The 70,545-nt window shown below is 42.7% G+C and overlaps 5 protein-coding genes and 1 non-coding gene across 11 annotated transcripts in view; 5 read left to right on the forward strand and 1 right to left on the reverse strand.

The window, feature by feature from the left end:
• Positions 1–6,520: 6,520 nt before the first annotated feature.
• LOC139220455 (U5 spliceosomal RNA) lies at positions 6,521–6,637 on the forward strand. Its single transcript, XR_011585803.1, has one exon. It is a non-coding gene; the product is annotated as a U5 spliceosomal RNA (small nuclear RNA).
• Positions 6,638–10,608: 3,971 nt separating this feature from the next.
• On the forward strand, positions 10,609–20,699 carry trim8b (tripartite motif containing 8b). Its single transcript, XM_070851624.1, has 5 exons — positions 10,609–13,147; positions 17,643–17,738; positions 17,879–18,144; positions 18,279–18,394; positions 18,503–20,699. Exons 1-5 carry the CDS (start codon positions 12,542–12,544, stop codon positions 19,198–19,200), a joined length of 1,782 nt encoding a protein of 593 aa, XP_070707725.1. The 5' UTR covers positions 10,609–12,541; the 3' UTR covers positions 19,201–20,699.
• An 8,791-nt stretch (positions 20,700–29,490) lies between these two features.
• On the reverse strand, positions 29,491–32,526 carry arl3b (ADP ribosylation factor like GTPase 3b). Its single transcript, XM_070851510.1, has 6 exons — positions 32,467–32,526; positions 31,827–31,970; positions 31,566–31,682; positions 31,364–31,414; positions 30,623–30,808; positions 29,491–30,525 (listed from the first exon to the last, which is right to left on the reverse strand). The coding sequence occupies exons 1-6, from the start codon at positions 32,467–32,469 to the stop codon at positions 30,478–30,480; spliced, it is 549 nt and encodes a 182-aa protein (XP_070707611.1). The 5' UTR covers positions 32,470–32,526; the 3' UTR covers positions 29,491–30,477.
• Positions 32,527–32,578: 52 nt separating this feature from the next.
• sfxn2 (sideroflexin 2) lies at positions 32,579–41,321 on the forward strand. The gene is made up of 12 exons (XM_070851509.1): positions 32,579–32,981; positions 36,263–36,476; positions 36,921–37,091; positions 37,184–37,282; positions 37,710–37,785; positions 37,957–38,042; positions 38,929–38,989; positions 39,086–39,152; positions 39,249–39,298; positions 39,385–39,434; positions 39,526–39,573; positions 40,487–41,321. The coding sequence occupies exons 2-12, from the start codon at positions 36,322–36,324 to the stop codon at positions 40,584–40,586; spliced, it is 963 nt and encodes a 320-aa protein (XP_070707610.1). The 5' UTR covers positions 32,579–32,981; positions 36,263–36,321; the 3' UTR covers positions 40,587–41,321.
• Positions 41,322–43,035: 1,714 nt separating this feature from the next.
• Positions 43,036–56,229, forward strand: timp2a (TIMP metallopeptidase inhibitor 2a). The gene is made up of 5 exons (XM_070851722.1): positions 43,036–43,433; positions 50,133–50,233; positions 50,369–50,477; positions 52,825–52,949; positions 54,159–56,229. Exons 1-5 carry the CDS (start codon positions 43,298–43,300, stop codon positions 54,354–54,356), a joined length of 669 nt encoding a protein of 222 aa, XP_070707823.1. The 5' UTR covers positions 43,036–43,297; the 3' UTR covers positions 54,357–56,229.
• A 7,508-nt stretch (positions 56,230–63,737) lies between these two features.
• The window catches only part of LOC139219970 (cytohesin-1), an 18,761-nt gene continuing 11,953 nt past the window's right edge, over positions 63,738–70,545 (forward strand). For 2 of the 6 annotated variants that reach the window (XR_011585746.1, XM_070851991.1), the window contains exon 1: positions 63,738–63,895. Coding sequence is in view for 2 of the 6 variants with exons in the window: in XM_070851991.1 (XP_070708092.1) it covers positions 63,808–63,895 (88 nt within the window). In the remaining 4 variants the exon portion in view is untranslated. Of the gene's footprint in view, positions 63,896–66,748; positions 66,898–68,444; positions 68,797–68,869; positions 69,103–70,545 lie in introns of those variants that run through there. The other 4 variants (XM_070851992.1, XM_070851994.1, XM_070851996.1 and 1 more) reach the window with 4 other exon arrangements.

Here is a 70,545-nt window from a genome sequence, read left to right on the forward strand (position 1 = left end):
CCATTTCCTTGACCCCGGGGTCAGCGTTTTTGGCCAATCCCCCCTCCTCCACTGTTTTGGCTGCCACTTGTTTTCTGGCCGACTTACCACATTAAAAGTGATCAGTAACTGTTTCCCAGCAGGTCTGGAGGTGGATGAGGCAAAAAAGAGGCAGTTTTGCGTCCGCTCCCAAAACGGCCATTTCCTTGACCCCGGGGTCAGCGTTTTTGGCCAATCCCCCTCCTCCACTGTTTTGGCTGCCACTTGTTTTCTGGCCGACTTACCACATTAAAAGTGATCAGTAACTGTTTCCCAGCAGGTCTGGAGGTGGATGAGGCAAAAAAGAGGCAGTTTTGCGTCCGCTCCCAAAACGGCCATTTCCTTGACCCCGGGGTCAGCGTTTTTGGCCAATCCCCCCTCCTCCACTGTTTTGGCTGCCACTTGTTTTCTGGCCGACTTACCACATTAAAAGTGATCAGTAACTGTTTCCCAGCAGGTCTGGAGGTGGATGAGGCAAAAAAGAGGCAGTTTTGCGTCCGCTCCCAAAACGGCCATTTCCTTTACCCCGGGGTCAGCGTTTTTGGCCAATCCCCCCTCCTCCACTGTTTTGGCTGCCACTTGTTTTCTGGCCGACTTACCACATTAAAAGTGATCAGTAACTATTTCCCAGCAGGTCTGGAGGTGGATGAGGCAAAAAAGAGACAGTTTTGCGTCCGCTCCCAAAACGGCCATTTCCTTGACCCCGGGGTCAGCGTTTTTGGCCAATCCCCCCTCCTCCACTGTTTTGGCTGCCACTTGTTTTCTGGCCGACTTACCACATTAAAAGTGATCAGTAACTGTTTCCCAGCAGGTCTGGAGGTGGATGAGGCAAAAAAGAGGCAGTTTTGCGTCCGCTCCCAAAACGGCCATTTCCTTGGCCCCCGGGGTCAGCGTTTTTGGCCAATCCCCCCTCCTCCACTGTTTTGGCTGCCACTTGTTTTCTGGCCGACTTACCACATTAAAAGTGATCAGTAACTGTTTCCCAGCAGGTCTGGAGGTGGATGAGGCGAAAAAGAGGCAGTTTTGCGTCCGCTCCCAAAACGGCCATTTCCTTGACCCCGGGGGTCAGCGTTTTTGGCCAATCCCCCCTCCTCCACTGTTTTGGCTGCCACTTGTTTTCTGGCCGACTTACCACATTAAAAGTGATCAGTAACTGTTTCCCAGCAGGTCTGGAGGTGGATGAGGCGAAAAAGAGGCAGTTTTGCGTCCGCTCCCAAAACGGCCATTTCCTTGACCCCGGGGTCAGCGTTTTTGGCCAATCCCCCCTCCTCCACTGTTTTGGCTGCCACTTGTTTTCTGGCCGACTTACCACATTAAAAGTGATCAGTAACTGTTTCCCAGCAGGTCTGGAGGTGGATGAGGCGAAAAAGAGGCAGTTTTGCGTCCGCTCCCAAAACGGCCATTTCCTTGACCCCGGGGTCAGCGTTTTTGGCCAATCCCCCCTCCTCCACTGTTTTGGCTGCCACTTGTTTTCTGGCCGACTTACCACATTAAAAGTGATCAGTAACTGTTTCCCAGCAGGTCTGGAGGTGGATGAGGCAAAAAAGAGGCAGTTTTGCGTCCGCTCCCAAAACGGCCATTTCCTTGACCCCGGGGTCAGCGTTTTTGGCCAATCCCCCCTCCTCCACTGTTTTGGCTGCCACTTGTTTTCTGGCCGACTTACCACATTAAAAGTGATCAGTAACTGTTTCCCAGCAGGTCTGGAGGTGGATGAGGCAAAAAAGAGGCAGTTTTGCGTCCGCTCCCAAAACGGCCATTTCCTTGACCCCGGGGTCAGCGTTTTTGGCCAATCCCCCCTCCTCCACTGTTTTGGCTGCCACTTGTTTTCTGGCCGACTTACCACATTAAAAGTGATCAGTAACTGTTTCCCAGCAGGTCTGGAGGTGGATGAGGCGAAAAAGAGGCAGTTTTGCGTCCGCTCCCAAAACGGCCATTTCCTTGACCCCGGGGTCAGCGTTTTTGGCCAATCCCCCCTCCTCCACTGTTTTGGCTGCCACTTGTTTTCTGGCCGACTTACCACATTAAAAGTGATCAGTAACTGTTTCCCAGCAGGTCTGGAGGTGGATGAGGCGAAAAAGAGGCAGTTTTGCGTCCGCTCCCAAAACGGCCATTTCCTTGACCCCGGGGTCAGCGTTTTTGGCCAATCCCCCCTCCTCCACTGTTTTGGCTGCCACTTGTTTTCTGGCCGACTTACCACATTAAAAGTGATCAGTAACTGTTTCCCAGCAGGTCTGGAGGTGGATGAGGCAAAAAAGAGGCAGTTTTGCGTCCGCTCCCAAAACGGCCATTTCCTTGACCCCGGGGTCAGCGTTTTTGGCCAATCCCCCCTCCTCCACTGTTTGGGCTGCCACTTGTTTTCAGGCCGACTTACCACATTAAAAGTGATCAGTAACTGTTTCCCAGCAGGTCTGGAGGTGGATGAGGCAAAAAAGAGGCAGTTTTGCGTCCGCTCCCAAAACGGCCATTTCCTTGACCCCGGGGTCAGCGTTTTTGGCCAATCCCCCCTCCTCCACTGTTTTGGCTGCCACTTGTTTTCTGGCCGACTTACCACATTAAAAGTGATCAGTAACTGTTTCCCAGCAGGTCTGGAGGTGGATGAGGCAAAAAAGAGGCAGTTTTGCGTCCGCTCCCAAAACGGCCATTTCCTTGACCCCGGGGTCAGCGTTTTTGGCCAATCCCCCCTCCTCCACTGTTTTGGCTGCCACTTGTTTTCTGGCCGACTTACCACATTAAAAGTGATCAGTAACTGTTTCCCAGCAGGTCTGGAGGTGGATGAGGCAAAAAAGAGGCAGTTTTGCGTCCGCTCCCAAAACGGCCATTTCCTTGACCCCGGGGTCAGCGTTTTTGGCCAATCCCCCCTCCTCCACTGTTTTGGCTGCCACTTGTTTTCTGGCCGACTTACCACATTAAAAGTGATCAGTAACTGTTTCCCAGCAGGTCTGGAGGTGGATGAGGCGAAAAAGAGGCAGTTTTGCGTCCGCTCCCAAAACGGCCATTTCCTTGACCCCGGGGTCAGCGTTTTTGGCCAATCCCCCCTCCTCCACTGTTTTGGCTGCCACTTGTTTTCTGGCCGACTTACCACATTAAAAGTGATCAGTAACTGTTTCCCAGCAGGTCTGGAGGTGGATGAGGCAAAAAAGAGGCAGTTTTGCGTCCGCTCCCAAAACGGCCATTTCCTTGACCCCGGGGTCAGCGTTTTTGGCCAATCCCCCCTCCTCCACTGTTTTGGCTGCCACTTGTTTTCTGGCCGACTTACCACATTAAAAGTGATCAGTAACTGTTTCCCAGCAGGTCTGGAGGTGGATGAGGCAAAAAAGAGGCAGTTTTGCGTCCGCTCCCAAAACGGCCATTTCCTTGACCCCGGGGTCAGCGTTTTTGGCCAATCCCCCCTCCTCCACTGTTTTGGCTGCCACTTGTTTTCTGGCCGACTTACCACATTAAAAGTGATCAGTAACTGTTTCCCAGCAGGTCTGGAGGTGGATGAGGCAAAAAAGAGGCAGTTTTGCGTCCGCTCCCAAAACGGCCATTTCCTTGACCCCGGGGTCAGCGTTTTTGGCCAATCCCCCCTCCTCCACTGTTTTGGCTGCCACTTGTTTTCTGGCCGACTTACCACATTAAAAGTGATCAGTAACTGTTTCCCAGCAGGTCTGGAGGTGGATGAGGCAAAAAAGAGGCAGTTTTGCGTCCGCTCCCAAAACGGCCATTTCCTTGACCCCGGGGTCAGCGTTTTTGGCCAATCCCCCCTCCTCCACTGTTTTGGCTGCCACTTGTTTTCTGGCCGACTTACCACATTAAAAGTGATCAGTAACTGTTTCCCAGCAGGTCTGGAGGTGGATGACGCAAAAAAGAGGCAGTTTTGCGTCCGCTCCCAAAACGGCCATTTCCTTGACCCCGGGGTCAGCGTTTTTGGCCAATCCCCCCTCCTCCACTGTTTTGGCTGCCACTTGTTTTCTGGCCGACTTACCACATTAAAAGTGATCAGTAACTGTTTCCCAGCAGGTCTGGAGGTGGATGAGGCAAAAAAGAGGCAGTTTTGCGTCCGCTCCCAAAACGGCCATTTCCTTGACCCCGGGGTCAGCGTTTTTGGCCAATCCCCCCTCCTCCACTGTTTTGGCTGCCACTTGTTTTCTGGCCGACTTACCACATTAAAAGTGATCAGTAACTGTTTCCCAGCAGGTCTGGAGGTGGATGAGGCAAAAAAGAGGCAGTTTTGCGTCCGCTCCCAAAACGGCCATTTCCTTGACCCCGGGGTCAGCGTTTTTGGCCAATCCCCCCTCCTCCACTGTTTTGGCTGCCACTTGTTTTCTGGCCGACTTACCACATTAAAAGTGATCAGTAACTGTTTCCCAGCAGGTCTGGAGGTGGATGAGGCGAAAAAGAGGCAGTTTTGCGTCCGCTCCCAAAACGGCCATTTCCTTGACCCCGGGGGTCAGCGTTTTTGGCCAATCCCCCCTCCTCCACTGTTTTGGCTGCCACTTGTTTTCTGGCCGACTTACCACATTAAAAGTGATCAGTAACTGTTTCCCAGCAGGTCTGGAGGTGGATGAGGCGAAAAAGAGGCAGTTTTGCGTCCGCTCCCAAAACGGCCATTTCCTTGACCCCGGGGTCAGCGTTTTTGGCCAATCCCCCCTCCTCCACTGTTTTGGCTGCCACTTGTTTTCTGGCCGACTTACCACATTAAAAGTGATCAGTAACTGTTTCCCAGCAGGTCTGGAGGTGGATGAGGCGAAAAAGAGGCAGTTTTGCGTCCGCTCCCAAAACGGCCATTTCCTTGACCCCGGGGTCAGCGTTTTTGGCCAATCCCCCCTCCTCCACTGTTTTGGCTGCCACTTGTTTTCTGGCCGACTTACCACATTAAAAGTGATCAGTAACTGTTTCCCAGCAGGTCTGGAGGTGGATGAGGCAAAAAAGAGGCAGTTTTGCGTCCGCTCCCAAAACGGCCATTTCCTTGACCCCGGGGTCAGCGTTTTTGGCCAATCCCCCCTCCTCCACTGTTTTGGCTGCCACTTGTTTTCTGGCCGACTTACCACATTAAAAGTGATCAGTAACTGTTTCCCAGCAGGTCTGGAGGTGGATGAGGCAAAAAAGAGGCAGTTTTGCGTCCGCTCCCAAAACGGCCATTTCCTTGACCCCGGGGTCAGCGTTTTTGGCCAATCCCCCCTCCTCCACTGTTTTGGCTGCCACTTGTTTTCTGGCCGACTTACCACATTAAAAGTGATCAGTAACTGTTTCCCAGCAGGTCTGGAGGTGGATGAGGCGAAAAAGAGGCAGTTTTGCGTCCGCTCCCAAAACGGCCATTTCCTTGACCCCGGGGTCAGCGTTTTTGGCCAATCCCCCCTCCTCCACTGTTTTGGCTGCCACTTGTTTTCTGGCCGACTTACCACATTAAAAGTGATCAGTAACTGTTTCCCAGCAGGTCTGGAGGTGGATGAGGCAAAAAAGAGGCAGTTTTGCGTCCGCTCCCAAAACGGCCATTTCCTTGACCCCGGGGTCAGCGTTTTTGGCCAATCCCCCCTCCTCCACTGTTTTGGCTGCCACTTGTTTTCTGGCCGACTTACCACATTAAAAGTGATCAGTAACTGTTTCCCAGCAGGTCTGGAGGTGGATGAGGCAAAAAAGAGGCAGTTTTGCGTCCGCTCCCAAAACGGCCATTTCCTTGACCCCGGGGTCAGCGTTTTTGGCCAATCCCCCCTCCTCCACTGTTTTGGCTGCCACTTGTTTTCTGGCCGACTTACCACATTAAAAGTGATCAGTAACTGTTTCCCAGCAGGTCTGGAGGTGGATGAGGCAAAAAAGAGGCAGTTTTGCGTCCGCTCCCAAAACGGCCATTTCCTTGACCCCGGGGTCAGCGTTTTTGGCCAATCCCCCCTCCTCCACTGTTTTGGCTGCCACTTGTTTTCTGGCCGACTTACCACATTAAAAGTGATCAGTAACTGTTTCCCAGCAGGTCTGGAGGTGGATGAGGCAAAAAAGAGGCAGTTTTGCGTCCGCTCCCAAAACGGCCATTTCCTTGACCCCGGGGTCAGCGTTTTTGGCCAATCCCCCCTCCTCCACTGTTTTGGCTGCCACTTGTTTTCTGGCCGACTTACCACATTAAAAGTGATCAGTAACTGTTTCCCAGCAGGTCTGGAGGTGGATGAGGCAAAAAAGAGGCAGTTTTGCGTCCGCTCCCAAAACGGCCATTTCCTTGACCCCGGGGTCAGCGTTTTTGGCCAATCCCCCCTCCTCCACTGTTTTGGCTGCCACTTGTTTTCTGGCCGACTTACCACATTAACCTTTTGATGCACAACATATGCACACCCCTCCTAATACACAACATGTGTCCAAAATGACCCACATTCATTTTCTATGTGATTTCATGCTGGGTGAGTGTCTCTTTGCTGTATCTTTTGAAATCAATTCATTTTATGATTGAATATTCCAAGTATTTGAGCATTTGAGTTTTTGAGTAATACAGGTCATTATTATCAATTTTCCTTTCTTATTTTATGAACAAAAATAGGTTTTTGTATTTTTACATCAAATCGTACAAATCTTTCGCCTTTTACTAAAGATTTCCGTGGAAAGGATCAACAAGAGTTGAACTCAATTTTTTGATGCCCTGTGTCACTGCAGGGCTTTCTGTTGTGTTTAATGTAACTTTCCAAGACAATACTGTCCTTCACACAGTGGACACGTGTGTAGTTCACTGCACGTCTTTGCGCACAGATCTGTTTGACACATGCCGCTGCTGCGCAATCTTCCTCCTTTTGTTTATTCTTAATAATAATAGCACACATTACTTCTCTGCAGCACTAAAACTTAACAAAACTGTTAAGATAGAATTAATGTTGTGATCAAAGTATCACAGTGAAATAGTGTAAAGTTCACACTTATCAGCTCTGCTAACGAGTCCACATCAGTCTGATGTCCAGTTTAATAAGTGGCAACGAATTCACACCGGTGGTGAGGTACATGTCCCTGCTGAAGGGATCAGCCTCTGAGATTACTTTGAAAGTAGATTACTCTTGATTCTTTTCAGGTCATTTTTGTGTGAGTCTAGAGTTAATGGATGTTATTGCTAATGTTTGGAATTACTCCCAGAAAATCACACTGAAAGTATTTTATCTCTAGACACTGTTTTGCATGCTCCATGGGTCCAGCAGTGTATAAGATCTGGGAACTTTAAGGCCGGAAAGTCACGGAGCCCCGCCTCCAATGCCATATCGAGTTCTCTTTATCCATCCATGTGGTAGGCAGACAACTGGGGACATGGATGTTTTTTACCTTTTTCTGTTTTGTACCTCGCCTACACACGCACACAAACTGAAACTGAATTGCATTTACTCAGATTTGAAAGGACACATGAAAACTCACGCATCATCTCTTTAACTAAAAGATTAACTGACTGACTGGTGTCCTTATTTATTTCATTAAGTTAAGAGACACTTGATTTTTAGGTCTCTGGGAGTGAATTTAGTTTCTGTTGATTTAATGGGCATTTAAATAATTAAGTTATTTAAATTTCTTCATTAAAGGTTTTTAGAGATAACACAGGACAGCAATGCTACAAACATATGATGAACTCATAGATCATGGTGTAGATTAAACTATCCAACAGTGTATCAAGTAGTTAAAATTAGCTCAACCTTAAACATCCATAGCAGTAAAATGCAGTGATATTAATCCAGAAACATCAGATGTAATAAATACATTTCACTGAGTACTTTTACTTTTCATACTTTAAGTGCATTTTTCTGATAACACATACTAATGGACCCGAATACTTCCTCCACCACTGCGAGTATGAAATTGTTTTATGTGTGTGATATTTCATCTTCTTCAGACTTTCCAAAAACGTATTGCGACCTTTAAGAGACCCTGCTAGTTTTGGTTTAAGTAATGTGGAATGCACCTTTTTTCTCCGAGGGAATATTACAGTTATATTTTCCTGAAATACTGGCAAGCTGAAACACACACACTCACACACTGATATGCAGTATTTCCCCAGTGGAACATCATGAGCGTCCAGGCCATTAACAAATGCAGTAAGCCCTTTAAGTATGATTTCCTGCTCTTCCTCCCCAGTTCGTCCCCCTGCTCCTCCCTGTTAAAACGTGATACACATCAGTTGTGTGACAGGTCACGTGACGGCCGTAGCATTGATCCGGAAGGAAGGAGGGGGGGAGGGGAGGGCAGTGAGGGAGGAGGGGGAGGCTGATGTTGCCGAGAAACTGCGTCAGGTCAGCCAGAGACACCCTGAATCATACAGGAAGCTCTGTGATTCTCCTTCAAAATAAAGCACGAGATTGTAGCATTGATGCAGTCATTGGTTTTACATGTGAGAGTTTTGCTCAGTTACTTAAGAGTTATAAATAAGTCGCTGTTCCGAGGTTGCTCAAACTCACAGAGAATTGTCACCGAAATCATCAGTTTTCTAACCTCATCATGCTTCAGTAAACCCTCTGCTCACCACCTGCTTAGCACCAGACACTGGCAAACAAAATTAGCAACCAGCTGGTGAAAAAAGTAGAACATAAACCAGTTAAAACACATTTCAGGGTTTGCTGGAAAGCTAAAGTTAGAGAGCCTATAAATGATGACAAAGGACTGTTCTCTACAGGGTATGTGGCTAACATGTTAGCATAGCAACAAAGGTGGTAATGTCAGAGATGTGATTCTGCCCCCAAGTGGCTCAAATTTAACAAGTGTAGCTTTAAAGACTCCTACTTATGCATATGAATATATTCCATCCTAAAAAGGTTGTTATTAGATGTTATTAGATTAAATCTAATATTAGAAATAACTTCCAACACTAGAAAAGTGCTCTCAGTAGAGTGCAGATCTCCACCACGTACATAACTTTAGTGGATCCGAACATTTCCACAGGAATTAATCTGCAGATGCTCTGGTTCAAACTAGACCAAACTGGTCTATGGATGTCAGTTTTTGAACCACGACAAAGGCCACAATGTGGCCTGTAACAGCCTGGGTGAGGCTTGGTTTTCGTCCAGCCAAATGCCTTTTGCTGTGATGTCAAACTGCAGCAGTAGTTGATGACTTGTGGCCCCCACAGGCCAGTTAACATGAGTCAGCAGTCAGTGACGATATAAAATAGGCAATAAAAGAGGTTTTTCAAATTTGTGAATCAACAAACCTGTGAAAGGTCGTTCAGCATACAGGCATAAATGAGCACCAAAATGTTAGGCTGATGGATACAGTAGTTTTCAAGATTAGCCACGGTCAGACAGATACACACACACACAGCCAAACAAATGATCCCCTCCAGGCTTAACGACTGGTGGAGATGATAACACAATACAACTACAGCCTCTAAAATTACCTTAAAATTCTATCAACGCCTCATTGCTGCTGTGCTGTGACGTCTGGTTAAGTTTTATTCTGAATGAAACCAAGTTTAGGTTTGTTGGAGTCTCGTCATGTCCTGAGATCCAGCCTTAATAAATGTGTCTTTTTGAATCGTCCTTTACTGAACACAATTACCACAATCACTGAACCCATTAATGACAGATTTCTAAACCCTGCATTGTTCTCATAAACCAGGTTGATGCTGCCGAATGACTTTACGTGTTTTAATATGCCTCTGCGCCGACAGCAGCAATGGGTGGAGCCATTATGTCTTCAGGCTGTCTGTCCTTTCACCTGTCTGTCCATCCATCCCATTCTCATGTATGTGATATCTCAGGAGGCCTTGTTCTTTAAGTTTGCCGCTCTTGGACTCATAAATGAACTGATTAGATTTTGGTGGTCAAAGGTCACTGTGACCCCATAACACATTTTTGGCCATAAAGGAATAAATTCACTATTTATGACAATATTTCACACAAATGCCCAATGACATTTTAACTCCAAACGGTCAAAGGTCAACTTCACTGTGGCAATGTAACGTTCTACAAAAACGCTTTTTTGCTCAACTCAGGAGCATAAAGGGAGAATGTGAACCTATTTCTTCTATGCTGCTTTGCTACCGTCACGGCTACAACTTTGTGTTCTATCAGAAGCAGCTTTGTTGGCCAACATGAGCACACATACAAGGAATCTGACTCTGTTTTTCGTTAATGTTGAGTCTTTCTTTTTCTGCAAGTCTTCATTGCAGAAATGGAGCATGGGCACCAGCATCTCGGGTCTGCTAACTTCCTGCTCGCCCTCCTAAGTCACAATGTAAGTCAATGGGAAAAAAATCTTTTAGGGCCTAATGGCATCACATGACAGACGCTATTGTTGTAATTACGCAGTTTGGCTTCTTGTAAAATTGGCATCAAAGACTGGTGACCTCTTGGGGGCTTGGGAAGAATGCAAGCTTAAGGCACTTCCACACTGATTTCACTTTACAGACCTGGAAGCTACATCCACATCTTTTATACAGTCTATGTACAGAGGCTGTATAAAAGATGTGGATGGCATGTGTTTAAAATATAAAATATATGATTTGTAGATAGACTGGGGATGTTTTAGTGTTGTAAATGCCAGTTTAGAAATCTTCCCTTTAACTCAGTGTTTCACAGCCACAAATGGGGTTTTATTTTGAAAAGCGCCGCCGGAAGCGTGTTGCTGTAGCGGAAGTGTTGACGCTGGTTTTGGAGACCAGTCCTGCTCGCCTGCATTCCTCCTCTCTGTAAAGCCTGACCGATAGAGACAGAGAAAGAAAGGGGGGGAGAAAACACCGATTATTATTCACAACCGTGTTGGATTTCTATACCCCACGGAGCCGACCCTCACCGGACACACCGAGCAGATAAAACCACGACAAAACAACCCCGTCAGGGCTGCTCCGCTTGGACCTACAACAAGGACAAAAAAGGCGTGTTTTTCTCTTAAAATGTCGGGACTTTGCGTTGATGTTCCCGTGTAGGTCAGCTATCGAAAAGCAGCTTTGCTGAAACAGCCTTTCCACGGCGGATATCTCCTCTTTTTTTTTTTTAAAATGAGGATTTGCAAGATGGCTGATGACAGCTACCCCTAACAAGGACAGAAAAGCGACGTCCCCTTTAAGATTAGCAGGGTATATTTTTATATTTCTAATAGTTAGCTAGATAAATATGGCTCTTTTTTTAAAATAATGACTATATGTTGTATTAGCAACGACCGTCCTTGTGGGAAAATGGTGCCAGTGTAGTATTTATCTGTATACCTGTGCTATGGTAGAAAATGAGGTGACGTCTGAGGTAATTTAGACGATTTAATCGAGATAAGGAAGTAGAAAAATATGTTGTTGGCCAGGCTGAGGCGTCGATAGGTGAGACCAGAGTAAAAAGAGGCCAGAGCTGGATATAAATAATACCAATCTTTGGGTCAGGAGATATTTGATAGATGTGTCGGAGGGGGGAAACCAAAAGGCTCCGCAGCAGCAGCAGCAGCCAACATTCCTGCGGATCCTAAAACCCTTTGTTTTGTGCGCAGGAGCTGGACTCGACTATTAAAACGATTAACTATGCAGTAAACAGGCTCGAAATGATGGCCCGGGTATGATTTTCTGTTTAATGAGATTATAAGGCCTTTGTTGTCGACAGAAAACTGGTAGAAAAGCCGAGGCCTTGTGTACAGATATGCGAGCTGTGCCACATAGCAGGCGTTATTCATCAAATAGAAATGTCGCTTTTATGTCAAACTGAAGGGCTGGAGGTACCTTTGGTATTGATCTGACCTGCTAAACAGTATTTCTTGTCTACTGCCAAGCCGTCTCTGGTTGTGTGTATAATTAAATTGCAGGTGGAGGCTCCTATGATACTTATTTATGATTCAGCGGACAAAAGCGTTGCGCTGCGTAGTGATTATTGAGGGAATCAAGCGTCCTTGAGGTCCTGATAAAAACAGATCCAGGTTTTTAAAAAGCTCTCTGTGTGTGAATAGTAATCAGGGTGTGGACTGGAGCAGTCCTTTCTCGTGCTTTTCATGCTTCGGTTGTTGGTCTGAATTGGTCCACAGTCAATCATAATCCGACGGTGAAGTGAAGGAAGCTCCTAAAGTAAGGCCCCGAGCAGGCAGCAGAAAAGGATCAAGTGTCTTTTCATGTGCTATACTGAGATTGAGTCACCTCATGGTCATTTAAGTAATTGTGTAGATATTTAGTTCTCTGTGCCTTGTTTGCATGTCATGGTTTACCTGTAGCTGACAGGCTTTTAGCTTCCTGTAGGCCTATAAACACTCAGAAGCTGTAAAAGTAGGCCCACTGTGTGTTTGTGTGTGATTTAGAGGAAAGGAAAGCTCCGTTTACTGTAATCTGTATAACGTCAGCCCCTGCTGTGTGTGTTGAAATCACCAAGGTGTTGTCATCCTTGCCTGAAGCCTTCTCTGGTCAATTTTCTGGAATTTGCCTTCATGCTGCAGCAATAAGCAATACTCGTCTGTCAGGGAGACTCGTCTAATTTGATCACAAGGGTTGAAACGTACAGGCTGATCTTTCAGGACGCCATCGGGTCTGTTTTTTTAACATATTTTTCTCAAGACTCATTTTGAGAGTGTCAGGTTTCCTGCGAGGACGGAGAGGCCCAGATTTCTGGTAGAAGTGGAAAACAGTTAGTGTATGCCTGCCCGCACCATGATGGCCTCTGACATGGCTGAGACGTGGAGGAACTGTTTTGAGGAGGAGCTCATCTGCCCCATCTGCCTGCACGTGTTCTCAGATCCCATCCAGCTGCCCTGCAAGCACAACTTCTGCCGGGGCTGCATCAGCGAGGCTTGGGCCAAAGACTCCTCGCTGGCCCGCTGCCCTGAGTGCAATCATGCTTACACGCAGAAGCCCAGCCTGGAGAAGAACCACAAACTGTCCAACATAGTCGAGAAGTACAACGCCCTGAGCGTGGAGAAGGCCACCACGCCGACGCTGCAGTGCATCCTGTGCCGTCGAGGCCCGCCACTCCCCGCAGTGAAGGTGTGCCTGCGCTGCAACGCCCCGTGCTGCCAGTCCCACGTCCAGACACACCTGCAGCAGCCGTGCTCAGCCCTCGGGCACCTGTTGGTGGAGGCCGAGGCGGTGAAGGCCTGGACCTGCCTGCAGCATGACGAGTACAGGCTGTACCACTGCGAGGCCGAGCAGACAGCGGTGTGTCAGTACTGCTGCTTTGCCCGCTGCCACCCCAGCCACGGCCACGCGGTCACTGACGTGGAGCTGCGACGCAACGACATCAGAGTAAGGAGAATTATAATGTCACAACTGGTAGTTTGACTTCATCACTGTCCCGTCATGGAAGTGGGTGTCAGACATCTTGCAAGTAGAGCTGATGCGATTAGTAGCTTAATTAATAAGCCAATTTACAAAAGATTAATCTGCGAACATTTTCCGGTTTCAGCTTCTATGATAATATCTTCTATCACAGTGAACTAACTATCTTTGGGATTTGGCCTTTTGGTCAAACAAAACACGATATTTTAAGACTTCATCTTGGGCTCTAATCAGTAGATTAATCATTGGTTTTAAATAGTCGTTTGTTTATGGTCCTACTTGTCAGAATTTGTCAATGCATCAGTAATCAATAAGTGCACACCCAAGTACTAAAATGTAGCTTTATGCAGCTTCATAACAGCATCACACAAACCAGTGAGTTCAGTTTTCATCCACTTTGTAGTCGCCAAGCAAACATCACCAGAACAAAAGGCGTATTTTAATGTCTTTTTTTTCTTTACAGAATTAAAGACATTAAGTGGAGATTTTTGGGCACAAAGCTGTCATGATCTGCTCTCAGTCACTTTACTCAATCAAAAACAGAATTTCCCATTTTAAGGAACAATTGCATTTGAGTGTTTTGTTGCCTGTGTGAGAGTCTTGTGCATTTTTCAGTTGCGATCCATTCCAGCCTCCGTTCTCATCTGTTGGAATGACAAACAATGCAGTCGAGGGTGGAACAATGAGGGGCCCTCAGAGGGCCTTATCTCCCCAGCACAGGTGCATCCTAGCTCAGGGATCGCCAGTTGTGAGGGGGGGTGTGGGAGTGGAGACAAGAGGAAGGGGGATTAAAGTGATTTGTCACTTGATTCTGCGGTCTACTTGGGGTTTTTATTAACCTCTTCCCCTCCTTGGGGTTTGGTGCTCACTGTTGTTGGTCCGAGCAGAGGTCGGATTGGTTTTCCTTCACGTTTTTTTCTGTTTTAAAGGGGTGTGTGACAGAGCAGTTTAGTCAGAGAGAGAACCATGAAGCCTTTGCTGCTGACTGACTCATATGGTTCACCCTACACCCTGTTTAGGTGTCAACTGTGTCACGCTTGGGCGTTTTTCCTGTCGGTAATGCTATGACTCAGCTTTATGTATAGTTAATCGGTCACCAGGGGCGTAGGAAGGGTCATTGGGTGGGAGCTGGTCTGAATTTAAAAGCTGCATTACCAAAATCCTTCACATTTACAGCTTTTACTACATTATCTATTATCAAACGGTGCGATAAGTAGACCCCCATTAATTCTGGATTTGACCCACAAACAGATGGGTATATTATATATATATTATATATTCAACTTAAAAAATATGATGTAATATTTGCCAATAACCCTTTTTGGCATTGCTCACAAAATTAAAAATTGTTAATATGTTAAGTTAAATAAAGTATATTATCAAATAAACTCCTGTGGGCAAAACTATATATTAGCAACATGAGTTAGAGGATGATAATTGTGGTCGATATATCAGCTAATATTAGATCACAGATGTATGTCTGCACATAATGCCATTTAGACACACTATCACCATCACATGGTAGGGCTGCAGGTTAACATAATGACTATCACATGCTAGCATGTCCGTAACAGGTATGTTTGCTATGCTAACCATCTTGTAGTGCAGTGCTTTGGCATGTTAGCATTTGCTAATTACCACTAAAAATTAGCTCCAAAGTACAGCTGAGGCCGAAGGGAATGGCATAATTATAAACCAAAGTAGGGCAGCAACTAACGATTGTTTTCGTTATTGGTTCATCTGATTAGCTCTCAATGGATCATAATTGAAAAATGGCCATCGTAATGTCCCAATGTCCATGGTGACGTCTGTAAATGTTCTGTTTTGACAAACTAACACTGCAAAACTACAAAGACGCTCAGGTTCCTATCATAAAAGACAAAGAAAAGCATCAAATGTTGGCATTTGAGAAGCTGGAATCAACAGATATTTGGCATTTATGATGAAAAACATGAGTGTTGTCTGGTGTAATGGTGATAGATAGATAGATAGATAGATAGATAGATAGATAGATAGATAGATAGATAGATAGATAGATAGGATGATTATTTTCTCAAATCGCAGCAAATCCCAACAGTTTTGAAGCTGGACGGGAATATTTGGCATTTTTAACGAAAAACTGACTTTAGCTTGTAATTAGGCATCAGAATAGTTGCACATTACTTTTCCGCTGATCGATTTAATTGTATCATTTTCACCCACAAAAACAAAGTATCAGTCAGGTATAACCTCCACTAACATCTTTAGAAATAAGTACATTTTAATAAATATAAAAGAGCAGCAAATACCATATGTTTAATGAGTGTAGCTATTGTTTAAGCCACCCTCTGATCACACAACATCTTAGCTAAATGGTTCCCTGATGGAAACCGTGTATGTAGATATCAGAAAAATACTTTAATTAGATTGTGACGTTTTAGTCAAATCGACTTTAATCCATCAACGTTGTTTTTACATGTTGGTGGTGATTACAGATGTTGAAAACAATCGAGGAATGCAGAGTGAACCTCCTCTCCACACACACGCACACACAACACTCCCTACAGCGACCCCACCCCATCCCCTTTCCATGTCTGTCGCCCCACCCTCACCACATTCACCTCACCCACCAGCCACTCCAGGCAAGGGCCGACCTTCCCTCCGGCTCTGCTCTCCTGCTCTGGTGGCTCTGACGGAGACGACACTGTGGTGAAATGACAGCTAAAGATCGCCCTACCCTCTTTACACCTCCCCCCTCCTCCCTCCCTCCCCCAAAGGTATCCCATACATTCAGTTGCCGCCCCCCTCTGGGAACCTCCGGCTCCTTCTAACCCTGTTTTTCCCCTGGCTTCTGCTCAGAGCCTAACTCAATCAATCAGCACAACCAGGTCACAGTCCTGGATCTAACCATGCCAACTGTGTGTGTGTGTGTGTGTGTGTGTGTGTGTGTGGGAGAGAGAGAGGGAGAGAGAGAGGGATATCTAGGGCAGTGGTTCTCCACCATGTGCCACTGAGGCCCAAGAGTATGCAGGTTTTCACTGCTATTCAGCTCTGCAGCAGCTGATCTCTGATGATAAAATCAGCTGCTGTCTGGCTGGAGTGATCGGATAGTGAGTGAGTGGGTGATGATGATGACGATGATGATGATGATGATGATGGTGGTATGTGAACAGATCCTCAACATGAGAAAACAACAGATTATGGACTTGTGGGATTAATGACACATTCAATCCAGACTGAAATAGCTCAACAACAGTTGGATGGTCGTCATGAAATGTGCTACAGATTCATGTTTCCTTCAGGATTCATTTTATTAACTTGGTGAGCCTTTAACTTTCCGTCTGGATCCGTCATCAGATGGAAAACTTACAGTCCAGTACTTTGATTTAGAGCTTTAAAAATCATTATTGATTTAATCTTAGTTGACCTAAAAATAAAAAAACAACCCTATAATAAATAACAAGCAAATAATTAGATAATCGACTAACAATTTCTTAGTATTTAATATTTTGACATTAAATATTAAAATTTAATATTTTCTGAAGCAAAAATGCCAAACATTTTCTGGTTTCAGCCTCTGAATCATTTTTCTTACATGACAGTCGACACGGTAAACACTATACCTGCCTAGCATAAGCACATTAGCATTGTCATTGTGTTTACGTTAGCTTGCTGATATTAGCATTTAGTCCACTGCTGCTGCTCGGCCTCACAGAAGCTTGACTGAAGACTGGTTCATGAGTCTGGATCATCTTTCCGCTACCACATTATTTTGCTTTGTACTATGTTAACAGCATGCGTCTCTTTCATTAAATGTTGATTGAGGATTATTCATATCTCACATTAAATATTAATAACATGAAGGATTAGTAAATCTGTGTCAATGACATTCCTACTATCAGATTTATACAATGCAGGGAGCGACAGAAAGGATTGTCGGTGTCATAGGGAGCCATTAATTATGCTTTTAATTTATTTTGCCCTTAATCTGAGCCGGATTGACAACTCAGTTCGGTCGGAGCAGGTGTCTGCTGTTGTTCACATGTCATCGTCCTAGAAATAACAAGTGTTGGTGCCACAACATTGGCACAGCTCACAACGCAGCCTCTTGTGTGTGAATACGAGTGCATCGTTTAAAACGTGCAAAGGGAGCGGAGGTTCACTGAGGAGAGAGTAGAGAGCTGCTGGAGCTTTTTCTGCCTCTGTATGCCCATTTATTTATCTCTGCTCGCTGCCCCCAGCTCCCCCAACATTAGTCCTCACTCACTAATGCAAACACAAAATAGCTGTTGGTTGCTATGACAGCGCGCCCTCCCTCCTCCCCCACAGGGATTGTGTGTTGGATGGAGACTAAATTAGCCGGCTCCTGAGATTCTAATATCTCAGGCACGGGGAGGGGATGCTAGTGGCTAGCTGAGGCCATAACTTCCCAAAGCTCAAGACTTTCTGTCTTTCTTATCCGTCTCTCTTTCTCACCTCACAGCAAAACCTGTTAAGGCAGCAGGAGCGGGTGGAGGAACGGGTGCAGGAGATCGAAGAGCAGCTCTGCAAACTCGACTCTGACAAGTGTGTGGTGGAGGTATGTTTTTGCACTCTGCTCTGTGGGCGTAAACGCAGCTACGCACATTTTCTGCACGGAGAGTCTACACGGCGTTGCATAATGCAAAGGAAAATTTTTAGAGGATTGATGGTTGCGTGTCTACATTTGTTTCCCCACAGGACAGGGTGTGTGAGCTGAAAGAGGAGGTTCGTCTGCAGTACCAGCGGATGCACCAGCTCCTGGAGGAGGATCTCGGTCGGACACTGGAGGCTCTGGACCGGGCTCAGGCTCGGTTCTGCCAGGAGAACGCTGCCCAGGTTTTGGCTCTCGGGGAGCAGCGTCACGAGGCCCAGAAGCTGCTGAGCTCCATCCACACGGCCTTCAGTAAGGCGGAGGAACTGAGCTTCATGAAAAACACCAAGCCTGTTAAAATCCTCACAGACAGGTGAGAAAAGCAGTTTCTTGTGTTTTTTTAAATCAACATTTTGCTTTTCTGCCTGTGGGTCTCCAATACACAGGTGATGTTTCCAAGCTGGCATCTCATCTTGAACTTTGCATGTTTCTTGGCACTTGTTGCAGGTCTCAGGCATGTGTGGGCAGCAGTCTCCCTCCTTATAAAGTGGGGAATCTTAACTCTAAACTATTCCTCTCTGAAATCTCAAAAAGAGAGAAGAGCTTGAAGAGAACGCTGGAAGGTAGGATCTCAAACATGTTTATCAGGTTTTAATTATCGTCATGAGTGTGTTTTTATCTTAATTACCACCTATCTCCTCTCATTTCACACCTTTTCTCTTTCCTCTCAGCTCCCCTCACACCTCCCTCGACCTTCCTGCAGTCTGTTCCTGCGTACCCCAGCGGTCAGAGCTCCGGCTCTGGAGCAGAGAAGCGGAAACATTCCACTGCCTTCCCGGAGGGAAACGGGAACGTCGGAAAAAACGCCGCGCCGAGTTTCAAGGACTCCTCCTCCTCTTCCTCATCTTCTTCGTCGTTAGCCAAACAGCCCTACCTGTGCTCCGGCTCTGCCTCTGGAGAAGGCCAGTCCACCAATCAGCAGCCTCTCGGCCCCTGCGGCCCGCCTCACATTAGCGAGAGCAGCGGGACAGGAAGCGGAAGCGGCTCTCTGACCAACCACCATTCAGGCTCCGTGTTCGGCTCCTCGCACTTTCCCCCAGGAGGAAGCAGCTCCTCGCACTCCTCCCAGCAGGCCGTGCTGCCTCAATATGGAGGCCGTAAGATCCTGGTGTGTACGATGGATAACTGCTACTGCTCCGGAGTGCCCTCTGTGTCAGGCCACCGCAGCCATCCCCCGTACTCCCGCTCTGGCTCTTTCCCCTGGGTCAGCGCCCAAGACTACCCCCCTCCTCCTGGTCTGGCCTCTGGAGGTCCGTCCATGCAGGGCTTGGCAGTGAGGGACTGGATAGACGCCTCACAGACACACAGACATGCAGATTTTTACGGGCTGTATGGGCAGCCCTCTACAAAGCACTACGTCACCAGTTAACAGAGTAGAGACACATACACACACACAGACACACACTTGGATATAGAGACAGGCACCAAAATAGCACACCTTTACCGACTTATTAACTGGATAAAACACAATGCAGTTATACTATACACACATTAAAATGTTAAGATTTGTATCCACAAACACACACACATGCACACACACACACAGATCTATAACATGCTCACACATTCGGGGGCAGGGTTGATCTCTTTGTGTTTTTATTTCCTTGTTTTCTTTATTTTCAGTCAGTGTTTCATGTAGTGTATTATACGCAAAATGCATAAACAGCCGGCCGCTCACTCTGGCACAACTTAGCTCAGCATTTCACACAGAAAGAAGACACAGGAGAGGCTTCAGAGGACAGTATGTCATGCATCTTTTTATTTATAGAGCAGGAGACTGATTGATAGAAGATGAACTTTTATTAGAAAATCTTGCCACCTCATGGCTTCTAACTGACGCTAAAGGGAAAAGAGATAATACCACGCAGTGTTGACCTTTCCAGTTTAGCGCCTCATGTTTGTCTGATATAATCGCCCCTCCAGGTGTACTGAGGTCAATTGCCTTATGTTATTAGCATCATATTTTTCTCTGCCCAACTCGCTTTGTTTGATAGATCTTTTAAAAGAGGGGCTGTGGTTCCTTCATGTCTCTTGATTTTTTTTTTTTTTTTTTTTTTAATCGTCATGGCACCTCTTCCTTTCTTTGCTGAGTTCAGGGATGGATCGTACGGCTTGAACACAAAATGCTCTTCCATGGAACACCCACAATGCACTTGTGGACGCCTTGTTATGCCTGGACTACAGATGTGGACCCGCAGAGGGACACTAGAGCTGCATCTGAGGAGCCGGATGACTCTGGTCCTCAGAGTTTTGGAAATTTGGCCCTTATTCCTAGCACTCCCTTCCTGCTACCAGGCTTCCCACAGGACAGAAAATCTTCTGACAAAGACTGTTTCCATTTAGTAATTACTATGACTTTGTGTTATTTGGTACATCTGTAGGTTTCATGCTTGTCTAGAGAGACTCTTTGATTTTAGAGAAAAAGACGAGGCTGGACAGACCAAACCAATCAAGCATCTGGAGGATCTGATGATGCTGTAATTGTACTTCCTGCAGGGCAAAGATGTCACTTCCTCTCAATAAGCACACGAGCTCTTGGCTTCCTGTTTGCAGCTGAAAGCATGCAAGGGAGAGTTTTTTTAAAGCACTCAAAAGAAGAACAATGGGGGGAAAAATGTATGCAGTTTTAAAATGAGTGTACGTAAGAACAGAAGGGTGGGAGGAATTTTTTTCATGAACTTTTTCTAAAAGAACAAGACTAGACTGCGAGATGTAAGCAATTGTCATCATCCTAAAAAGGAGCTGTTACAACTGTCAGCATAAAGAGAAAAAAGTGACATAAAAGTATCTTTTTTTGTAAATATTTTGTGAAATGGAAAAATTACAGACGTGATTTGGAGGAGGGTTCCAAATAAACGAACAAACTTACACCAGTCTCTGCTGTCAACTCTGTATGTGCAGATGCCGCTTTTGTCTCGGTCATTTAAAGGATTAAGATGGTGATATTCTATATTTTTCTCAGTGTCAGTAAGTCCCAAAAAAAGACTAAAACCAGAATACGTTCTAATTTTCAGCAGTGGATTACTACACTTATTATTTACAGCACTAGTACACGTGTGTGTTTGTGTTGAGGACTGATTGAAAAGAAACTGCAGTGCTCATGGTGATGTCACCCAGTACAGCAGTATGGTTCACTGATGTGTTTATAATCATTTTTAGCCATTGGTAGTTATGTGTCGGTCAGTCCACCACTTTGATCCAGACTAAACTATCTCAACAACTATTGGTTGATTTGCTATGAAATTATAGCACTAATGATCACTTTTAAGCTCTTTATTTTATAACCAAATGGCCTCAACTCTACTTTGTTCAGCAACAGTTAGCAAAAGGTAGCATGATAAACATTATACTAGCTCACTCTGATCAATATTTATTCAATACCTGCTTAAGAAATGTATTATCGCTTCCCTTTTCAGGGCAGAGTGCAAGGCAGTAATGCTGCATACATGTCATATCAGAGTTACTGTAATTATGAGTTTCCTACATGTAAATAGTGTTCATGCCAACTTGTAATCACAACTGGAAACCAAACGAGCATGTCAACCAAAGTCCACTGTTGAATGTAAATAAGCTTAAATTAAATTAATGCGTTGATTTGTTGTCGAGGCATTAACTGATACAGACGTCTAGTCTTGAGGAACAACAATGAAGCTTTATGGTTCAGGAGAATAAGTTCTATCAGGATTTAATATGTTTTACTTTAATTGTTAATTTTAGGCTTTTAATTGGTAAACATTGGTAGGAAAATATAGGATACCAGCAGCCTTATTTAATATTTCTCACAGCTGTGCAATTCACCATTTGTTCCATGCTCTTTTTTTCAGTTCCTACAGTGAGTGCTTACTCATCATATGACTTCTAGAAAAGAAGCCCAATGTTCTCCCACAACATCGTGCAATCTCTGCCGTTCCCTTTTAAACATGCATGTGTCTGTTTGCACTGTCAGTTTTTTATCTTAAAAGAGACATTATCAGGAGGACAAACCCACTTAAACAAAACTTTAATCATCTCTGTGTCCACCCCGCACAAACCGGGCTCATGGGTGTGTGTGTGGGTGGAGGCCCGCAGAGAGAAAACAGGATGGAGAGATCGAGTCCTGAGATGAGTAGTCAGTCAGAGTTTATGTGCGAGTGTTTGTTCCCCTCAGTCTGATTAAACTGCCGCATTAGTGTTTTACCATAACCAGCACTGTGAGAGCACATGTGTTTGAGTGAGTGGACAGGAAATGGAAATTTAAGAAAGAAAATAACTATTTTAGTAGAGAAAAAGACTTGGAATATTTCAACAAAAAGAAGGTATTTCATCAAGAAAGATCATGTGATACAATCAAAAGCTCCAGAACAGCTACTTAAAGGTTGACATTTTGTGGTAAAATGCACTTGTTCGATTGACGTAACTCTTGTATCAGTTTGGTAAATATGAAGCTGGAGCCAGCAGCTGCTAAGTTTAGCTTAGCACAAAGACTGGAATCAGGGGAAAACAACTAGCTTGGAAATAAGCTAGCAAACACCACCTCCAGCACATAACCATCGGTAAAACTATGAGGTGTGGTTTTTACAGAAACAAGAAGGAAGAAACAAGACGGGACATGTTAATTTATAACCTTCAGAAAGAGCCATGCTAGCTGTGCCCCTCTGCTTCCAGTCTTTATGCTAAGCTAAGCTAACTGGGTGTATCTATTTCACATTTGACATTTTTGGGAAATACGCTTATTCGCTTTCTTTACCAGGCTTTATGCTAAGCTAAGCTAACCCAGCTAACCTAGCCTAAATTGTTACTGACTTGATACTTGAACTATTTTTCAAGGTCAATAATTAACTTTCATCGCAAAAATGCGAAGGTCTTTATGTGCTTCTGAAAATCTACTATTTCATCTCCTGACAATGTGATCCAGCTGAAAGCTCCAAGACAGCTGCTAAATGGACAACTGTTTCCAGAGTCACGAATAACCTTTCAGTCAAGTCTTTTCATCATTTTGTGTTCATTGAAATGCATCAGCTTGAGTTTCAGAACGCCATTACTTTCCGTTGTACACCAACCTGTGGTTAACGTATACATAAAAACATTTTTTTCACATTACTTCCTCCTGCTCTTCGCTCGCTTCACTTCCACCTCTTACCTCCATCGAGCTGGTGGAGGCAGAGGTCTGATGTGCTGCCTTTTTTTTTCTCACCTCAGCAAACCTCAGTAGAGACGCACGCAGCCAAGAACTGTGGGGTCGGAGGTGCGGCATAAATTACAGGGCTGCTTTTCTATGTTTCACTCTCTGACACACACACACACACACACTAACAAACACTCACTCTCCATCTCTCTCTCCATCTCCTGACACACACATTTTCTCACACTTGCGCACACAGCTGCTGAACAGCTGTCTGATCCATAAGAGAGGAAGGCAGTAATTCAGTCGCCTACGTCTCTGATATCTATCTCTGACACACACACACAGTCTACTCATTTAAATTACCCTCAAACTGTGAGGGGAAAAAGCTTTTATTCACCAATAAAACAACCACAGAACTTTATTCTCTCCTTCAGAGGTTTCAAAAACACAAGTAATTAAAACAACAAGAAGACTACTAAAAGGAAAATTGACTCTTTGATTTTTACTATACACACTACACGCTTTTTGATGACCCTCAAAGTTCTACTTCACTATAGGAACAGTTTGTTATTTTGGGAAATATGTAATAATAGTAACTTGAAGTCTGATGGAGAGTTAGATGAGATGACTGATGCCACTGTCGCGTTTATAGATAAATATATAGATGTTAATATATGTACCATAAATGAAAGGCCACAGCAGACTGTTAGCTTAGCTTAGCATTAAGGCTGGGAATAGAGGGAAACTGCTAGCCTGGCTATATATATATATATATATATATATAGACCTGTCATTTTGTTAATGAACAGGATACACTGTCCACGGTGTTGCTGGGAGTGGGACATTTTCCCAAGTCCCACACAGCAGAAAGTATCGCTGAGGTGAAGAGGGCTCTGATGGAGGAGTGGGGCATCCAAAACAAGATCAGATGCCTCGTCACTGATGCAGCGGCAAACATGATTTCATGTTCAAAAACATTGAATATGTGCCACACAAAGTGCATCGCACATGCTCTGAACCTGATTGTCAGGAAATCCATTGATCACACGCCCGGGCTGGAGGAGATCAGTAGGCTATTTCCGGTCCGGCACAAAAGAGAAGCTCTGCCAAATGCAGCAGCAGATGGGTAGGCCACATCTAAAGCTCCTGCAGGAGGTGGACACCAGGTGGAACAGCACATACACCGTGCTGCAGCGCTTGTATGAGGAGAGAGAGCCAGTTGGTGCTGCCCTGGTCTCAGTGAGGACGGATCTCGCACCCATCACTGCCGAGGAGTACCACTCAGTTAAAGAGTGTCTGGGGGAGCTTTCTCCATTTTACACGAACTTTCCGAAGAGCAGAGAGTTTTTTCTTATTTTAATAAGGGTGCAGCAATTTAATTTGTTCATTCTTTTTAGGTGATGGTCTGTGGGATCTGGTGGACAACCATGTGGTGGAGAGGCAGGTGAGGAATGCCACCACAGATGCCACAGTGGAAGTCCAAAGATACATGGCGGATCCTTTAATTCCCCAGACGGAGGATCCACTCCCAAGCTATTATAAGATAAGATGTGTTGTACATTATGATATATAATGTTTTTTATCTATTATGTTTACAAACGTCAAGAAGTCACAAGCAAAGGGAGACCACACCATGGCACATGTTTAAACAAGGAAAGTTCATTCATAAAAATTATTTATTAATGAAAAAAACATAACATTATTTTACATGTTCAAAGCACCACAACGATAGATGATCGATCAGACAGAATTGTTACATGATATTAGACAGAAGCTGTCAACTCAACTCTGTAAAGTGGACAACCATAATGAAGCAGTTCATTTCAAGTTGTAGATTCAAGCTGCTTTTCATACTTTTAGCCACCAGATGCCACTAAAGAGCACTGTGTTGAAAAGCTTCGAGTAATGAACCCTTTTTCGATACAAGCTTCAATGCTTCAGAAAGCTTCATTTGGCCATCACTAGGGTTTCCTCTGACTTGCTGACAGAATGAAAATGAAGCCTTGCCTGTACATTCAACTCAACATACTGTCAGTGTGTCAACATACTGTCAGGAGTGAGGAAGTAAACCAGGAAGTAGACCAGGAAACCAGGAAGTAATGAGGAAGTACACCAGGAAACCAGGAAGTAAACCAGTAAACCAGGAAATAAACCAGGGGCGTTTCTCAATCTGCGTTTTTGTCCGTACTTGTGTTCTTGTGAAACGTCATCATTCGCAGCCCAAGTACTGTTCCAATTCAAAGTCCGCATCAAATGCTCAAATGCTCGGATGTGTTCTTGCTCTGCCCATTTTATTGAGGATGCATCGGGTGGTGACTTGTGTGGACAGGTACGTATCCCAGAATGCTTTTCGTACCAGCACGCAGCAATAGTACAAATGGCGGACAAAGCATAAAACAGTTTTAATTTTGAAAACGACAATTGTTATCTTACAGGATGTAGTTTTAAGACTTTTATGTGAGTTTATAGTTTTTAATTTTCAAATCTATGCACGATTTGACAACATACACCCTACTTGAACATGTAAAATGTTTTAAGTGTTGGAAGTAAACCCAGAAGTGGACTAGGAAAACTGGACGTGGATTTGGGAAAACTGGAAGTGAACATGGGAAACCCAGAAGTAAACCCGGAATTGGACTTGGGAAACAGGAAGTGGACTTTGAAAACTGAAAGTGGCTTTGGAAAACTGAAAGTGGATTTGGGAAACCCGGAAGTGGACTTGGAAAACTGGACGTGGACTTGGGAAAAACTGAAGTGGATTTAGAAAACCCGGAGGTGGATTTGGAAAACCAGAAGTGGATTTCGGAAAAACGGAAGTGGATTTGGAAAACCCGGAGGTGGAGTTCGAAAATCAGAAGTGGACTTGGAAAATAAGGCAGTGGATTTGGAAAAACCATGATAACACCCATGTCACATTACGTTTAACTGAGTGGTTCCCACATTCTGTCCTCCGTCAGCCATAAATCCCCCACTTGCAAAGGCTAACTTTCTGGGATGGATACTTAGATAATAGAACATATCGCTTCCTGCCACCACTTGGTGGCACAATGAGTATAGTTCAAAATTGTTGTACGAAATTCAGTCGAGTTACAGAGCAAGTGTAGAGGTGCTGGTAGGAGTCAAGACTCATCTTTATTGATCCTCGGCAGGAACATTTGTTTGTTGCAGCATCACATGAACAGGAATAAATACAGATAACTATAGAGAGTAAGAGAAGCTAGAGACACTCGTGATGGGATCACACCAGCCGTGACTAAATCAGTGCGTATGGTGCAATCGAACAAAATAGGTGAACTTTAGCAGATTTATTCAATATTCCTCACTATTCTGGCATGGAGAGGGACATCCAAGAAAAGGATTAACACGCCTCCTCCTTAAATAATATTTTGTTTTTATTGAGGATGTGATGGTCGTTGTTAAGGGATGTTTTTTCAACATTATGGCATTTAAACATATTATAACAGGACGCCCAAACACAAGTATGAATGTGGGCCAGGAGAATAAAGTGGGGGGGTGGCCCCTTCCAAACTTCTTACCTCACTACTTTGGGTGAACTTGAACATCTTCGAACTATTCAGTATAATACACATGTATGGCATAGAATATAGTATAGCATATTATATATAATATATGCCGTATAACAATGTATATTGTATATAGTACAGTACAGCAATATAAAATATTTTGAAATAGAATAGCAAGATGAGAAGATTGATGCCACTCTGGTGTTTGTACTGTTCTTGGTCCAAGCCAAGTCAGGTTTAAAGGTGGTGAGCAGATTTGTTTTACTGTTGGAGAGAACCAGGCCAGCTGTTTGGTCCTGTTTCCAGTCTTAATGCTAAGCTAACATGCTAGCTGTAGCCTCGTATATTTAGTGTAGCCTACAGACATGATTGTGTTGATCTTCTCACTGAACTCTCTGCCAGAAAGCAAATAAGCATATTTCCCAAAATGCCTCAATGTTTCTAAATGTGACTCCGGGGATGTATCACACTTTTCCACGGGGCTTTGTGAGAATTTAAGAGCCAGAAATGAGGAACAATACTCTGTGTGAGAGGAGAGGAAGACCGGACAATGAGAATCTTTGTCAGAGAAGAAGAGCAGACTGTTTGCAAGTCTCAGAGGCCCTCTGAATCAGTCACGTACAAAGTTACGCAAAGTAAAACACACAGCATACTGTTCCTACAGCAGGAACACACAGTCAGACGAGTAACACCTCCAAATGATTTCCTCTGGGCAATTATCTATGACCTGAATGTAGTTTGGGGTTCAGAAATGAACCTGTAGGCAATGAAGACAACTTGACAGCTTTCTCAAACACATACCGGACACAGGGAGGGGAGAAAGGAAGCTTTCAGGGAGCTTAGATCAAAAGAAGTCCTGCTAATCCAGTTGACCGTGTATAGAAAAGAAAGGTTATGTAGCTACAGAAGGACTCAGATCTTTTAGTCAAATAAAAGTAGCAATACGACAATGTAAAACTACAAATAAAATCCTGCGTTAAATTCTACTTGAGTTAAAGTACACAAACATTGTTATTTAGAGTGTTTCATCATGCAGCTTCAATCTTATGTGTGCAGGATAATATTTTAGCACATATTTTTAATTATCTTGTGTAACAAGAGAAAAAATAATATTTTGTCAGGATTTCTGGGACTGTCTGGTATACAGTGCTTTTAATCTATAATAATGTGACACGTTTATTAAGTTGATTTCATGTTTTCTATGTGAAATCAAAGTAACTATTGCTGTCAAATAAAACCTGGTGGACTGCAGTATAACACTCTGAAACGTCGTGGATATTAAGTAACATAAATTGGAAATACTCAAGCACAAGTATGTAAAAGTGTATTGAAGTAGAGCGCTTGAGTGACTGTAGTTAAGTTAGGGTGGAGGTGGAGTACAGCCCTGTTTCAGACAGACGTCTTCACCCCTCACATGCTTCTAACACCTCTCAGGTGTGCAGGTGGTCTCATGCGTACCTGCAGCCCTTCCTCTCTGCCCTGGAGGTTTGTGCAGATAACTGTCAGATCGACTGGAGTAGAAGATGTGAGCTGCACAGCCTCTCCTGCTCAGCCCCGGGCCAGGAGGGACTTACCCGACCAGGTGGAGACCACCTGCCTGACACTCCTGCCTGTTTGAACAAACCAAAGTATTTATTCTGCTTTTATTCTGTTACAGCTTGAGGAAAAATATATTCCATTTACTGCAGGTATGAGCTCTGACTGAAAGTTAACATTCGGATCATGCTATCATTCATTTGACTTTTCTGAGGCTGTTAAATGTTAAAGTGCATCTGTAAAGGTGACAAATACCTTGTCCATTTATTGTCAGTTAACTCAAACTTTTCAGTTTTGTAGGTAAGTGGCTTTTCTACCTGCGTCCTCTTGTCACAGGCTGCTCGTCCAAAAAAATAGCAGAATATGGGTAGTCATTTTTAGTTTTGTCTAATTTACTACACTGGACATCATCTCACAACCCTTTAAGATCATTTGTGAGCTGTAATTCGTAAACATAGATCTTTCAGTAAACGTGTGAAAACATGCTGCTTAGATTCGACTCTATTTATGGTGTCAGACAGGATCTGTTGATCATGTGAACTGCTCCGGCCCTTCAGCTGACTGACTGTCACCACCCACTGAATCCGCCTCGCTGCCCGCCATTGTTTTTTACTCACTAACGCCAGCTCCTGGTAACACGAAGATTAGGAAGGCGAGAGCAAAACATGCATGTTTCAGCTTTACTAAAAGCTAACTCCATAATTCTATTCTGTTTCACAGCTTGATTAATTAATGCGGCATCCATTTCATTCCCCCCGATCCCCCTCTCAGCTGGGATCATTTCATACATCCTTACCCTCTATATATACATATATTTCATTTTGATGGGGTCTAACCATCAAAGACTATGTATCTATATTGTAAATGGTAAATGTTCTGTACTTTTATGGCACCTTTTTAGTCTTTTCGACCTCTCAAAGTGCTTTTACATTACATTCACACACTAGTCATACACTGATGGGAAGTTGCCAACCCTGCCATCAGGAAACTAAACCCTCACACACATTCACACACTACATCTATGCTTATGTCTGTCTGTGCTTCAGGAGCAATTTGGGGTTCAGTGTCTTGACCAAGGACATTCTGAGCCACAGCCTGTTGTGCATTTGTTAATAAATCTTCTTCAGCTGCTAGTGAAATAAGCCTCACATGTAATTAATTGTCTCTCTTCAAAAGAGCCCAAAATGTTACTCGAATTGTAAAAGTAGGGTATCGTGATGCATTATCCACCCCCGCACAGTTTAATACTGAGTTCAATAGAGCTGCTGTCTCCTACAGGGGCCTCTCCACACAGGCTCAGCTGCCGTCATGAGCAGCTGACTCCACCTGCTACGGGGGTGTTGACCACCAGAGCCTGGCAAAGACTTACACAAAAAAAAAAAAAAAAAACATCTTTGAGATCTGAGTTAGCGCAAGAAGTGACTTAATTCAATCTTAATAATTCAATGAATCTGAAGCTTTTTTTTTCTTAAATTTTTATTCACATATAGTACCTTCAATTCTGGACAGATTACATTCAAGAATATCAAAAGGAAATGCCAAAACAGTGAATTCCCTCACTAATCCAAAGAGCACAGAGAAATGCATTGAGACGTACAGTACGTAAACCTCTGATATAAATCTGCCAGCATATATTAGATATGCAAACATTATAGACTACAGCAGGGTGGCTTACACTCTATAACGTGTGCATAACGTAACATACGAACACAGGGCCGAGCTATTTACAGTGGATCCAAAAGTGAGGTTCCTCTTTACCATTTAATTCCATCTTTTTTTTTTTATACATATTAACATGTACATTATTTTTCTTTAGTGGGGAGAGTTGGATCGTTTCTCCAACATCCTTGAAATCGCGCACGCACGCACACACACACACCAAACCAAACCAAACCAAACCAGTCGTTGTTTGAAAGCACTCTACACTCTACTTCACCATAAATAAAACAATTACAAAAATATACCTCACTTCAAAACAGAGCCATAGCAGGGAAAGCGCTTACAGCCGTCGTGGAATGATTTAAAAAAAAAAAAAAAAAAAAAGCACATATGAACCTGTAAGAATAAGATGAAGAAAAAGATGTATGTGACAGAGTTTAAAGAACATGCTGGAGTTTCAGCCGTTTGCTGGGAATGTTTGAGGTCGTGACAGGCTGAGGAAGCTGGCTGGGACAGGGATGGTGACGTGGGTGGTCTGGACGGAGGGGGGCGGCTCCACGGCATGGGGTTCCCTTTGAAGTCAAACCTCCCTCCTCTTTGCAGAGGCCAACGTGGGGAGATGTGTTGAGATTAGTAAACATCAGCGATACAGGTATGCAAGGGGTTAAAAACTCCACGTCCATGTTGGATTAGTAGTGTGTTTACATTCACAGGTATATCCCATCGTACTAAGGCTCAGGAGGGTGCAATGTGTGTCAGTGTATGTGTGTGTGCTGCTGCTGCTGCTGTTCCTCCTGAGTAGAAGAAGAAGCTAGAAGCGAAGCTATTTTTTCTTGGAGTTGACGCTCTTGCAGACCCAATTCATGCCCTCCTGAAAGTGAATTTAAGAGAGACGGCAGCATGGTGAGAAGAAGTACTGGCACGCAATTATGGAGGAAAAAAAAGAAAAGCTCAGCTCGCAAGCTCACCTGGATCCCCTCACCGGTGAGGGCGGAGCAGGACTGGATCTGCCACATGCGATCCCGGATGGTGTGCAGATTGAGACCCTCTGCGATCTCGGAGGCCGGGGCAGCTGTCAGCAGGTCCTGCTTGTTTGCAAAGATCAGCACAGGAACGCCGCTCAACTTCTCCTCATCCAACAACTCAGCCAGCTCCTGCAAAAACACACACAGAGCATTGTCAATTATACATTAACACTCACAGATACTGTCAGAGAAGAAGAAGAGATTTCAGTGACAGACAGTCAGGTGACAGTTAAGTCAAATTAAGTTGTGAAGACAGGTTGACCTGCGGAATGATTTATTGACAAAAAAAAACAAAACACAAAACAGCACTAAGCATAGTCACACACCTTGAAATTTTAATTACTAGGCCTCAATGAAAAGACTTGATCTCTGTGAAGTATTAAAAAGGTTTAAAACATCACCATTAACATAGTCTTCAATCACACAACTGCAAGTCTAAAATTTGACCGCTGTGATTTAAAAAAAAAAAGAATGTTTAATGATTTTCTTTGTCTTCTGTGACAGTAAATTTAATGTTTTTGGGCTGGTTTGACAAATAAATGAATTACCTTGAGCTCTGGGTAAAGACAACATGATAATGTTGATGATAATTGATTAATGTAGACAATAATAGGCATCCCTAGGGTCTATGCTGTTGTAGACGCATAGTGCACACTGAGACAAAGCAATACATATAGTACATACCTGCCCCGTTTCCTCAAATCTCTTTCTGTCAGCACTGTCAATGACATAAATCTGAAATAAAACAGAGGTGTTTCCTTGTTAACACGTGCAGCAGATCTTGAATGCATATTTGATAATCACAAAGGATGAACAGATTAAAACCGTGATACAAGCTTTGATTTAAAAGAAAGCAAAACAATGCTTCTTTGCTGTGTCCACTCACCAGCACATCTGTGTTTTCAAAGTAGTTTCTCCAGTATGGCCTGATCTTCCTCTGGCCTCCGATGTCCCAAACATTCAGTTTAAAACCCTGAGACTGGACGCTCTTAATGTTGAATCCCTGGAGAAAACAAAAAACCTCCAGTGGGTCAGATATCCTGCTCCCACGAACTCACACATCTGCTAAAAGGCCACTCATCCTTGTCCTTTACTGTGTGTTTGCTCCACTAACAGGTGGTGTTTTGTATGAAACTCTCCCCCATACCTGTGTGGGGGTGATGTGGCTGATGTCCTCAGATGCCAGCTGTTTGAGCAGGGTGGTCTTCCCGCCGTTGTCCAGACCCAGCAGCAGTATCCTAACCTCCTGGTCTGGTGTGCTCTTTAGCTTACGCAGGATAGACAGCAATCCCTGCAACAATCAAGTGAAAACTGCCATGTGAGGTTTCTGTGCCGGGGGGACAGGGGGAGCACTGTTGTACAAATGCACTTCCTCCTCCTCCTCCTCCTCTCTTACAGGCCGTGCAAGTGCATTTATTTGATGATGAGCGACCTCCCTCCTCACGGTAACGATATATGAGGACAACAAGAAGCCCTGTGAGTTTATAGTCACATCATCTTTGGTTTTCTCGAGCCTTGCGGGCTTGTTGTTTCAATGCGTGGCGAGTTAACGGCACGCTAATGTGAGCTAAAGGTGGCTAACGTGCTAAGCTAATCTCCCCTGATATCTGAACGAGGAGCAACAAGGCAGCTTTTGCCGTGTGAATGTTTTCTCGGCAAGCTGCGGACGGTGGACGGCCATCAGAGCGCAAATGTGTCCAAGCGAGCGATACTTAATGCGAATATTTGCGCATTTTGAACTCGATGTTATGAGATAATAGCTAATTATTAGGATAAATTAAACTCACCATCTTGTTGCCTTCTCTCCTGGAGACGCCGCCGACGGTTACTAAGGCGGGTGACGTCAGACGCACAGTTACGTACAAAACTTGAGCACAACCCCAAGTAAGCAGGACGGGTCTAGCTAGCTAGTTAGCAGCTAAAGTGTAGGACAAGTTTAGTTCCACGTGTTTCATTTTGTGGACGGTTGTTCACCATAGACGGTACAACAAGTTACGGCTTGCACATGTGTTTTATTTCCACACAACACGCAGAACAAAGCCGCCACGTTATCAACAAAGTGCTAATTAGCTAGTTAGCATATTATACAGTAGCCGCAAGCTTTAGCATTAGTGAAGCTCAGCCAACATCTTCTTCTCTGACAGAAATACATGATAAAGCAGCAGGTTTGGATCTCACGGTAGGGAGCTGCCCCAGCTCGTGATTGGAGGACTGCATGCCACGTGTCTTTACTATGCCACACGAGCTCAGTTGATTACCTGACAGGTTGCTCTGCGGTGCGTTTGAGGAATCTCTCCCAAAGGTGTGTATGCTTTAAGTTTTAGCGTTTATAGTTTGTGACCCATGTGGCGATGCTTGTGCTCGCTGTTTGTTTTGCTTTTTGGCTGCAGACCCAGCTGGTAACCTGAGTAGTGAGTTGCATCAGTCTGAGCTCCACCACTGACATGTCTGAAGTCTTTTCGCAGCAGTGGTCGGTGGACTGATCACAAGACTCCGCTCTGTACACAGAGGGACTTTATGTCCCTAATAGAGGAACTGTATCTTTAGTTTTACACGTTTTGTGCACGCACAGGCTTGAAAAACGCTCAGAGTGCCGTGTTAACCGGTTAGATGGTAATTATCCAGATGTTGGCTGTGCTCTGGCCTGCAGATCCAGTTTGTCAAGGCTCTTGGGAACTGAGGGATCTCCTGCTAGCACCACCACTTTGTGTCAGCTTAACTATTTTCATGCAGCATAGCCTCAGCCCTGTTCATGTCTTTGCAAAGTCAATGTCTAGATTCTACCTTCTCCTGCATGCAGGGCTGCAAATGACTACTATCCTAATGATCAATCAGTCGATTGATTCTGTCGAACATGTCACAGATATTTGCAATTCCTCAAAAGCTTGTTGACATATTCAAATTGCTTGTTTTGTCCAACCAACAGGCCAAAACCCTCATAGTCAGGCAACAAGTAGCGATTATTTTCATTATCGATCAGTTTGTCAATTAATCGTTTGGTCCATTAAATATGTAAAGATATTCAATACTGTTTATATATATGTGTGTGTGTGTGTGTGTGTATGTGTGTGTGTGTGTGCCCAATAAAAACAGAAATTCCTCACGTACGTTTAAGAGACGAGAACCAGAGAATTGTGGCCAGAGTTGCTTGAAAAATAACAATTAATTGATAATTCCTTTATTTTCTGGTGATCAACTAATCAATTAATCATTGCATCTCTGAATACCTGAATGAAGTATTATTCATTCAGGTATTCACTTTACTATCACAGTAGATGAATAAATCCAGCAAATATGTACATATTTGGAGCTGGAAGTTTGTGCTTAGATCATAGATTTATTGATTATCAACAGAGTTACAGATTAATTTTCTATGGATTAATCGACTACTCATTTCAGATCTGCCCTCCTAATTCCTGCATCAATTTAGTAGTACATCACTGTTTCATACAGCCTATGCTACATCTGTTTCTGTATGCAGTTTAAGTTGCAGATCTGTGAACAACAAAGCATCTGCAAACCGTCAAATACATAGTGAAGATACTTAACATTTGATAATTTTTCGCTATATTTTTCTAGATTTATTTTATCTTTTCCATGTTATTTCTTTGTAATCTTAATATATTTTCCTCTTAGAATGTTGGTTGAACAAAACAAGCAATTTTGCAGCTGCAGTCTTGATTCAAAAATGTTTTGACAGGTGAACTAATCATGAAAATAATAGGTTACTTGCAGCCGTAATATGACTTATCTGTACTCATCTCTGTTTGTCCCGTTATTAGATAAAGTTTATCCCTCCATTACTGCCTCAAGACCCAGTTTCCCTGCAGGGACCGGCACAGCTGAAGCCATGACTTCCAGTGTTTATTTATACATTGTTATTGACAAGTCGTGGTATTTAGGGCCACGTTGACTCTTCTGTTCTAATGTCCTGCCAGCCTTCACCCTACATCCTAAACAAACAGCTCCAAAAACTATCCAGTTCCAGCCAGACTTCCCTCAAAGAGCACTGATATACGCCTCTCCTCATATGCCCTTTACTGTGTTTACAAAAGCTTAAACCACATAGGACAGTTTTCTGATAATGTGAGCTTTCTCTGAATACCTCCAGCAAATAATTAGTAACTTGATGATGAAGATGCTCTGTGGGGTAGTTTGGATAGTTTGAGCTGCAGTCAGCAGGTTCTTTTTCCTCGGGTTGTGTGATAGGATGAAAAGTGCTGCAGCTGCAGAAACCCAAAATGACAACCTGTGGAACCATTTTACAAGGATGTGGTCAATGATTTCTCCTGGAAGTTTGGCCCATGAGACTTTTTAGTGAGGAACAAGAGTTTGTGTTTGTTTAGGGTTGTGTTGAGTTCAAACCCAAGGGCACATGTTGGCAAACAGCAAGTCTAAGAGCGAGGGAGGGAGCTAGAGCCGAGTATAACCACCCTCACAGGGCTGAGTGAACTCATCTCCACCAGACATGCCAAGGTCAATACCAACGTGAGCACTTCAGGGCTGCAGCTAACACCCTTGATTCATAGTTTATCCATGAATATGTCAAAAGAAAGTTCTCCCTGAGCCAAAGACAATGTCTTCAGAGTATGACTGCAACTAACAATCATTTTTGTTGTCATTATTTTTCCGATTAATCGATTGGTTGTTTGGTCTATAGAATATGAGAAAATGTCTTGTTTTGTCCACAATTCAGTTTACTGTCATAGAGGAATAAAGAAACTAAAAATACTCATATTTAAGTAACTGGAATCAAATTTTTTTTTCAATTATAAGAATAGTTGGGGATTCATTTAATAGTTGACAACTAATCGATAAGTCGATGAATCGTTGCAGCTGTACTGTTCTAAAGCAGCAAATCCTCATATTTGAGAGGCTGAAACCACCAAATGTTTGGTATTTTTGCTTGAATGATGAATGAAACAATTAATCCATTATCAAAGTAGGCTCATTGCCATTTAAATGTCTTTTTCAATCAATGAGTCGACTTATAGTTGCAGCTCTATGTGGCATGTGCTGTCAGGTCCTGTGGTGCCAGCTACTTTGAATAACTTACCTTTAGGGCTGACATTCATATTATTTCTTTATTTGTCAATAAAATGTCAGAAAATAGTGAAATATGCTTTTTAAGAATAATTTTCCACAACATACGGTTGCATCTTAAAAATAGATTCTTGTGTTCGACCATCAGTTTAAAAGCAAACAATCTTCAGTTTACTGTCACACATGACAAACAAAAGCATCAAATCTCCAGTTTGAAGGATCAGATAATATTTGACATCTTTCCTACAGAAATGACTGAAACACACAGATACACACACGTGGGAAAGAGAGTTTAAAGGTAAAGCTTTTTGGCCCTCAGACCCACTGAGCTAAAATCTGTTAATGTTACATCGGCTCAAACCAGGCCTGGCTGGTTCAACAGCAAACATGAACCAGGTTGTGATAAACTGACAGGAGAGATGCATGTAAATGATTCATTAACCATTAACACATGTTTTACTTACACCTGGGTCTGTTTCTTGTATTTCTCTCTACCAGTACATTTAACTAACTATATTGTTATTCCCTGTTTTTCTCCAGGTTTCCTCTGCAGCTGCTGAGTAACCTCCTTTAGACTGAACAGAGGTTTAACAACCACAATGGCTTTGAGCTCGTTCGACATTGAAGCGCCGCAATGGGATCAGTCGACGTTTATGGGACGACTGAAACACTTCTTCAACATCACAGACTGCCGAACGGCGCTCTTACCTGACTCACGCTTGGATGAAGCCAAAGCTTTAGTAGAAAGCTGCAGGTAAGAGGGCGGACTCTAAGAGAGATGAACTGAGACTGTAACCATCTCCTGGCACTGCAGAATTCAATCTGAGAGAAAATACAACCTAAATGAGTTTCATCAGGCTATGGCAGTAATTAATGTCAATATCTTAATTTATGCATATTTTTTGAAACTGTAATTAGTGCAAAAACACAGAAATGTTGTCCGACTTCATAAATATTTAAGTGTTGTATATCAGACCAAAGCATGTTGAGCACACAGTTTATAAATCTATTTTTTGGTGGATTTCCTACTCTGGGGACTGCATTGTATCTCTGTCATCTGTATGTCTCAACTAAAAGAAAATGCAGCAAACTAAAACAAAAAAAAATTGTTTAGGCAAGACTTTGTCTGCATGTGTTTGATGGTATGAAAATGCCCACTCTGTGAGAAAGCTCAGTGTGTGTTTTTGGTGCTCCTCAGGGCGGGATCCGTCCCTCCCGGCACCACAGAGGAGCAGCTCCACTATGCTAAGAAGCTGTACGACTCGGCCTTCCACCCAGACACGGGAGACCGCATGAACCTCATCGGCCGCATGTCCTTCCAGGTCCCCGGAGGCATGGCCATCACCGGCTTCATGCTGCAGTTCTACAGGTACCAGAGAGCGAATAGGACGCGCTGCATTATACCACATGCTCCGGTCTCACAGAGGGAGCTTTAGATGTTTCATGGTGGTCTGTTTCTAGGACAGTTCCTGCTGTGGTGTTCTGGCAGTGGGTCAATCAGTCCTTCAACGCTTTGGTCAACTACACGAACCGTAACGCCGCCTCCCCCATCACTCCCAAGTAAGAATTTAATGTATTTTAAGATTTTTGTTTAAAGGAACTTTAACCACCACATTTAGACCTCCTTACATAAAGCTGGTGGAAATTTAACCTGTTGGCATCACGTCTGAATGAGTCAACCTGTTGTGCAGAGTGCTCGAGATTATCATCTCTTTTACACAAAGAAAGTAAAGTTACTGAGGAGATTCTTCTTATATAAGTTTAGAAACGTTATTTTCCCCCTAGTGGTATGGACAAAGGATAGAGCATTATTATTTAGTGTAAAATAAGTTTAAAAATCCATCTCTAGTGCAAACTGTGAGAGAAAAAATGAGGCTGTGAGGAACATTGATGATCTGAATGACAGAAAGCCGCCACGTTAACGATAGATGAAGCCATCGATGTTACGCGTTCCATGTCTGAAAAAGGCTTTTATTGTCTTTTTCAGGCAGATTGGAGTCGCCTATGTTACAGCGACCAGCACAGCGTTAGCAACAGCAGTTGGACTCAACCTCTACACAAAGGTACACACACTCACACACACACGATTATTCACGCAGCACTGATTACTGACTGTTTACTGTACCTACATGAGGTTGGCTATTGACTCATTCAACTTTGGATCAGACATTGTGTCTTTAACACCTGATGTTTTTTCTTTTTGTTTGTGTATTTGTATTTACTTTGTCCAACAGAAAGCTCCTCCCCTCGTGGCTCGTTGGGTACCTTTTGCCGCGGTAGCGGCAGCCAACTGTGTTAACATTCCCATGATGAGGCAACAGTGAGTCCTGCTGCCTTACTGTTTGAACTTCTAAAAAATGTATGTGGAGGCAGAGATTATGTGGCGAGTTGGTCGCAGACTTAAATGAATCTTTCAAGGGACTTGGATATAGTAAAGTCAGCGGCACCGCTCACTGTCTGAAAGCACCTTTAGACTTGTTTTAAATGTTGTAACGCCTCCTGTAATTGGCCTTGTGAAGGTTTTACTAATGTACTTTAATCTAGTCTTCTCTGTTGGTTTGTCATTGTTTTTGTCCAAGTGTTGAACAACATTACGGAAAGCACTATTATGTCACAGAACATGGGAGTGGCTGTTCTACTACTGCCTCAATCAGTTAGTGTGTATGTGTTTTTGTACGTTACACAAATATTGTGTTGGATCCGAGCTAACCCTTTAAAACACCAAAGTCACACAATAACACAAAACAAACTATCTTATCTGAAGACAGCAGTACAACAGGAACTGCTCTGTAAAATTAGTGTTTTTGTCAGTAGAGTCCGGTGGCTTTGAACTGAGCGATAAAAGTGATATTTTACAGTAAGATAAAAAAGGATCTTTCTGGTCTGTCTCTGTAAGAATTATTTGTGTGATGTTATCAGATACTAAACACCGACAGGCTCTGGTCCACTAGTCACCAGTTCTCAGCTGCTAGTGGAGACGATCTAGAGGACTAATTTCAAGTTTTTTTCCCTCCTACTAGCCATTTCAAACACAAAATATATAAAAATAGGGCCCAGATTTAAAAATACAGGAGTTGTCTTTTAAGGTCTGTGTGCTTTTTACATGTAACAGATTGTTTACAACTGGCATGCTTCGCTACATGTGGGGCTGCATGATGAGAAAACCACAATGATTTAGATTCTGTTTCCCTGTTTCACTTTGTCAGGGAAATTCTGAATGGCATCACTGTCACAGATGAAAACGGCAACAAACTAGGACACTCTAAGGTCAGCACCATGGACTGCTGTTATTTATTTAAAAAATGTACTGTAGTTTTCCTTTCCTACTCATAAACTGTAAATCTTGTTTAATGTCTCCTGTAGAAAGCAGCAGCAAAAGGCATCACTCAGGTGGTCATCTCTCGGATCACTATGGCTGCACCAGGAATGAGTACGCAAAGAAGTTTCATCTCATGAGTATTATATTAGCTTCTTCAAGTCATCCTCTCCCTCTCTTGATTTATATTTTTTAATTTCCTCCTGCCAGTCATCCTCCCAATCATCATGCAGAGGATTGAAAAATACAAGTTCATGCAGGTCAGACCTTTTACCTTCATTACAGTCCTGCTGCTAAAGTCCCCAGCATGAATGGAGTGAATCAAGCTTTGTCTGTCTTATCACAGAGAATCACGTATCTCCACGGACCAATTCAAGTGATGATGGTGGGAGTGTTGTAAGTAGATAGCGACTCATCTACTGACTTTTGTGCTCAGGAGTGTTTGGAAAAAAATAACCTTCATTCTTTTGTTTTTGTCTGTTTAAAGTTTGATCTTCATGGTGCCTGCTGCCTGCTCCCTGTTCCCTCAGAGATGGTAACAAACCTCTTTCTGTACTTTCACCTGCTCACACATGTACCTCAGAGACTAAAGAACACACCATTGACTCCATATTGCACTCCTATAGCATTGTAATAATAGACAGTTTAAAAACAGGGGGGGAAGACTTTTACTCACAAGACCGAGGTTCTAATCCCCTGTGAAACCAAATGTCAGCATTGACTTTTTTCTATTTTTTCGACTTATATTCAGGTTTTTGGAGGGAGGGGTTGTGTTTTTTTCTACAGTTTTCAGTTGCAGTTTGCTTAAGTTTAGGAACCAAAAATAGTGACATGTTCTAAAAAAGAATAAATAAGTAAATAGTAATAAATAAGTAAAGTCCCTGGATAAAAAATGTATTAATTACATTATTTAAATTATGTAAAAAAAATTCGAAATATTCCTTTATCCCCCACATCTCAGGATGATGAACACTCGTGTAATTAGTAACGCTGGCTGTCGCCCCCTGGCTGCAAATATCATCTGCATTAACAAAATCAGGAAAAAGCAGAACCAGATATATTGTCTTTTCTTATTCCACACATTTTTTTTCCTTATCAAAACCTGGTTCCTACATCACCCAGCAACTCGAAGGCTGACACTTTACTAAATATGTAGGGTTGTAGAAAATGTTCTTGCACTATGTTGTAAATAATCAATATCTTGCTTTCCTAATTATACAAGTAGATTTAGTTCATTTTTTACTGACAAATCTGAGCTCTCTCCAGCTCATTATTAATGTTTCCAGCACTTTGTTTAGTCTGAAGCATTCTGCATACGCAAACAAAGCAGCACTAGCTTGTTTAATCAAACAAAGTGCATTCTGACCATGTTTCCCCTCTTTTCTTTCTCTTTCCTTTCGGCCCACACGCCCCCTTCCTCCTAATCCGTCTCTGTTCGTCTGTAACAGCTCCATGGCCGTGTCGAAGCTGGAGCCCGAGCTGAGAGACTCCATCGTGTCCCAATATGGCGACGCCGTACAACATGTCTACTTCAACAAAGGCCTCTGAGGTGGAGAGGGCTGATTATCTGTTCGACACATAACGCCTAATGCACGTGTGTTTATTATGAAATTTGTATCAATTTTCTGACTAGGTGTCACGATGAACTGCCCGTTTGTCTTCATCCTCTTCAAATTATTGCTCATCGTTGGGAACTCGCTGTGGGATTTTTGATCAATCATGTCACTTTTATTTTTTATCTGATTCTGTGTCTTTGATTCAAATTATTCCTGTCTTCTCATATTAAGCAGATACAAGGGGCACTGTTTACTCCTGCTGAGAAACCAAATGATCTCATCTCAGGAACAGCGTGTTACTGTGCCAGATTAAATCTCTGTTAGTTTGTCCTTCATGGTACGACTCGTCAGTAGTTGTTTTCTTTAGCTTTTTTTTGAAAATGCTCTTCGACCGTGTCTGCAGAGCTTCCTTACAATCTGTGCCTTCTACAAAGTGGCAGCAGCAACAGCACTGCTGGATTTCTTTTTTTTTTTTTTTAACGAATACTGCTCATTACTGTGAAACCAGAAAAGTACTTCTATGCATGGGTTAACCCTGGAACAGTCATTCATTGTGGTGTAGAGGTGGTGTGGTAAACATGGAGGACACTGCCCTCTTCTGCCAGAGAGGAGGAAGACGTATGACTGGTTGTTAGCATGATTTATCTGAAAGGTTTGCCAGTCGGATCACTACACTGGGTAAACTCAAGACTTGTGCCACAATCTTCAGTATAGCCAGAATAAAACCACACACATATTAAACAAAAAAAAAAAAAACTTCCCTTCTGGTGTTGTTTTTTTTATGTAATGTTTGTGATGAAATATAACCTGGATGAAGGTTTTAGGTTTGATGAGACCTCAATTAACGTGAGGAGAAACTGAGTCACTGGTGGAGGGAGTACTAAAAGTTTAAGTAAGTTTACTAAAAGTAAGTGAAAAAGTAAAATTCTCAATTCCACAATGTAAAAATACTCTATTTTAAATAAAGGGGCATTTAAATTCCAGTGTAAAGTAGTACAGAAGCATTATCGGCAAAATGTACTGAAATGATCAAAAGTTAAAATACTAATTCTGCTGGAAATTGCCTCTGTGAGTGATCTGTTCTTATAAATTAATTTTGAATACTTGAAACAGTAGTTCCCAAACTAAGGGTCAGGACCCTTCAAAGGGTCATCAGATAAATCTAAAGGGTTGTGATCTGACTAAAGAGGGAACAAAAAACTATAATCTTTTCATGAAATATTGGATAATTTTACCTCTTTGGGCCTCAGATAATAATTTACATTAAACCTGAGGAGTTTAACAGGGTCAAATCTGTCTTTGATACCTCACAGACGCAGCTCTTTTGTAAGAGGTCATGAGCCAAAAAGACTCTAAAGTAACAAGTAACTCCAACTCCGACGAATGCAGTGCAGAAAAGAGCACATTAAGTATGAATTAGCATTCAATAGAAAAGTGCAACTACCACAAAATTGTATGTAAGTAAATGTACAAACCGCCGTCGCAGACAGAACGAGGAAAAACAGCAAGCTCAATAAAATTTTAATACTCAAGAGTAAATGTACTAACAAAATAAAACAAGGGGGTCAAAAAATCACTGCAGAGAAACTGAAAATATCTCTAATATTTTCACCTAAATCTGGAAATTGGATTCAGAAATGTATTTTTTTTTTATATATATATTTCTGAATCCTTAAACTTTCATCTAATCATTAGTGATTTTCAGTGTGATATCAGACTACGAGGGTACAAATCTAACATAGGCCCACTTGTAGCTTCCTTACTAGAGTATCCATTGTGTTCAACTTTATTTCTCAAGGTGTGGTCACTATTGGTCAATAATGCACTTCATGTTGCTCAGCATTTGCCTGTTCTCATTAACTACAAACACCAAATAATACAAATAACATGTTTTTTCCACATTTAGGTGACATTATCAGAGATTTTCAACGTGATCTCAGACTTTTGGACCCCACTATAAACATAAATATATAAAGATCAGTGGGTTAGTACAGTTACTCAATATAAATCCAGCATAGGCCTACTTGTAGATTCTTTATGAGAGTAATTCCATTTAGTTTTTGTAAATATGTAAATCTGTACACCCTAGATAATATCATCTTTCTAGCAATAACATGTAAGAAAATTTGAGGCATTGCCCAGATGACACTTTTATATTTAATATTTAATCTTCATTTTACATGTCATAACCTGTCTCTGAATCCTCAAACTTTCTGATTATTTCCAGGTTTAGGTGACACTGTCAGAGACTTGAAGACCCCCCCTGTAGATGTGTACACCCCAGATAAAACCAGCAGGCCCCAGCAGGGCTGAGGCGGCAGCAGCAGCTCCGGTGGCCCCGGACTGAGGACGCAGCGCCCCCTGCAGGGTCAGCTGTTACCACCGGGGGGAGGAGTCGCTCGGGCAGCTTTATAAAACCGCCTTGATCTCAAAAACGAAAACAGTCGTCAAAGACAGACTGCTGCAGACACCAGCGCGGACACCTCCGGAGGCCGCCGAGCACGCAGTGAAGCCTCACCTTCGTCCCGGAGCGGAGCGCGCAGACCGCCCGCTGTTGTTGACGCCACCCGGACTCCGTCGGTCCGAAGGAAGCAGGAAAAACGCGGAGGAAGCGACGCTGCTGCCTGCCGCTGGATCCACACTGCAACGCATCTGCGCAGCGCAACGAAGAGGCTGAAAAACAACAACACCGCATCTGTGGTCATGAAAATGCCGTTTTCCGTTAACGGCATCCTCTGCACGCTCGCGCTGCTGGTGCTGTGGCGGGCGGAGGAGCTCGCGGAAGCGTGCAGCTGCGCTCCGGTGCACCCGCAACAGGCGTTCTGCAACGCCGATGTAGGTGAGTGAGGGCACCGGAGACTGCTGTGGTTGTTGTGGTTGTTGTTGTTGTTGTTGTTGTTTACCCAGCCCGCGTTGCACCAGGCTCCTGCACCAGGCGCGCGCTGAATGGGCGCAAGAGAGGCTGCTGGAAACCGCTGGGAAGCGTGGAGGTGAAGGGTGTTGCTCCTCAAGGCCATGGCCCGACTCTTTGCATTGCATTGCCTGCACAGACACTCACAGACACACGCAGATCCTGTTGGCATATTTAGTCATGTCCGGGTGACAAGGCAAGAAAACTCCAAATTAAACATGGGAATTAAGAATAATCTGATGTTTAGGTGTCATGGAGGCTCTGAGGGGACACACACACCTACTAACACAAACACACACTCACTTTGAAGTAAAGTCACCATAAGATCAATTTTAACATCACAATAAGGAGTTAAAAAGCACCTGTGGTACTCACTGATGACCTTAATGAACTTGAAGATAATTATGTAATTGTAATATCTCAGTAAATTCCTCTAAAAGCCACAATAGGAGGATCACACTGTTGTATCTCAGGGTGTAAGATACAGGAAGCAGAAGGCCACCGCTGTACATAATGTCTCAGGTCTGGAGCAGAGTGTGTGTTTACCAGGCTTCACCCGCAGCAGCTCCGGGGCGAAGCGGCGTCGCCTGGCTTTTGCAGGGCAACGTGGCACAAGAGAGGGAAAGAGACAAGGAGGGAAAGAGCGGAGAGGAGGACAAGGGATGGAGAATGTGAGGAGAAATGTCAGGGAAGGGGCGGAGGGGGGTGTTGAATCTCAACCACAGAATATGTCACACCACGAGCTTTCCTCCTCTTTTTTTTATTTTTTTATTTCCATTCCTGCCCTGTTTCTTCCTGTGAGGGGTGGTGCGGGAAGGAATTACAGGAATGCTGCTGGGGTTTTCCCAACTTTGCTCCGGTGTAACGCAGGGACACACACACACACACACATTCGTAGCCCAAATAGACAACTGTGGGCCTGCCGCCATGCACGGTGGACGCTCTCTCTCACACTCACACACTCTGGCTGCCGATGACATCTGGCTGTCAGTTCAGGGTGTGTTTTTAGGGGAAAAAGCAATAAAAGTCACGGTCAAAGTTAAAGTATGCACAGTATGCTTGAGAATGAGAAACTTTAAGACCACACTACTTTGGCTCCATCTGCTCTTCCTTCTTTTGGCTCCTTCATGCACACACTTCCACATGCACGGGTGTGTGTGTGCGTTGGCGGATAAGATGTGTATCTGTGTAATTTCTTATTGCAAAATGACAGCTCTATTTTAAAGTGTGACTCAATTTCTGGCTGAGCTGGCAGGCTTTAGAGACAGGATGTCTAACAGCAGAGGTGTGTTTGGTGGCACGATGTTTTTAAAGGGTGTGTGAGTCAAGATGGCTTTTGTCAGCAGAGTGGGGGGGGCACACGTTAACGACCGTGCAGGCCACTAAACTGCAACAGTGGTGGATGTCATTGTTTCAGGGGGGACTTGAGGATGAAACTGCGGCTTTGGCGGATCTGAAAACCCCAATCTGCTGTGAGAAAGACCTAAATAAGAAGCTGCACAGGCAGATGTGAAGGCTGGACTGTAGAGGGAGCAGAATCGGGGTCGAACTGGGTTCTTCAGGCTCGCAACAAGCAGAGAATCAGAATAGAGTTGGTTGTTTCGTAGCCCAGAATGTGCATGTAGGCAACAACAAAGTGACATTGTCGAGAGTTATGTGTTCTGACAATTGATATTTGTTTTGTTTTTTTTGTTTTTATGAAATGGGATCCCAGTGCTGCCTGCTCACACATGCTACACTCGCAGGGATCAGCAGCATGTGTGTGTTTGTTATGCGTGTGTCACCTTCTGTTTTTCATGCTCCAGGTCAGACCGCAAGCCATAAAGATCGAGCAGTGTCATGCACCTACCACACACACACACATAAATGTGCATGTGCAGGGACAAACATCCTACTGTCATATAAATCTGTTGCCCACAAAGGGGAACTTCCCCAGCGGCCCTGCCCAGTCAGACTGTCCCGGAGCCGCTGGGCGTCGTGGAAGACCAGAGTCACCCTGCTGTCTGCAGGAGTGGACATGCAACAGCACATGCACGCTGAACGTACACATCTCCATTTATAGAACTACAGACACATTTTCTACATGAAGCGGGCATCATTAGAAAAACTGTGAAAACGAAGTTTAATCTGTCGATGCAAAACCTCAAGTTAGTCTCTTGAAAATGAACCAGGCTGTTTTGGAGGATACTTGAAGGAGCCAGAAATTAAAGCTCCACTAAGTGATGTTTTTATATAAACAATGGCTCAAATGGTTATGAGTAATGTGAAAGGAGTTGCTCTGAGCGTTGAGCCCACAGAGAATTATCACCCAATGGTTGCATCATTCAGATCTGTGGATCCTTAAAGCGTTTTCCTACCCATTGTTTTGGTTTTCTGGCCCACATTTTGGTTCAGTCTCACCGCTCTCAATCAGTGTTGTTTCCTGCAGCAGCAGGCAGCTGGTTTCAGTGAAAAAACTCAACTGTACTCTACCTGCTCAGCACTAAAAGACAGACAGCCAGCCTTTACTTATTTTGGAGCAACGCTATTTCTTGCTGTTGTGCTTTTAGTGCCACCATTTGTGCCTTTTATGCTACTGATGTCATTTCACACTTGGTCAAACCTGGTTGTGTTTAAATGTGCTTTATAAAGAAACTTGATTTGATTTAAAAAAAAACAAACAAACAACAAAATCATCTGATTAACCAATAATGAAAAAAGTGTTTGCTGCAATCCTATGATATTATAAATCATAGTGATTTTAAAACACAAATAACAATATATTATACTCAGAGACTTAATAAAATGAGGAATAAATGAGCACAAAAAGTCAAAATACTGGTCGATAATATTATCTTGGTGATGTATTAATCTGACTCTTGAGCTCCTCCCACTTTGTTCACTCTAAGTAACCACATCTCGAAGACATCCCAAAAGAAGCCAGAGCTTTGTTCTTTGCTGCACAGGTCCACATCCAGATGTTCAGAGGGTCAGGAGGCCAGGCGAATAGTGTTTGTGGGCGGTTCGTCTGTGTTCAAATGACAGGTTAAAGAGAGGGCCCACATACGTCTGGAGCTGCACAAACCACGCCAAGAAAGTCAGGGATGATTTGGTGGTCACTGGAGTATGAAAAAAGAAACGGGTAGTCATGCGGTGGATTGAAGTGGGGGGGCACTGAGGATGTGGTGTGTTCATATGGGGTTTGCATGGAAAACATTGCGTAGTGCAACTGATATGCATGTATAAGTCATTAGACGTCGTCCTGGTCGGGAGGGTGGGGGAGCAGTATAAATGTGGGTCAGCTGGTGGTTTATTGGGGGGGTGCTTCTGGCTGCTGATTGACTGCTGGTGATCGGATGACTTTAGGATCAATCTGCGGTGAAACTCGGCCGCCCGCAGGCCCCTGGTAGTCGTGCTGTTTTAGCATCATGCTGTGCAGTCTGCAGCCTCCGTGGGACGCTGTTTAGACTGCACAGGATCATCCACTCTGGCTTTATTGCAGGGGGGAAACTGAGAAGTAAACATGTCTGCAACGCCAAGGTGAAGACAGATAAGCTCCCATAATAGCAATCCATTGTGAATAACAGGGTGATTTACTCTCAGCATTGTGTCCTGCTGCTGATTCTTTGCTCATTAGTTTGTGGCTCAGAGTGAGGTCAGGAAATGAGAGCGGAAAAACTGGAAGGAATGCAGGAGAGTGCCAGCCAGGTATACTGCTGCATGTGTGTGTTTATGTGTGTACTCTGGCTGCTGCTGCTGCATATTTGCATAAACATCAGAGTGGAGCTGAAATGAAGACGTTTGCTTGTGAGGCACTGGTTTTCTCTGAAGCACTGATGAATGACTTAGAATAAAGCCAAATATCCATGCGTATAGCTGCTTCCATTTTGTATCCTGCTCCAAGTTGTAAAAACCAAACCGGACTTGTTAATCTTTGAATCAACAAATGTCTTATCAAATGCTTTACCTCCGTCTTCTCTTTTATTCACAACATATGCACAATCTGTCTGTCTGGCAGCTTTTAGCTTTTAGTTCTTAAACAGTTATTTCTAACTTTTATTACTCAAACCTGCATTTTTTTTTTGGCCACTTGTCAGCAGTGACACATCAAGCTTTAAAGGCAACACTGACATTATTATCACTGTTTAACATTTTAGCAAATAGCTGCCAGCAAACTTGAAGCTAATTAGCATTTGTTTGGAGTCATCTTTGTATGGCCGCCTGATCAATGTGTGAAGAGAACGGTTTCATTCAACAAAGTGTTTGTAGTTGTTCTGAATGGACAGACTCGAAGGTGGGTTGAGAAGACGGCCGTTATTAAGAAGGAGATACTGTTTAAAAATGGAGATAGTGGTGCACATCTCCAGACAGGCTCTCCTGGAAGATTTCATAGTGTTGCATTCAGGTGTTCACATGAAAAATGACAGAAATGCAGATGCAGCCACTTATTATTGCCAGCTGGGCCACAACAGGGCTCTGGCAGGTCCATGGTGGATCTTCGCCTGGCCGCTCACTGCTGGACACTTTCAAAATTCCCAAATTGACTGGGAACTTTCTCCCACTGACTGGCAGCTGGGAGGCCTTCGGTTGGGAGCGGCTGTTCTGAGTGGCTGCGGCTGTAGCTGTGTAAAGAATGAAAAAGGAGAGTGAAAGTGTTGCACATACAGTTTATCAGAGTTTTTTTTTACTGAAAAAAGCTGCCTGCTGTGTCTGAAAGCTGAGAGGAACTGCAGAGTTGGTTTATTCCATGTTGGTTTGTCATCACCAGCGACCCCTTTCACCATACACCTGGTCAGTTTGATCCATCGTCAATATGAAAATATTTATTTGAGCAACTTTAACATTGTAGAAAGCTAAACTTGAAACGATTCAATGAGGGATTTAGTTTCAATACGGCTTTAAGATTCAATAAATTAGATTCAATTAATTATTCAAGTTATTAATCAAATACCAGACATCAACCAGTCGTAATTCTCTGATCTGAGGAGATAATATTTATGTCTGTTACGTGTCATTGTGAAATATTTTGTGTCCCCTTCAGCTCTTGGGAAAACGTGATGACCATCTTTTCACTTTTCTGACATTTTACAGACTAAACGATTCTAATCTATAATGAACATGATTGATATTCGCAGGGCTAAGTGCTGTCTTGGTTACATGTGTAGAAAAGCACATGTTGCTCACATGTTGAGAGTGAAAAAGGGGAAAGGGAAGGAGCAGAAGAACGAGAGATGTTATTAACACTGGGAGCCGTGAACCCCCATATTTGTGTCTGCTCCAAGCCATAAACTGAACCCAAGGGTGTAAGAGCAACTGGAGTCAACTGTGTGTGTGTGTGTTTATCTTTGTGTACGTGTCCTCTGTTCCTGCTTATTTTATGTTTTTTTTTTTTTTCTTTTCTCTATTGCTCATATTTTCCATTCTGAATAAATGCCCTAAGCATAGCTGAAGCTTGATGTAGTCAGTTAGGCCATTAACACACACACACACACACACACAGAGTGAGAAACATGCCTCTGGCCCACTCTCTCTGTATATCAGCTTTCAAGTTGTATTCTTCCTTTATCCTGGTCCTTTGACAGTTTCCTGGTCATGTCTGGAGGCAGGAAGGTTCGTGCTCCAGGCCAACTTTCGTTTATGTGTCTGGCCCTCATGCAGTTCTGGATCCAGTTGAAACCCTTAGCTGGGGTTTCATTGACTGGGCTACCGTTGATGCCGAAGCTACTCCAGCTCATTTTATTGTCGGTGCTGTGCCTCAGTGTGGTATGCGCACACGAGACTTCAGGCAGCTGTGGAGGTTGTTTTGGCTGCTGTCCATCTGCCCCTTTTGTCAGCCTTGGATGTGGTGAACAAGAACCCGAGGCTTGGGTGTCTCAGTGTCTCAATATTAATGACTTAAAATCACGCCGTGACATGATTATATCTTCAGAGTGGAAACAATGCCAAATATCCCCTGGTGTCAGCGTCTCCAATGTGAGAATTAGTTGCTTCTCTGTTTCAAGTTGCTGCAAACTGAATATCGGACTGTTTGCAGCAGCTGGTCGGACACAACAAGACACTTGAACCTTTTTAGGATTTGTGAAATTGTGATTTTCCACTATCATCTGTAGTCCAAAAACTTAATTGACTAATGTGGAAAATACGGTTAGTTGCAGCGCTCATCATTTTCGTCTTCATTTTATATTTTTGGAATTCAGTTGTTGAAATGAATGAGTCCAAGTTAACTGTGGTTAAAAAGTAACAAACTGATCTTTGCATTGATCATCAGTTTATATGTTGTTATACCAAAATTTGCTCTCATTCCCACACTTTGCCTGTAGGTGCACAGATATGTAGTGTGATAAACACTCTTCCAATAAAGGTTGAATACAGAAGATGGCCTTCAAGGGTTTTACTTGAAGTAATTGTGAAACTGTAAAAACATAAATCTGAAAAGCACTATATCTACAATGATCGAGTTTTAGCGAGATTCTCTTTCACGTCTTCCTTGGTCTGTGATTTTGGTGTTTTTCAAAGAACAGCTACTTTGGATATCTGGTTAGCCCTCTTTTGGAAAAGGGTTTGTCTACTGTCTTTCTTCTGTGTTTTGACGGTGGGATTGTGTAACGCCATGTGATCTGATGCCACGTTTCTCTGTTTCCCCAACAGTGATTCGAGCAAAGGTGGTGGGAGAGAAAGAGGTGGATTCTGGGAATGATATCTATGGGAACCCCATCAAGAGGATCCAGTATGAAGTCAAACAGATCAAGGTAAGACTACACTGATTTGAAACTTTACTTTGATAGAATACGCCTGGCAGTATTTTAATGAGAGTGAGAGTTTGATGTTCAGGCTTTGCCTCCCTCATTCTGACCTTTGACCCCTTCGCTGTGGTTTTGTCTCAGATGTTTAAGGGGCCTAACCAGGACATCGAGGATGTCTTCACTGCCCCTGTGTCCGCTGTCTGTGGTGTTACCCTGGATGCCAACGGCAAGAAAGAGTATTTGATCTCAGGTGTGTGTCACATATGAGACTATATATCTGTTTTTTTTCTGTAATGAAAGCAATGCACCAACTCTCTGGAGTGACTGTCCCATAGCTCAACTTGTCCATTAGCTCGAAGATAAATCCGAAAATGTGTTTGCAGCAAGCCATTTGTGGCCCATGCTAACACTTAAAGGAATAGTTTAACATTTTGGGAAATATGCTGATTTGTAAAGATTGAATTTGAGAAGATTGATACCACATTCAAGTCTGTGCATTAAATAAGAAGTTAGAGCCAGAGGCGATTAGCTTAGCTTAGCATAATGACTGGAAATAGGGGGAAACGGCTAGCTTGGCTCTCTTCAGAGTTCTAAAGTCCACCAACCAGTGCTTTATTAACACTTTATAAAAACCTGCTGTGTTTTATCCAACACACTGCTACTGACATCTTTGATTACATTTTTTGGGGGGCAAACTAAGATTCAACATGCAACAAAAAGTGAAAGAATGGGGTGAAAAAAAACGAAAGGAGAGCAACGGGAATTCACAGACAGACAGTTAATCAGATATCGGCCCACAGGTGTAAACAGCTGGGCAGACAAACGTGACATTGGAGAAAGAAACGGGCCATTTTGTGGAGGAGGAGTGACTGTTTGTTATTATGGGTAATGACACGCTGCTGACTAAACCCTGTGGAGACTGGGAGTGACTTTGTCTGTCGTGCCACAGCTTGAGCTCCTGATTGTTGTAAATGTACGTAACTGTATATCTTGTTCTCTCTGCTTGAGATGAGAAGACCATGAAATGCAAAGATAACAAGATAACAGCCTGAAGGGAACATTGTATTGCGCTTGACTGTCTATGACCTTCAAATTTACTTTCACAGATTTAATCTTTAATCTGCATAGCCTTTCTTCACTTCAGTGTGATTAGATGGATAAGCCATTTGTCATTTTTCTCGACCAATAACCTTTAAAAAGCTGCTTTGATCAATGTTTTCACTTCAACAACGGACCAAGTGACTACCTGTAAAGGGTCGCCCATAGTGATGATGCGGCAGCGACGGCTCATTGTCGTCATGTTGTTTTCGGCCACATCAACAAATATGCCTAAAACCCACTGTGCACCACCTGCCCCGGGACTAAAGAGCAGAAAGACACAGTCAGCGACTAGCTGGTGAACATAGTGGAGCATTTAGCAGCTAAAGAGCCGGATATCTCCCTCAGGAATTGGTAGAGACCAAAAACAGAGCTAAAAGGAGAGTGACTATTGGACTTAAGCTACATTAATTAGGCCTCATATCTGTTTGTTAAAGATGGAGCTACAGCCCAGCACATAACCGCCCCCTCAACCCCTCTAAAACTTGAATATTCATTTGTACACTTCAGGTTTGTTCAGATTACATGAAACGTTAATTAAAGAGCTTTACTCGTGCTGGAAGGTAGATTTTTTTTACTTGTAGACAGAGCCAGGCTAGCTCTTTATCCCCCTGTCTCCGGTCTTTATCATTTCTAAGCTAACCAGCTGCTGGCTGTAGCTTCATATTTAACAGATATGTGAATGGCGTCAATCCTCTCATCCAGTTGTCATCCATCGGAGAGTTAATACACACATTTCCCAAAATGTTAAGCTATTCTTTTAAAGTCTGTTTGCTAAATCCGGCTGTTATTGTTATTGAAAGCAGCACAGGCGGTCAGCAGCAGAATGAGTCATAGTACAGCGAGTAGAGGAGACACAGAGGATCATGATGTCATGCGTGCTCTGGTTTCCCCATTGCAGACAGAGATGCACCCACAAACACTCGGCCCTAATTACATAGAGTTGTAAGAGGAGGAACTGCTGAAGCCAGCGTTTCCTCTCTCAGACCTTTTCTTTTTTTTCAAGATGTAGGACTTGAGCAGCGGGAAAGAAAGTTAACTTTCTGCAGACTGGGGCATCTTTTAAAGTGATTCATCCTTTGTCCAGTTCGAAGAGTTAACATTTGGCAGAAATGCAGTGAAAGATGAGTCAGCCCTGTCTGCAACATACTGTGAAGACTTCAACATGTTGAGAGTTGCTCTGCACACAGATAGTGGTGAAGTGAATAGGAGGCAGCCACACCAGTTCCAGTTTTTGAAATATTTTGACTGGTGCCACTTGAGCCTTAAAAAATAAACCTTTTTCACAAGGACAGGTGGGCTGTTTTGATGCCTGAAAAGTAATAGGTTTTATCATTTTTATCTGAAGCTCATAGGTCGTGACCGTTTGTCCAATAATGCCATTTATATTGACGCATGAGGAGTGGAGTTGTTTTCCCTCATGTGTGATCTTGTTATGTCTGAATTTTCCTTCATGTTTGTCATTGTGAAGCATTTATCACCGTCTCGTTCTTTTACAGGCAAGGCAGAGGCCGGCGGGCGCATGCATGTGACCCTGTGTGATTACATCATGCCCTGGGACTCCTTGAGCAACACCCAGAAGAAGGGTCTTAGCCAGCGCTACCAGATGGGCTGTGAATGCAAGGTAAGTTAGTGCAGGACTGTCTGTCTATGTGAGGTTTATCTCCCCTCCTGGAGCACAAAACCAGACATAACAGACCGAACGAGACGAGCCACAACAACAAACATCAGAGCATTGAGTCAGGAAAAAAAATAAATGGATTCAGTTATTTAGATATACTTTTTTTTTTTACAGTTTTTTGTCCTGTTTTCTATCATTGATTGTTCTTTTTACACTGGTTTTTATACAAAGTAATCAGTTGCAATATAATGTGTTTATTAATGAGCTTTAGGGGTGCTACTAGGCAGACTGAGTTAGGCTAGTGGGCTCCCCATTTCTAGTCTTGATGCTAAGCTAAGCTAATTGTCTCCTGGCTGTAGATTCATGTTTGTATTTTTTCTTTTTTAAAGTTATAATCCTCACTCTAAGTGTGGTTTAATGCTACAGCAGACAGCTTGAGCAGCTACCTTGTCAGTAATACAACAGTAGAGTAACTGATATCTGTTTACAATGCAGCCAAACAAACTCATTTGAATTCAATTCAATTTATTTGTATAGCCCAATATCACAACAGAGTTGTCTCACAGTGCTTTACAAAGTTCACTCATGCAATGAGAAAAATGTCATTGGATAAACTGCATTTTGCCCGTATGTAAGTAGCTTTCCCCACAATAGCAGGACACAGTAAAGTTGATGACATGGTTTGAGGAGTTGCTCATCCAACATCTCCAACACATTTTTGATAAATGATTGCTGTCAGCATTAACAACGGTTAAAAAATATATTGCATTTCCTCTGGCTGCTTCACAATAAAAGCCTTGCTGTATTTCGCCAGTTGAGTGCATATTTAATGTGAAGCAGCAGCAGGTTGTTCAACATTAACGGTAAAATACATCTCTGACCTGTTGTAAACAGTGTGAACACTGAAATTAATTACGTCAAATCACACTGGAACACATGTTGCATCGTTTTCTGTGATTCGCTGGTGGAAACCAACCTGAATCCAGTGTGGGAATGGTGGACTATTAATGAACACAACTATATAGAGAAATAATTACTGAACCATAAATAAAATCAAAAATAATGTTTGATTTTATGAAAATCTTGAGGACTTCAACTTCAAAGCAAGGTACCATCAGATGAGATAAGATACAATAGCTTTACTGACCAGATTATACAGTTTTATATATATAGTTTTATATATTATACAGTTTTTTTTGTGTGGCTCTGCAGATTGTGCGCTGTCCCTCTTTGCCCTGCGAGATCTCCGCTCCTGAGGAGTGTCTGTGGACAGACCTAATGATTGAGAAGCAGGTGCATGGGCGCCAGGCCAACCACTACGCCTGCGTCAAGAGGGGGGATGGCTCCTGCTCCTGGTACCGCGGCGTCGCACCGCCCAAGAAGGAGTTCCTGGACAACGAGGACCCTTAGTCGCGAGGAGAGCCTGAGTGCCCACTGCACAGCCTGGCGAAATAAGTGTAAACAATTCCATTGAAATATAAGATAAAAACAAAGTGATTTTTGATTAATAAAAGGCAAAGCTAATGTGACTGATATTACCTGCTGCTCTGAAAACAATCTTTAGCCTCTCTTTGTGTTTGTTGACCGTAAGCTTTTCAGTTAGAGAGAGCAACATGTGGCCGCTTTCAGCCTCAGCATTGCTCAACGTTAACCGACTCAGATGAGGCACAGAGGTTGTTCTCAGACACAGCGTCTGTAAAAACAAATAAAATGGCATCATGAGACATAGACTGGTCAAGTGATGATGTAACTTCCTCCTGAGGCTGGCGTCAGGAGGATATAAATTCTCGGTGAGACAGAGCACTTCCTGCCCCGCAAAGCTCTTTAACAGCTCTGCTCTCCGACTCCACCAATCAACCCCTGATCTATGGATCTTCGTTACCCATCGTGTTTCTACTTTTATTACCTCATTCTCCATTTTATTCCAAAGCCAAATTCCAAGTTGCCTTTTTTTAAATGATTGTCCGTCTCTCTCTGAACACTATTAGTTACTGCTTCTCTCATCCTCTCTGCTGGGAGCTGTTTGGCCTCTGGTGACGTCGGACACCTACAACTTGCTTAACTGTTTTCTTTAAAAGGGAACATGAGTCATCGTGCATAGCTGATCTCTTTTTGGTTTCATTAGGTGAAAATCTTTCTCTTGTAGTGATTTTTAGCTGAAGCCTGTGACCGTAACAGGCCTCACTGGACCAGTCTATGCTGTGTAAAGATGAAAGCTCTAAATTTAAAACAAAACCTCGTCACTGCCGCACCGTCCAATTAGAAGTATCCCAAATTTCTCACTCTTCCTCATCTCTTTTCCCCTTGTTATCCCCACTATGTAGCTGTACAGTACCTATGCATATACTTTTGTTGTTACTTGATGATTATTATTTACTGCATTAGAACTAGATTTGCACTTTTTGAGGATGAGTTCCAGTAAAGACAAGAGCCTGAACACTCTGATGTGACAGTTATTATCGTTTGCCCAGACCGACAGATCCACCTCAGGTGCAGATTTTGCCTATTTTGAGTGCTTTTGGTGATCCATATTCACAAACACAAGCTTATTCCTGCTATCTTTGTCATAAGAGATGAAATAGTACTTGCAATGAAAGAGAAAAAAAAAGTGGCGTGTGAGAGGTTTTGGATATAAGGGATCTTTTTGCAGATTTTATGTGTGAAAGGGAAAAAAAAGAGCTTGTGGGATGTTATTTCAGTGTCTTTGTGTTATCTGTTGATTGTAAATGCCAACAGCAGTTTCATGATTTGCCAATATATTCTCGCAGAAGGTTCCTTTCATGAGTAATAAGGTCTTTACATGCTTAGCTTTGACTCGTCTTTCCTGCTCCTTCCAGTTATTAATGAAAGCTTTATCGCTGTCATAGAAAGCAAGTTACTCAATCAAGGTTTACAGTGCTGTTTTATACACCTCAAGCTACATTAACAAAAAATATATATATGATGGAGTATTAGAGGCATAATTTAAAAGTAAACTCTTTCCATTTTCCATTACTTTGTATTTTTTCAGTGTTATTATTATACCTGTCATGATTTTTGTGTGTTTTCGCTGTCTTTGTCTACGATGTCTTTAGCTGTAGTGTCGAGTTGAGAAGGTCCTCTTGCGCTGGAGTAACGTGAGAGTGAGAGAGATTAAGCCTTTTTGGAGAGGTGTAGAGAAATGAGAAATGGGTACCTTGTGTGAATAGAGGACTGTGCATGTGTTTGATGCTTTGTGTAAGTCCAGGCGAAGGACAAAATATTCAGTATTATCAAATAAAAACCACACGTTTGAAAGAATAAACGCTGCCTCTGAGTCATTTGGCCCGGGGGGGTTGTGCCGATATGCTTTGGGTTTTGGTGAAGGGATGCAGGCTATCATGGGCCAGTTTGACCTAGCCACACAAGAGGGGAGATCCACAAAGTTTTGACTTATTCCACAAAGTATCTCAACATTTAAGTAAAGGTGTATCAGGCAGACTGACATTTTGGAAATGGTGTCCCGGGAACACAAATTGACACTGAGTCTGTGACACCTGTGTCACCGTGGGTTAAGTGAATCAAACTTTTCCTGCCACAAAAATAATCTTAACTTTACCAATTACATTGAATTGTACATTTAACCTCCAAACATTTGTGATATTGGTACGTTAAGCAGTCAAACTTGGCCTTCATTTAGCTGCTGTTAATTTCCTGCTGAGGTTGTCAGCGTGTGAAGATGAACTTTGGATTAGAGAGCGGAGTGGAGAGGCTCTACAGGGAGAAGGGCAGACGAATGCGCTTAAATAGATGTGGTAATCGACTCAACTAGGAAAATATTTGAGAAATGTGCATGCAGAGCCCAGACCGGGCGGTTTTGTCATCTCTGTTCATTCTCTCCTGAATAATGTCAAACAGGATTGTGATAATCATCCGGTGTCAGAAGGGATTTCTTTTTATCGGGACACTCAGCGGTCAGGTCAGTATAAAGTCAATTATATGAACATATAGGTGAAATGGTCTGATGCAGGCTGTGCGTGGCTGTACACTTGTCACTTCTCTTAAATCTACAGTTGCTTCTGACTTCTCCTTTTGTGTCTGAAGCCAATTGAGTAACCCCTGAGTACATGAGGGATGTGAACTGTTGCTGCAACCTCCGCTTTGCAATCCTGGTTACCCAAGACACAGAGGAGAGATTTAATACTGAAGCACAAACTAATGCAAACAAACTAATTATGAATTTAGCTAATAGTTCATATTGTTGATCTGACGAAGCAGAAAGTCCTGTGACCTCCCAGTTCTAAATATTCTACTTCTTACTCATTGTTATAACTGATGAATCAAATGATGAGATACATGCTGAACTGAGCAGCACGATGCATTTTTGGGTGGAAACTTTGCAGGAAGCAGTTCTGCAATAGGGGAAGATAAATCTGACTATTTAATACCTTGAAATCAAGATAACTTAGTGGGAAAAATAAAAGCATGTCCCCACATTTCATAGAGAAACATAACTGATAGTTACTTGACATATAAACGGACATGAGATATGACATGGGGCTACTTGTTAATAATGCCACTCACAATAGGTCAATAACTTAAGAACTACACTTTAAATGTAGTAAAATGTTGATGTATTTGAATTTTACTGGAGTATTTCCTTTTATATACTTTTAGGTACTTTTTGTTGCTAATACTTGTACTTTTACTTGTAACAGTGTGGTATTTTACAGTGTGGTATTGCTATTTTTACTTAAGTAAAACATTTGAATACTTCCTCCACCACTGGAGGACAGTTCACAGTGAGAGAGGATACATTTTTCGATTAATACATTATCAGAAAGACCCGATCTTGAAATATTTCCCTAAAAAATGCATAATTCATGCAGTAGAGGTTTAACATTGTGGCCCGACTCTCTTATTTTCTAATGTCACCAATTCTCTGTAAGTACAATCACATGATTTCACACTAAAATAATCTATTATGAGGGCTGCATCAAGGCTGCACTGTCCTGGTTTAAATAATTCACACGTTTCCACATTAACACCGACATCTTGTAGTTGTGATGCCACCCAGAGGCCACCAGAGGACACAGCAGCCTCTTCGAGCTCCACTTAAGACGGAATAAACACTGACAGTGAAGTGGTTAGTAGTCAGCAAGTCTACTGTATATGTAAACGCCATACATAAGAATAATATAGAGTATGATAAGTTATGATACTTGGTGTTTGTCTACACAAATAGTATAACAGAAGTATAATATAGTATATAATGTAATAAATATATTAACATAATATAGTTTAATATTGTATGGGATATAAAATATAGCAAAAAGGCAAAATGTAGTTATCTAGTTTAACAAAATTTATAGTATGGTGCAACAAAAGAATATCAGACAGAATATCAAAGATATTGTAGTATATTACAGTATGATATAATATACTGTATAATGAATGTCATGACTATCGGCAAGGTATTTCTCATTGTATTAGAAGTGAACTCACTGTGTTTTCCATTGAAATACATATACATCAACAAGTAACATGTAAAGGAGAATAGAATAAATGAAATACAAGAGGAATAAAACCTGCCTGCCCAAAGACAGTGAAAAACCAGCCTGAGAAACAGCTGGAAACACAGAAAGAACAACCAAACAGTCCTCCACTGCATGACTAATGAGGTTGTGAAAATATTATACAACATAGAGGTCATCCATATTATCATGTGAACGCCCACATATTTGCTCTCAAGGGATTAAATCAGGAGCACAGTCATTCTTGTGAGATGCTATAAATGTGAATCGTGACAGAAGCAGTTGTCAGACACAGAATAAGACAGTTTGAGTTTACCAGATAACTTTCATTATCAACTCGTGAGTCTGAGTGTTGTGTACAATCACACATCACGGTTGCTTCATTACACTCACGTCACCTTCAGTATTTACACAATAAAGGCACTTTAGGTATTTGATCACTTTGCTCTTTGACCTGCAGTAAATGATTCAACAACAAGGGAGTATTTTTTCATTTATTTCACAGTCACACTAAGAGTTTCTTCCAAGGAGCTGAATTATTCCCAAACCATGTCTCTCTGCACCATGAGTGTCCATCTTTCTTCCTTCACAAATCCCTTCACCTCCAGTCTTTTCCCATCCTGTCTATGAAAGGTGAGACATGACTGAAGTGGTGTAGAAAACACTTAAGAATTTTCAGAGAACTATTCAGCGATGATTGCTTTGCCTCTTTCGTTGAATTGTCTGAGGCATTTCACCTGCCGATGGCTCTCAGGTCGTCTCATTTGAAATGTGCTCCCCTCATCTTTTCTTCAAGTGTTTGTCCATTTTAAAAGAGTCTGTAAGAGCTCACACATCTCAAGGAGAATTATCTCAACTATATCCTGACGTTAATCCAAGTTGTCACGAATCTAGCAGTGTTAATGCCTCATTGATTCAGACTAGAAACATGCTTTGAATGATGCTTTTCAAACCATTTTAGACCATGTAATTGAGTCCAGTGGCCTCTTGGGAAGATGAACTTGAATGCAGCTCAACAAAAAGCGCTGCCCTTTTCCTCTGCTTCATGCTGCAGTTTAACTGAGGTGAAAGGCTCTGCAGCCCACATGCACAGTCTCAGTGGCTCTGGGAAATAATAATCTGTGTCTGAAATCTGTGTCTCATTTCATTTCATTTTGAATTCAAATCATTTGAGTCACTGACAAAATGTGTGGTATGAGCAGCAGCTCAGAGGTCTGGAAATCAGGTGAATGTGTTACCTTAAACTTCATCAAATTCAGATCATGTTCAACACTTTCCACAGTGGTTTTAATCTTGTCTTTTAACCCTGAATTCCTCCCTCCAGACTCCATGGCAGACAGCTTCCTCCACTGTTATCACATTCATTTTAGCGAAGCTAAAACTGACATTGACATTAGTGGGATTTTTTCCCCAAACTTATTTTATTGGTGTTTTTTACGTGTTTTATTATAAACAATATTCTCTCACATTGTTTCAAAAAGACAGCAGTTATAAACAAAACAAATATGTAGGCAGGAAGACAAAACACACACACACACACAAAACAGAATTAAAATGAAACACTGAGTCTCTATATGGTCAAAGAGGGGTTGCCATATTTAGAAAATTTTGATCATCAACACACGTAATGTGTATTTAATGTTTTCTAATTTCCTGAAATGTAAAGTGTCTGTGATCCAAGCTTCATGGTGTGGAGGGGAGGATGTCTTCTGACGTAGAAGTATCAGTCGTATCAGAGTTTAAAAGGGCCACAACGTCTGCTTTAATCTTCGGCAGGTCTGTTATTAGCACACAGAGTGCTGCTGAGGCAGATGGACGAGGGGCTCCTGAAGTGCTCTTGATGATGGTTCAGAAATATTGGACCAATACTGGAGTGATGAGAAGGACAGAAACATATGAATCGGTGACACAGGAGCTTGAACATATGTGTTTTTGAGTGAAATGAAATGTTTCAAAAACTACAGGATGATTTGCTGTGAGATTTATCAATCACGGCATCCTCAGAGTCAGTTAGTGTCAATTCATTACAACTGGCTGAAGTGTCTTATCATTTATTCAGTTTATGATTAGGACTAAATCTTTAGTTCATTTTGGGAACAGTTTCTCTGACTTGGGAGTGTTCAGAGCCGTAGTCACACCAGATAAACAGCCCAAATTAGCCACTTTTTATTTTCATTTTTACATTCAGGTGGTTTGAAGGGTCTTTGAAGATTACAAAAATGCTTTTTCAATCATGGCTGGTTAATCATCTTTAACAGAAATTGTTAGTTACCTTGGTGACCAAAATGTATGTTCATCATGGATGTATTATTTTTATGTATTTTATTTTGCCTAATATATCCGATGGTCACATCTGTGTTTGATATTGTACATGGTCCCTTACAAATAAATCAAATATCTAAATAAAGACATTTCAAAGCATTGCCACTAGAGCTATGTGTCGTACACAGAATACTTCAACTAGTTTTATAAAAAAAAGAGGAAAAATGTCAGAAAGAAGCAAATAAAAAAGAAATCATTAAGAGGAAGAAGGCAGATGATGCTGTTTCCTAAATATGAGGGAAGATGGTGATTTCTTGTACTCTTACATGCTGGGCTTTTTCGGTTGTCACGGCAACCTGATGCATTTAAGCCAGGAGTCAGGGATGGCTGCGCTGAGAGAGGAAGCGAGAGTAGGGTGAAAACGGAGGTACTTTATTTTATCTTTTTCATCAGGAGGTGAAAATAATGCAAGCACCTAAAAGTAGACTCAGATTTGCATATTGTTTCCTCCTTTTTCACACTTGTTTTTTTGGGGCACTCATATTGAGACAGAGAGAGATAACAGCTCATCAGATGAGGCTGATCACTGAGACTCAAACGTTTTATACGACAATTTTATATATCTGGCCAATCAGTCACCCTACATGTGAATAAAACAGGAAGCTTTGACTGTTAACGCTGTTATATTCACTGGTGTAAGTACATTTACTCATGTCAAGTCTTTACCTTTACCTGAGTATTTCCATTTTATGATACTTTACACTGCAGTTCAGAGAGAAATATTATACTTTTTTCTTCACTAAATTGAGTTATAGTTGTTAGATACTTTGTAGAAGTAAATATATGATTAATTTACAAAATACAACAGTATATGCAACATTAAAAGGCTGCTTATGTGTTAATGAATCAATAAAATTCTAATAATATGATAGATATAGCATTGTCCTCTCGATATTTTTCCTCTTGAGCACATTTTGGTGTTAATACTTCTCCCTACTGATATTTGTACCTTGAAGCAGCTGATTTTGGGTTGTACATTTCATGCTTTAAATGACAAGCAGCAGGAAATATAGAAAGGTCCATTTGTGTGTAATTCATCAGCGTCAGTGCCTGCTGAAGCCTGGCGCTGCAGACTCTCTCTTTCCCCTTTTTCTTGATTTCATATGCAAATCACATAAAAGTTCACTGGTGCTGCTTACGTCGCACCACCTACTCTTAGTATGTTCGCCACCTGCCACCTGTGACATCTTGTTTTTAGAGCTACGTGTGCAGGCCTGTATGTATTTTGTGCATTTGAATCCAACAAAGCTGCAAAATGCTGTCAAAGGTGATGAAGTTTGAGCTAGCGGATGAGGTCGAGTGCAAAGGAAAGAGGTCAGCTCTACAGAGAGAGGGGAGAGGATCAAAGACACAAATAGATTTAATGAGTGAAAAGGAGAAATGGAGTGACACTGATGGGAAAACGAGAAAAAAAAAGAATAAGGAGGTAAATTGTATATCAAATGGGGAAAATTAAACTGAAAGGCCGCCTGGAAGGTCAGAGATAGCAGCCCTGCTCCTTTATGGTAGATGCAGCGTATAAATAGCTATAATAGTTATATATGAAGGTCTATGTAGAACAGCAGCTTCCTCCTACAACTGCTGCAACAACTGCTGCCATTTTTATCATGTTGTTACGGTCAGCTGTCATTCTGTAACACAGGCCTGGTGATTCTACTACTATCATTGAAAGTCCTCACTTACTGATATTATACTCAATCAGCTAAATGATGCTTTTTAATCAGGTTTCAGTGCCAACGTAAATACAGAAACAGCTCTTCTCAAGGTGATCCATACTGAGCTGTCGTAGTTTTTTGTCTGAGCGCCAGGAATTACCTGCCAGACTGAATTAGACTCTACTCTCACACTGTTTTCTTCTGTGCATTTTATTTATTTACTATACTACAAAAAAGGCTTTGATTTCCTGCTATCGTTTAGACCTTTATAATTGTGTCTAATACTCTTATACGACTACTAGTACTGTTACTTCTGCCATATTTGCTCGTCGTACTGCATGCTACCGCTTTTGTCTTGCAGCACAGTGAGTGCATTAAACCTCCACAGAAACGAGAGCAAAGTTTATAAAGGGACTGCGAATTCATTGCCACTGATGTTAAATGATTAGTGGTTGCTTCTTTCTCTAAATTCAGTCTAAACAGTTTGTTCTTCTGTGCTGAACTTTTTTTTGCAAGTTTTTGAGACGAGAGAGTTGGTGCTGTTGTGTTGGATCACATGCAGATTTACTCCAGTGTTGTACTGCAGTACAATTTCGATGTTCTTTGCGTGAATATTCCTATTTAGGGCTACTTTAATGTACCTTGTAGAATAACATTTACAGGTTACAAGTTACTTTGCAGATTCATTGCACTGCAGTATCGCTACTTGTAGTCATGTTAAAGATATTAATACATCTTCACTGACTGACTAATGTGAACTGGACTCTGATGTGTGTATGTGTGTGTGGGTGTGAAACAGGAGGCTACGAGGCTTATGTGCATGTGTGTGTGCATGTGTCACCACTTCCAAGAATACTTTCACAACTGTTCAAAGTGACACAGCAGTGGGTGCGTGCGAGTGAGTGTGTGTGTCTCCATACGGTAGCCTTTTTATGTAAAGAGTGTTTTTTTCAATTACTGACGTGTATTATGAAGTTTGTGTGTGTATGTGTGTTTGCGTTGTGTGGGGAGTTTGAGGCTGAACTGAGAAGTGAGGTCAAGTGTGTGAGGAGGGAGGAGGGCGGAGAGAGAGAGAGAGAGAGAGAGAGAGAGAGAGAGAGAGAGAGAGAGAGAGAGAGAGAGAGAGAGAGAGAGAGAGAGAGAGAGAGCAGGGAGTGTTTTTCTGAGGAGAGTCTGTCAGAGTCTGGTGGCAGCCGGGAGGGACCAAACACCAAAGCTCGGCTTTTTCAAGGAGCTTCTCACTGAGGCTGGAGATGGAGCTGCTGCTGATCCACTCTCCTCTTGGTTAAGAGTGATGGCGACTTGAGGGAGAGTAAAGAAAAGAGATGCTGAGAGGACACCTTGAGTCTCGATAGCTGTTTTGCCATAAACTCCTGAGTACACTGTGCTGTGATGGGGACTGTGAGTGAGCTGTGTGCGTCCAGTTTTCAGGCATTTCTCTGTCCGTCAGTACGACCTGGAGCACCCACTGCAGCCACAGGTAAGTGCTTTTAGGAAATAAACTCCTCTTTTCTGTGGTATATCTCTTTGGAGTATCTGTAACCTTGAGAGTAATAATTGTTTACCTTGATAAGTAAAAAAACCTTAATTTAGAGCTCGTAAACAAGGTTTCTCTTACATTTTTCTCTTTTAAAACATGTTTTTATGAATCATTTGTCATAAATGTTGTTTATGTGACTCTTGACTGGCACAAAGTGCTATTAGTGTTCAGTTGCCGTGGTGACTGTGAAGTTGTGTGTGTGAAAGAAATGTGTGTGTGTGTGTGTGTGTGTATGTTTGCTCGCCATGCTGTGTTTTTTGACATTTCTGTGTTTGTGGACACACGAGTCAGGCAAACCGTGTGTGTGTGTGTGTGTGTGTGTGTGTGTGTGTGTGTGTTTGCGTGAGATAGTGGGCTTGATTTGAGAACATGACGCACACCCATCATCCTCCCGGTCCAGGATCCTCTTCTCCAGTGGGAGCTGGAGTGACATAATCTCCATCGCTGCCCACTGCTCTCCCTCTGTGCAGGTGCTTTCATACTGCATCAGCGTGCTCCCTGAAAAGCCGCTCTTACACAATGAAAGCGGCACGATACTCACACAGGTTATCTCCATTTGCCGCACAGATTATATGACCTTTCTTTTTGAAGTATAGTTGGACTTCCCCCTGTACTTTCTTGTAATTTCCTCTGCTTTCTTTATCATATCTGTGCCTTTGAGCCTCAAGGCGTCTGCAACTCTGACTAATTTCACAGACAAACCCTTCAGCTTTGAAGCAGATGATTCTCTCAAAGCTCTTTATTTATCTTTCTATACAAGTATATATAAGAGTTGGTTCCTTTTCTCACTCATCTCTTGTCGTACATATAGTTTATTTTATCCAGGTTTTGAGATGTAACTTCTATCCTGAGTCCTATCTGAGTCCTCAATTGCCTCAAGCGTCACCTGATGAAGGTCTGACACTGGAAAGTTTATTTCAAGGAAAAGGAAACTGTGCGGGTGTTTTCTCTCTTCTCTTGCTCATGTATTTTTCCTCCTACGCACCTGTACACAAGAGCCCCGACAGTCGAGTTTAGCCGTGACCTCAATAAAATGGAGGTGAATGAGTTTTTATTATTTGTGGAAATTTGTGACATTTAAAAAATAAAAATCAGCTTCGCTTTCCATAAACAGTGCCCCTGTTACTGTGGATGAACCACTCTCCTCACTCTCAGCACATCTCATCTGAACTACAGTCCACCAAACAAATAGTCGCCATTAAAGGGGGCAAAATATGTCTGTTGTGTTTGGGTGCACTGACCCTTTAATCTGCTCACTTGCAGCAGTTCCTCCCTTCCCTTCCTCAGCATATCCTGTTTTCGGTGTGTCCAAACTCTGAATAAAGCACCGATTCAAGCGCACAGCTGCAATCCTTTCCTCTATCCTTCCCTACATCCTCTCTCCCTCACACACTGGCCACCCATCGCTGATATGAAACCTGCTTCCTCACTCCTCACACTCGTCTTCAGCAGCTTTAAATATGATTGTGCTGTTGGTTTTTTTAATTGCTCGTCGAGTGGTGTATCCTGTTCCTGCTCAAATGAAGAGAAGATTGTGTCACATTGTCAAACCATTTCATCACTTTGTACTCACACACACACACACACACACGCACAGGGTGGAGTGGACAGTTTACACACATCACCGAGCCAAAAGTCATTAAAACTGATTTTGTGAGCATGCAGCCGCACACATGCAGACACATTGTTCACACATCTAAAACACAGATATTTAAGATGTGATTTAAGATTCACTTTTTTCATGTCTCCTCTTTCTACACACTCATGAAAAGTGTTTCTGCAAGAGAGCGACAAAAATAATGAAATACTGAGTCAAAATAACAAGAAAGATGTCTGGTCTCACATCACATTTAGGAAACACGACATCAAAATGGTGGAATCTTACAGTTTTTCCTCAATGGCTTTGCTGTGTTTCTCGAATTATCCTTAAAATGTGCAAAACAATAAGTACATTTCTCAAAACAGTTTGTACAAACAGCACCACAGCCTGTAAGTTGCACAAAAGCTGCAGTTTATCTATCAAAAGTAAATATTTATGTCAGTGGCATCAGAATGACACGTCCCTGTGTCAGTGTTAACAAACATTATTATAATCACACAGCAGAGCCACGCTGTCGAACTGTGGCTCAGGTTTGGATGAATATACACTTCATCTGTACAACACATGTGACATTCAAACAGCACTGAGCTAGATGTTAATGTGAAGATTGGACAGGATTCACATTTATGCTTTTATAATGAAAGTCACATTTCAGACTTAGTTTACCACAATTATGACGAAATAGATAGATAAACAGACAGACAGACAGACAGACAGACAGATAGACAGACAGACAGACAGATAGATAGATAGACAGATAGATAGATAGATAGACAGACAGACAGACAGACAGATAGACAGACAGACAGACAGATAGATAGATAGATAGATAGATAGACAGACAGACAGATAGATGATAGATAGATAGACAGACAGACAGACAGATAGATAGATAGATAGATAGACAGACAGACAGATAGATAGATAGATAGATAGACAGACAGACAGACAGACAGACAGACAGACAGACAGATAGATAGATAGATAGATAGATAGATAGACAGACAGACAGACAGATAGATAGATAGATAGATAGATAGATAGATAGATAGATAGATAGACAGATAGTTAAATAGATAGACGGACAGACAGATAGACTGTTTGCACTGAGCTGCTCTCTGATTGGCTGCTGCTGCTGAAGCCACGCCCCCGTCGCCCCGCACCACCACCGGCTGTCTCTGAGGACAGTTGTCAGTAACTGACAGTCTGACGGTGACAGACGGAGAAAACACACTTTATTTCCAGCATCAAAGTTACTCTAAAGTGACTCATACTTCGCTGTTGTCTGAGCCAGCATCGACCAACACCGCCAACATGGTTTTAAAGTCGGAAGACGGAGTCGGTGAGTTTGTGTGACCCGGTTTAATGACTTTACAGACTTACAGCAGGGCTAAACTTGGAGGCTAACCAGGTTAGCTATAGCTAACTAGCAGCTAAGGTAACTTCACCTAACGCTAGGTAACTGAAATGACCACGAAAATTTACATATTTTGTAAATAACTAGTGGTTTAGTGTGTGAAGGCATTTCATTTCCTGTGAACAGCGCGAAAGCAACAAGTCCCCATCTGACTGATTAGTTAATGCTCTTTGGTGGTCTTTATTGACAGGCACAAGGGATCCATTATTATTAATCTGGGATGAAGCCAGACCTCATGGGGGGCTGTGCTTATTGTGCAGCACTTTATATCTAGTTCAAGGGTCTATAAATACAATCAAAGCACCCTTTTATTGGTTGGAAGTAGAGGCGTCGCCCTCAAAACTACTTTTTTTTACATGACTTTCTTGCATTCATTTCTCTGCTGACTGTGTTCAGTACCATCAGTGAAAACGCTGCAAAAAGAGCAAAGAGAGGGAGAATCTGCTTTATGAACATAACAATTAACTTGGATTAGAAATCGTCTTGTGCACCAGTGTTTCCTCTGACAATTTGAGCCTCTCTAACAGGATGTGCTTTACAGTGAGGTGCTTTATTCTGGAAATCAAAATAAACAGCAAATAACATAAATTAGTTTAAAGTAGGAAATATCAGAATTGGCAGTAGCACAAAAGCTTTTCATAGCTTTTCTTTCCCCACTTGACAGCGTGAGTGCTACCTTATTTAAGCACCATTTTCATAGCTTTTTCCCACCTGACAGATTTTTCACTTTAAACGATGTTTCCACCCTGAGAGGGCAGCCCATTTCCTCTCTCTGTCACTTAAGGATGTTTTTCTTTTCTGTATCTGAGCACAGTTTGTTCTCCCTCGTTCTTTCCCCTGCTGTTGGATTGGTTTCTGCCTCCTTCTCGGACTCTGGAGCCTTAAGGCTGCATGAATGCGACCAGTCACCAGGGAGTTTACCATAACCGCAGGGTTATATCACTGTGTTGAGCTTTATTCTTCAGGCAAGGGAACATTGAAAGGAACAATTATCGCCTTGTGAGCAGTGAAAACACAGATAGATTTTCTAGTCACAATCGAGCTGCTTTGCCTTGGGTCCTGGGTCAACTGCCACCCTGTGGGGGAAATAATTGGTATATGTGTGTGTTTTCTATGAGCAAACACATGTGATGTGAGGAGAGGGAAGATTAACCAGAACAGGGAGCTGTTGTTTAGTACGTTAGTTGTTGCATTTTGGTTGACGTTGGTGTTCAGAAGAGGTGAGTCAACCTCACGTCTGTGCCCTCCTCTTCACTTTACCGTACACTGTTTTTGGAGAGGGGTGTGCAAACTGTCTCACTCTCTCTCTCTAACGGACTCCGGCGTCCATGTGGGGGAGCCTGTTTGATGCTCCTCATCACTGACGGAGGGAGGGAGGAGTCGAGATAGACAGAGGGAGGGGGGAGATGAGAGTTCAAGGGTTTTCCCCTCACACACACAGACACACACACATTCCCCATCCTCATCCTCATTTAGCTGCAGGCCCGCTCCCCTCCTCTCTCTTTCTCTCTCTCTCTCTCTCTCCCTCCCTCCCCTCTGCGGGAATGAGTGCCTGAGGATTAAGAAGCAGGGAGGCTGGACTGAAGGACCACAGGATTGGGATTGCAGGGCTCGGGCAGGGACTGGATTATTGCTGTGCTGTTGCAGACTGGACCGCAGGAAACAGGCCGTTTTGTGCTGGAACTGATGACCAAGTTAGACCTGTGGACTCTGGAGCTGGAGCTATAAAAATAACTGAATAAAACCACTGCATACAGAAGAAGTGGGTGTTTATTGGCTGCACTGGGAGGATTGGAGGTAGTGAAGCCACAGAAGCTTCCTCTGGTATGAACCTCAGGGTTATGACACAAATGTGTTCAGCGTCATCATAACTTCTGTATTAGAGCTGTTTCGCCTGAATGTGCGTCGTCACTTCTTCCTCGGAAAGATGGAAACCCAGTCAGAGCACACATACGGTTTTAGTTTGTTTTTTTTTTCTTTTTGCATGTGCCATTGTCTCCTCAGAGGATGTAATGTGTTGTATAGCCTACAAACTGGAGAGTGGAAGTAAAGGGACAGTAAAGTGAACCTCAGGCCTGGATATGTTGGTTGTCTGTAGCAGCTGGTCGTCAGCAGCATTGCCATGACAAGGTGTCCCGTTACTCGCCAACACAAACGCACGCTCGGTGACCTCGAGGCTATGCAGAGCAGCTGATTGAGGAGCCTGAAAACACATGTTGTTATTGACTCCCAGGATGTGTGTGTGTGTTTGTGTTTGTTTGCTTGGGAGCAGGATGGTGTGACTGTTTCATAAATGCTTTTATTTCCTCTCGTACTGAAACCAGAGAGGAAGTGACAGTGAATGCCAGTTTCGCTGCCTCCCTGCTCACAATGGTGCGTTATTCTTGTCCTCAGGTTTATAAAAAGAGCTGCTCCGGCCTACTTAAACCTTTCTGTATGCGTGTGTGTTTGCAGTGTGTAAATGATATCAGTATCTGAGGCTGTGGCACCTGTCACTCAACCTTAGACTTTATCTAAGATCTAACATCTGTAGAGCGTAAGGAATTAGTTAATTATTTATAGTAGTTGATCAACATATTATTAATTAGTGACAGTTAAGATAGTTAATAGTTTGAGTCACCATTTAAGCAAGAATTCAACAGTGCCAACTTCTCAAATGTGAATATGTGCTGGACTTTTCTGTTCTTCTATGACGAGAAACTTCTGGGTTTTCTCAGTCGTATACAACAAATGTTTTGTCAACTTATGTTGGCTCTATTCTCTGACATTTTATTGAACAAACAGTGAATTGATGAATCGATAAATTAATCTGCAGGTTGCTCAATAATGAAAATAGGAGTTCGTTGAGACCTCTCTATATTATGTATATTTACATGTAGATTGTAGCTGTAACTTTATCTGCTGTGAGAGACTCAGATGTGTTTGAAAGCTTTGCATGTATATGGACATTAAGTTAAGATTATTTTTTGGGGGGGGTTAAACTTCACGGTGGGCTGTCATGTATTATGGCCAAATACTTCAATAATCATACAGTCATGTTTTTAATGGTTAGAAATTAAAAGTGGTATTCGTCCAGTATTATTTAATTGACATTCATTTGAGAGTTAAATGAGTCTCATCTATCATTGTAATTACTGTAATCATGACAAAATGTTATAAATTGATGTTGCTGCAGAAGTATACAGAGTAACTTCGTCATGACTCAAAGTGAAATGAACAGTTTGTTTGAATCCCTCAGCGTGACTCCTCTAATGAGGCAGACAAACAGCAGCAGCACAGCTTGATACTTCCTCTGTTGCTCCTAGTTACTCGGCATAAATTGTGCCTTTTCTTCACCTTTGTCACTGAATGGAGCACTTTATGTTCCTCAGAAAGCTGCCATGGCAGGAGCGTCCATATGAGCCAGTCTGCAGAGAGGAGACATGGTTGTAGGTGTGATGTCTGAAAGCCTTTACACGTGAAACATGCACACCGGCATCATCACTAAACCTGCTGCATTCACTTTCTTAATGCTCTTTCCATTTTTTTTCCTCCCAGTAAAGTTTTGTAGAGAAAAACCAGAAGTTGGTGACT

The sequence above is a fragment of the Pempheris klunzingeri genome, chromosome 20 (assembly GCF_042242105.1).
Source record: "Pempheris klunzingeri isolate RE-2024b chromosome 20, fPemKlu1.hap1, whole genome shotgun sequence".
NCBI lineage: Eukaryota > Metazoa > Chordata > Actinopteri > Acropomatiformes > Pempheridae > Pempheris > Pempheris klunzingeri.

Bases quoted from the DNA above. Each gene is read 5' to 3' on its own strand.
- timp2a (XM_070851722.1), top strand. From the start codon at position 43,298: ATGAAAATGCCGTTTTCCGTTAACGGCATCCTCTGCACGCTCGCGCTG. The intron at 50,478-52,824 runs GTGTGTGTCACA...GTTCTTTTACAG, and splicing joins GAAAGAGTATTTGATCTCAG to GCAAGGCAGAGGCCGGCGGG. The intron at 52,950-54,158 runs GTAAGTTAGTGC...GTGGCTCTGCAG, and splicing joins AGATGGGCTGTGAATGCAAG to ATTGTGCGCTGTCCCTCTTT.
- sfxn2 (XM_070851509.1), top strand. From the start codon at position 36,322: ATGGCTTTGAGCTCGTTCGACATTGAAGCGCCGCAATGGGATCAGTCG. The intron at 37,092-37,183 runs GTACCAGAGAGC...GTCTGTTTCTAG, and splicing joins TTCATGCTGCAGTTCTACAG to GACAGTTCCTGCTGTGGTGT. The intron at 39,299-39,384 runs GTCAGACCTTTT...GTCTTATCACAG, and splicing joins AAAAATACAAGTTCATGCAG to AGAATCACGTATCTCCACGG.
- trim8b (XM_070851624.1), top strand. From the start codon at position 12,542: ATGCCTGCCCGCACCATGATGGCCTCTGACATGGCTGAGACGTGGAGG. The intron at 17,739-17,878 runs GTATGTTTTTGC...GTTTCCCCACAG, and splicing joins CTGACAAGTGTGTGGTGGAG to GACAGGGTGTGTGAGCTGAA. The intron at 18,395-18,502 runs GTAGGATCTCAA...CTTTCCTCTCAG, and splicing joins CTTGAAGAGAACGCTGGAAG to CTCCCCTCACACCTCCCTCG.
- arl3b (XM_070851510.1), bottom strand. The intron at 31,683-31,826 runs GTATGGGGGAGA...TGTTTTCTCCAG, and splicing joins GCCACATCACCCCCACACAG to GGATTCAACATTAAGAGCGT. The intron at 30,809-31,363 runs GTATGTACTATA...GTGTTTTTGCAG, and splicing joins GATTTGAGGAAACGGGGCAG to GAGCTGGCTGAGTTGTTGGA.